The 72,089-nt window shown below is 38.9% G+C and overlaps 1 long non-coding RNA gene across 1 annotated transcript; it reads left to right on the top strand.

Annotated features, from left to right (window-relative positions):
• The first annotated feature begins 24,749 nt into the window (after positions 1–24,749).
• On the top strand, positions 24,750–55,779 carry LOC116915238. Its single transcript, XR_004389856.1, has 5 exons — positions 24,750–24,896; positions 40,555–40,584; positions 41,663–41,804; positions 53,116–53,434; positions 55,462–55,779. It is a non-coding gene; the product is annotated as an uncharacterized LOC116915238 (long non-coding RNA).
• The last annotated feature ends 16,310 nt before the right edge of the window (positions 55,780–72,089 follow it).

Raw genomic sequence — 72,089 nt, 5'->3', positions numbered from 1 at the left:
TTTACTCATGTAGTATGAGTGTGGTCAAACCCTTTTTTATTCAGGAGAAACTTAGACTATTAGGGAAATAGTTCATTACTTTGGGCCATAATCTTTTATTTCTTTGGTTCAACTAGCAAGTATTGAGAGCTGAGCCTGTATTTGAAGCCAGGAACAGAAACTTAGCTGAGGGCCAGAGGGACCGGTACAGCCCACATCTAGCTAATGAGAACTAATTGGGCCTTCCTGCCACCAGGCTGAAGATAATTGGATCCTTGGACATGCTGACCTTTTTATTTGCTCACCATTAACATGTGCTCTTGGCTACTGGGCTTGGAGCTTGAACAGTGGTACATTTAAGTCCCCAGCCACATTCTTCTTGGTTATCCACCCCTTTTGCTTCTTTCTCCCTTCCTTCTTTTTGCCCTTCATTCTGGCCTTTTGAGAAAGGTGGTATGAGTGGTCTGGGTAACGTGATCCTGCCAACTGAAGACAGGCATTCCCTGTTGTCTGGTCCACTCTCTAAGGATGAGGAGAAGCATCCTTTAATGAGTCCCCAGTCTCAGAGATGGAGTGGAAAATGGGAATAACGTGGCTCTCTCCTTGCTTTGTGATCTTAGCTGCTGCCTCCAAACCAAATGCAATTGGTCTGGCCAGACTCCCCAGTTTACTGGCTCATGTGCTGGCTGACAAGTGAAGCAGGGACTTGTGCTCTGGGCGCAGTTGCCTGGCCCTTGGTGACTTTTTTAGTTCTGCCAGCTGCCTGCTAAGCCAACTCAGTCTGGTCTTTCAGCCTGTAGAGGGCTGAAGCACTCAGTACACGGGGGCCAGAAAAGCTGATTCACGTTCACTGGACCTCTGGAACTATGCTTTTCCAATTGCTAAGATGAAATGTCCTGAAGTCTGACTATTTGGGGTACCCAGGTAGACTCCAGAAATCCAAGTAAAGTGCCATCAGAAGGATGCATTTTTACACTTTGCCATTGACATTCATGAAAGAACATGCTTGTTCCTAAAGTAGAGGACTAAGACCTCTCTTCTAGGATTCCTGCCCTCCTTCCCTAAAATAACACACACACAGTGCCACCTACATGAATGCATGTGATATATGCACTTACGGTACTTAGAGGCTCCATTGTTCTCATGATACTCAGTGGGGGACTAGCCACCAAATCTATATCCTGACCTCTACCCTCAGGTTCATAGTGTTCCCATTTAGTTGTGGGTGTGAAAGGGTAATTTATAAAGATATCACCAATATTCTTTTATTTTAATGTCATGAGACAATTAAATACCATATCAACGTGACAAATCTGTGGATTTCTAATTTGAGGCTAGATTTTTAGAAAGTCGTTGCTTTAAACAGAATGGCAACCAAATAGTTATAGAGCAGCATGGCTTCCCATGAGAAATCAGCTGATGTTTGTTTGTTTGTTTGTTTGTTTGTTTGTTTAGGAAAGCCTTTTAGTCGCCTGGCAGCTCTATACACAATCTACCTCTACACTCTTTCTGGAAAACTGTGCTTACCTGACATTTCCTCACACCAAAATCTACTTTACAGGACACATCCTGAGAACCTGGCCATTTCATCTTTGGAAATTTTTTTAGCCAGAGTCCAGTGCTAGATGTTCATTAGTGACCCATACAGTCTTCTCTTATATCTATTCCAACAGATTCACAAATATTTTGTATAGATATCCATTTGTCCTGAGACTAAAAAATCCATTAGGGAAAAATCAAATGTCAGTCATGGGTGACACTTGGTCCCTCGAGGCCTCATTGCAGAGGCTTTGAAAATCAATGTTTGGAGTGAGGCATGTAGCACACCCTGTGAGCCCATGACTTAGAAAGGAGAGGCAGGCGATCTGTGTGAGTTCAAAGTCATTCTCATATATACAGCATGTTCCAGAGAAGCCCAGACTATACAGAAAAAGTGTGGCTCAAAAACAAATGTGTAAATAACAACAACCCTATCAAAAATATGTGGAATGGGTGAATGAATGAGAAGATAAGTGGATGGAGAGCTGCTATGTAAGCTTTCATTTAGAAATAAATCTAGAGTACTATAAAATGTTTCTATCAAATATTTTGTAGTAAATTGGGTTAATTTTTGTTTGTATCAGGAGCACATATGCAAAAGAACAGTATGGAAAGAAGAAGAAAGTTTGGGTCTAAATCAGTTTCTGCCACTGACAAGTATGGTGATTTTAAGTAAGTAGCTTAATTAACACTTATTTCCTCAGTTTTCTAATTGTACAGAAGAAATAATGAAAATAACAACTCAATTCTTTACGTCTGTAGAGTATAACATGGGCATCCTATATTTTATGGTTAATATCCACTCACAAGTAAGTATATAACATGCATGTTCTTTTGGGACTGTATTACTCACTCAGGATGATATTCTCAAGTTCCATCCATCTTCCTTCAAAGTTCATGATTCTTTGTTCTTAATGGCTGAATAGTACTCCATTGTGTAGATTACCACATTTTCTTTATCCATTCTTCAGTTGAGGGACATTTAAGTTGTTTTCAGTCTTTGGCATTAAAAAAGCTGCTATGAGGTTCCCTATATGTGAAATATTTTCTTCTTGCTGGGCTGCCTTGTCTGACCTCAGTGGCAGAAACTTGAAGTGCCTGGGTTGGGGGACACTTGGCGGGACTCCCACCTGAGCAGAAGGGAATAGGGGAAGGACTGTGGGAGGGGTGAGCTGGAGGGGGACAGGGAGAGGCATGTGAAATGAGTAAGTAAAATTAAACAAATAAAGGTTAATAATTGTTATCTGTTATAAAGAAAGAAAGAAAGAGAGAGAGAGAGAGAGAGAAAGAAAGAAAGAAAGGAAGGAAGGAAAAAGAAAAAAGAAAGGAAGGAAGGAAGAAAAAAGAAAGAAAGAAAGAAGGAAGGAAGGAAGGAAAGAAAGAAAGGAAGGAAGGAAGGAAGGAAGGAAGGAAGAAAGAAAGAAAGAAAGGAAGGAAGGAAGAACAACTCACTCTGTTTCTGAGAAAGTTGTCCTATATGCGAAACTGCTTTCTAGGCTAGGGGTATGACTGAGTGGTTTAATGCTCAGCTAACATGCACAATGCTGTCTGTTTACTCCCCAATACTACTAATAAAACAGGAACGACAAACTAGCGCCTGACATAGAAAGACCACAAGCAAGTCTTTACTTCATTGTGTTTATTATTAACGTAAATTCTGTTTTCACTTTCAATTGGTACAATACAGTACAATACTTTTCTCAGTCTTCTCTCTGGAAGCATCTGCCATTGACCCACACTCCACACATTTCTTTATATACCGTGATTTCTTCTGGTCCCCTTCCTTCACTGACAATGAGTGCCAGTAATTATTTTTTCTGTTACTATATCAGCTACTATATTTTCTTACCTATGCATTTAAATATTTTTCAGGAGTTTCCTAGTAGCTTCACTCATATATTATATCTCTCTACATTCTCCACATAGATTCTGGTGCCCCTGTCACCTAATAGAAAAGGCAGTGAGAAGTGTCATCTGTGGCCTTGGAACATGTCTGTCTAGGTCCTCCCATCTCCAGTACCTGCCTCTTTGTCATTCAATCACTATTGTCTCTTTACTTCTAAAGCCTTCCTTACCTAGATCATCCTGAAATATCATCTTCATTACTGGAATCCTCTTTCTATATGCAAACTTCCTAGTTCTCCTATCTTCAAACAGACAAACATGTAAAGAAAAATCATCTGTGCTTTGGCACTTGGCTGCCCCTGAGTGAGCCCTCAGCCTGTCTTCTCAGTCTGCTTTCCTGTTTTGCTTTCATAATGCTACTCTCCTTTTAACCAAGCTTTATCCTAGAATCTTACTCAATGTTTTACTCTCTCTGTTCTCTGACCACCGTCTTCAAACTTGCCTTGTGGAGTTTGGCAGACCCTGAGACATCTCCTCCTATTCAACACACAAACCATGGAAATGTCGGCCATCAAAGTTACTGCTAAGGTCTTGCTGAAGATTTTAGAAGTGCTTTATCTCTTGCTGATTTCTGCTCATTTCCTAAAGCTTTCCCTCCTCTGCATTTCCATAGCCTCCTGCTTTCTTTCACATTGCCACCACACCAGCCACTTCTGCTGACCATCTGATACTGGTCATTACATCACATTTCTCACATGGCCATTGTTTTCCTTACTGCACACAAGCCCAAGACAAGCTCACTTGCTCTCAAGATGTGAGTTTAATGCCTGGCTCCAAACTGGCTTTTACTACTTTTCTAACCTTAAGCATGTGGCATGTAGCCTTTTCTCTTATCATCTGCCTCAATTGTAACATAGAGACACATATCCTGTAAGAGTTAAAACCAACCACATGCATATCAGAAATGTAATAATGTCTATCAAATCCATCCACAAAGCAACCTTCTTCCCTGCAACCAAAGGCTTTTGTTTGTCCCATCCTTTTGAAATATAAACATCACTTCCCAAAGTATACACTCTGTCCTTCACTCAGGAAGGATAAATGTGTGTGGGTCTCTATTTGTGTGCTCCCTTGTCTTTACCTCAAAATTTTGAACTCTTGTGCTCTTGCTGAATCTCAAGTCTTACACCAGATATTCAGTAAACTTCAGGTGATTATATTAAATTAAATGTAACTAATTCTGTCCACAAGTATTAAGTGTATATATTATTAGAGCTTCGTGTGATATTTCTTTCCATGCATACAGCAATAACTAGTCAGATATGACATCTCTTTCATCTGCCCTCCTCACTTTCCCTAAGCCCTTAGTAGCTAATGACACTTTGAAAATTATATAGGAAGGAGATTTTTAAAGTGTATATATACTTGGATTGTGTTTCTCTCAGAATAGCAAGTTTACTGAGAGGAGATCTACACAATTGATTCAGCCAACCTCAGAAAGTTCAGTAATTGAAGGAATTCCTGCAGCTTCCATCCCCAAAGCCTCGAGGAATTTGTCAGATCCCGAGATAGCTCCTCCCATTCAACACACACACCATGGAAATCTCTGAGTGATCAGTTCACTGCTGAGTGCACTTTGTTTTATGGAAAGGTAGGTTTGAGTTGCCCTCCAAATTTTCTTGAGGAAAGCTGAAAAAATGGAAACTTCTTAAGTAATTGATTTAGCTTCCCTGAAGGTCCCGGTTCTTGGCAAGACTGAGTAAGAGCAGAAACTGCAATAATATTCTTTTTTTTTTCTGTTGTGTTTTCAACATTTGTTTCTTAATCCATATAAAAGTACAGTTGCTATGAGGAAATGTTGTTGGGGTCACTCAGAACACAGGAAAGGAATAGAATTATTACACATAACCACACCCTGTAAAAGGAGAGCAGGTCTAATTCAGCTTCTATTTCTCTTCCTAGGAAAGACTTAAAATTAAGAGAAGCAGTGCAGGAGCTGTGAGCTGACTTGAGAAGCAGGCAGTGCCCTCAGCAGGGCTAGGTAGAAGTTGAGGGCGCTCGTCTTTTTTCCCCCTCCAGTATGTCTTAGAGGGCTCCCACAAGACTGTGTTGAGACCTGTCTTTGATGCTCCCACTGTGCCTACCTTTCCCATATTCTCTTTACCTCACTGAACCTGAGAAGTTAACTCCCTAAAACAGCACTTGGCTAAAAGCCCACAGGAGGATGCTATCTGTCAAAGCTCGTTCTATGTTTGAAATTATATGAGGAAAACCGATGATGCACTGAATAGACTAATAGTTATATTTTACTCACTGTGCGCCATTCTCTGGTCAATACAGGTTTCAGAGGAGAAATAGGTTTCACCAATAGCGAGGGATCACCTTTTCATGTGACTGCCTTATAAACCCTGTCTGAACTCCCTGTAAGCTGGGCCTATGTGTAAAAGGAGAAAACATTAATCAAAGGAGGCCAAACCTCTGTCTCTCAGATTGTACTTCATAGTTTCCATATGAGCAAACATTGCTTTTTCCCCTTCTGTTTATTATTAGAGATGTGACTCTTTTGTGAGAATAAGATCAAGATAGGAAAAAAGGAAAGTCCAAGATAGTGGTGTGTGTGTGTGTGTGTGCGCGTGCGTGCGCGCGCGCGAGTGCGCGAGTGCACTGTGAGTGTGTACATATGCATGAATTTGTGTGCACATGTATTTCAAGTTGAGATGAGAGAATAAGGGGTTTTGGGTGGGTAGGATCAGTTTATAACACAAAGATTTCTTGGAAGGTGAGCTCATAGTGGTGACAACAGGGAATACGTGTGAAAGAAAGAGGATTTGGAAGGAGTCTTGAGGAAGATAAATCCATTTTCTGCTTTTTACTGTTGCCTCAGGTAAGCCTACTAGGCCTCAAGAATATGACGAAAGTTGGCCTGTAATCCTTGAGGCAATCTCTATAGGATTTGCAGAGCACTCTTGCCATTTCCCCCCTCATTTTGTTAGTTTTGCCATTATGTCTGGACTTTAAGCACCCTTGAACCTCCCACCATTTTCTTCCAGTGTGACAATATTTTCTTAGCTCCTATTTCTTGTTGATTGTATGTATTTTTCAGGGAAGAGGAACTGCTCCATTATCCAGTCTCACTCTCATATTTTGGACTAGAAGAGGTGTTTCATTTGGAATTCTGTGTTTGTGCTCTGCAAGACTCTCAATTTTCTGTCACTAAGTTGAAGTGGACAGGAAACTACCTTCCCTAACAAGACAGGACCCTCTATGTGTTCTGTATCTTCATCCTGTTGATGTGCTGCTGTCTTTGATCTGCTGCTCTTAGCTTCTTGATTTTGAGGATGTGAATATGGAATAACTTACTACCTAGAACATCTCTTTAACAAAGCAATTGGCTGGGACTTGGTATTTCTGGGAAAAGAGGAAGAGGGGACCATGTAGGTCAGTTGACCTTATTTATTAGGGGTGGGTAGCATTCTCAGGTACCTATTAACTACCATTCCCTTAAACTAGAGGAATGTTCTGGTTTTATTTTCTGACTGCTTATAGGCAATTCAGAGTTTAAAGTATTTAGTTTATTTTGTGGGCTTGAATAACTTTCAATATTTATATTCTTTAAAATGCAAAAGTCTTTAAATAGTTATACTGACATCCAAAGATAACAACTGAAAGTCTCATGCTTCCTAATTTTACTTACCATAAAGCTAATAAAATAGTGTGATACTCACAGATAAGTAGACCAGTTAAGTGTAATAGAAAATACAGAAATAAACTCTTACATATATGATTAAATAATTTTAAGCAAAGGCACAAAGGTCATTTATTGAGGAATGATTCTGGGAAAACTAGATATCCACGTATTCCAAAAACAGAAGCTGAACCATTAATATGCATAATTATATATTTTAAGTCAAAATATATCAAAGGCCTCAATGTAAGAGCTAAATCTGTAAAACTCTTAGAAGAAAACATGGGAGGTATCTTAGTTACGATTTTATTGCCATGGAGAGACATCCTGTCTAATGGAACTCTTATAAAGGAAAACATTTATTTGGGGCTTACTTACAGTTTCAGAGGTTTGATCCATTATCATCACAGCAGGAAACATAGTGCCATGCAGGCAGACATGGTACTAGAGAAGGTGTTGAAAGTTCTACATCTTAATCTGCAGGCAGCAGACGGAGAGGGCCACAAGGCTTAGCTTGAACAAATAAAACCTCAAGGCTCAACTCAATAGTGACACACTTTCTCCAAGAAGGCCACAGCTTCTAATAGTGTCACTCATGCTGGGCCAAGCATTTAAACACGAGTCCATGGGGACCATTCTAACTTAAGCTGCTATTGGAAATCTGAATGACATTGGACTCGGCAGTGATTTCTTAGATATAGTATCAAAATTTCAGAAGACTATAGAAAATTATTTAAATGGGCTGCATATTAACCACATCAGAAATAATCTGATTGAATAATAGACCAAAATCTGTATTGTTTCACCAAAGAATATATGAGTTCACTACTCGGCATATGATACATACTTAATAGTATGGATTTGAGGAGATATGAAGCATGTACTAAAGGTTCCTATGTTGAATATTTGGTCTTTAGTACAACAATGTTGAGAATTTGAGCTTTAGGAAGTAATTGGATCATAAGATCTCTAACTCCTCTGTGGTTTGGTCAACTGATAGATTTATAATTTGATAGATAATGAAATTTATGAGAAAACTAGTTGAAGGGAAAGATCGTTTCCCTCAGTGAGGACTGCTTCTGAAGGCTATATTTTTGGCCTTGTTCATGATCTCTCTTTCATTTATTCTCTCTCTCTCTCTCTCTCTCTCTCTCTCTCTCTCTCTCTCTGTCTGTCTTTCTGGTTTTTTTTTGTTCTGTCTCTCTCTGTGTCTCTGTCTCTCTCTGTCTCTCTCTCAAACACACACACACACACACACACACACACACACACTTTCCTTCTAGTCTATCAGGAGGTGAACAACATGGTTGTCATCCATTTTCTCCACTATAACGTTCTGCCTTATAAGACCACAAATCCTTAAAATGGAGCCAAAGAACCATAGGCAGAAATCTGTAAAACTGTGAACCAATATAAATCCTTCCTCGCTTAAAACTCTTCAGGCATTTTGTCACAGTAATGAGGTACAAACTAGCATGATACCTAAAATCTAGAGAAATACAAGCCCAAACCACATTCCTTATTATAATGGATACTGTAATTTAAGAAAAAAGAAAAAGAATAAAGAAAGAAGCAAAGAAGAAACAGGAAGTGGTGACAATATGTTGATGCCAATAATAACATCATATGGTAAGACAATACTATACTTTTTAAAAACATTAAAATCCAAAGCAGCATATTGTGCATGTTCACAGAACTCAGCTTTAGGAACACTGAAATTACATGCTCAAAAATTTATCTTCATACTCATATTTGTGGCACCATTATTCATAATGGTTATAACATGGACTAAGATGTAGTATCTTTCCATCAATAGATAAACAAAATAAAAACCATGATATATGCACAGAATTGGAACAGCATCAGGCGTTTGAATGGTGAGAATTCTCACATATACTACCATGTCAATGACCTTAAGTCATGAGGCTACATGAAATAAGCCAAAGAAAAAATAGTACTATATGATTCCACTTATAAGAATTATCTGGATTAAACATATTCATATAAAGTAAACTAATTTTTAGGGAATGGGTAAAGGAAAATGAGCATTTCATATTTTTCATTTTTCAAGATTAAAATGTTCCTGCTCAACAATATGAGTATACTTTTAATGCTTCCTATTGGTCGACTTAGTAGTGGTTCTCATTGGCTTTGGGAGGTGGCTTAGCCACTGTAGTTCTTATCTGGCAAATATGAAGACCTGAATTTGATGTCTAGATCCAATGTTAAAGCCAGGTATGACTGAATATGCTTATAATCCTACAGTTTATAAAAACAGAGACACAAGGACCCCCAGGGGTTGCTGGCCAGCTGCCTGGCCTTCTCTATGAACTCCAGCATAATGAGACGCCCTGCATCAAAACATAAGATGTAACAAATAGCATTCAGTGGTCCAGAGAAACCACACCACACTCATGTTTATCCTTTTCCTTCACACGTAAACATGTGTATGGGCATGTATGAACACATATACACACAGACACATATATGTTTGTTCTTATAAGCATAGTTGTAATAGTCTATTGTCATATGTATTTTATCACAGGAAGATAAATGGCCCAGATCTTCTGATGATAGTGAGAACTACATTCTGTTCTTTCTCAAACAAACCTGTTTTCTAGTCCTGCTTTTATCACTAGCATTAAATAAATCTCTCTCCTTTGATAAAGGCCACATTTATTCATTATTCATTAGTTAATGTAGCCCTATTTATGTATTTGTTGTGGGGATTAAATCAAAAGCAACATTATTTTTATGTACCTTGTACAAAATTTAGTTCATAAAACACTCAACAAATTTTGGTTTCGTTTATTTACATATTCATGAACACACACTAGATTATAACAGAAATATGGTTTATGTGGAGACTTTCTTGCCTAAAATCAACCACACATGCCCTGTTGTTTCTTCCTTACCATTTAAAAGGTCAGTATGAAGATGACCTGAGATTTTACTGGCCAGTGACATTCTGTAGCCACTTTTATTTCCTTGAGCATCTTCTAGTGAGCTTCAAATCTGTGTTAGCAAAAGAAGCAAAAACAAAAAAAAAACAAAAACAAAAAAACCCATCTTTTTTTCCTACACAGGGTTTTCTGACAACATCAATCTATTTTTATTTTCATTATGGGTAGGAGGTAGGTTAGATTTATTTACATGTACTGCTAATACACTGTCATTTCTTTCTATTGTGCTATTTTTTTGATTCATTTCTAAAGCTTCCACTATGCTGTCTTTTGCTAGAAAATGGGTCATTATCAGAAAAACCTGATCTCTTTCTCAGTCCTCACCCAGCACTCTCGGGATGCTCAAGCTGCAGACCTGGGAGTTGACTCCAAAGTTGGCACACTGTGTGACCTCTTACCATGGTGACATCTCTTCTATGCTTATGCCTACTGTATTAGTATCAGATATAGCACACAGTGTGACTGTGTGCTATTCAGTGAAGGCAAATCAGAGGAGGAAAGAAGAAAAGGGGATAAAAATGAAACTGGATTTCTGTGATATCTGTGGGCTAAGAGGCAGTAGAAGCCTTTTATAAAGCAACATAAAAATGTTGGCTTATTAGCCACAGAATTCTATTTTCCAAAGTCATCTTACCGCAAAGCAACATGATTTCAAAATCATCTTCAAGTCCTTCTGAGTATTTCCCTCTTTGTGACTCAGGTGCTAAACTAGTTTCTACCATTCAACTTCTGGAGTATATGAATTAGTATGCTGTAAATTGGGATGATGGAAACTTTTCTCTGGATGAGTTTATAAGTTCTATGTCTGTAACTGCTAGAGGATCTCAAAAGGAACAGGCAAAGACTCAGAATCGTATGTCAAGTGATACAGCAGAGAAAGGCAGTGTGGCCCTGTGCTCAAGCTTCACAAGGCCAGCAGCATCGCATGAGGACACAGAGCTCAGGTCCTCCTTAGACTCTCAGAGATTGCTGTACGATGGAAAAGGAGTAGAAGCTTTTCCTAAGCCATAATCTGCATTACTCTCATGCATCCTCATGAAGTAAGTGTGCTTTCTTGCCTCAACCCATGCATCCTAATGAAGTAAGTGTGCTTTCTTACCCCAACCCATGTTCTTCACACTGTGGTCTTTTAGCTCTATTAGTGTGTACTAAGTATAAATTGTGGAGTGTTTCATTAGGGCATTTTTGTTTATGAATACCATACTCTCTGGTCACATTAATCATTTATCATCACCCTGAATGCACTCTGCATCCTTTCCTCTTTGACCTTTATTTCATTAGGTTCTCAACATTCATATTAATTAATTAATTAATTAATTAATTAATTCACTTTACATTCCAATTATAGCCCTTCTCCTCCCAATCCCAGATCCTCCCTTCAGATGGCCCCCCTCTACCTTCTCTGAGAAAGGGGAGCCCTCCATCCCTGAGTATCACCCCAGGCTAGCATATTAAGTCACTGCAGACTAGATGTATCCTCTCCCATTGAGGCCAAACAAGGCAGCCCAGTTAGGAAAACAGCATCCACAGGCAGGCAACAGAGTCAGGACAGGAACCTACACCAGTTGTTGGGAGACCTGCATGAAGATAAAGTTGCACATCTGCTAAATTTGTGCAGAGGGGCCTAGGTCCAGCCCATGCATTCTCTTAGGTTGGCAGTTCAGTCGTTGGAAACCCTAAAAAATCCAGGTTAGTTGACTCTGTTGGTCTTCTTATGAAGTCTGTTTCCCTTCTGGGTCCCCAAATCCTTCTCTCAACTCTTCCACAAGACTCCCCCTGTTTTGGTCAGCTGCTGGGTAGAACCTCTCAGAGGTTCTTATTTTCTATCAGTTGATATGCCAACTATTTGAGCTTGGTGATATTATTTATACTAATTTGCAAATGATAAGAAGAAAGATTAGAGAAATCCCATAAATATTTCTAGAGGATTAAGGGTGCTTTATTTCTCAGAACCAAGAAGCCTTGCTGACTACTTTTCCTACAAGAGGTGGAAGGACAAAACACACACACACACACACACACACACACACACACACACACACACACACACACACACTGAGGAAATGGTTCAGGATTTCCTTCTAGGCCCGAATACACTTGATGAAGGACTCCTGAGTGCCATACTCTTTGTTTCCTAACTATGTCACATAAGGTCCCAAAGTATGACAACATAAGCAATATATCTGTGTGACATTTGTTCCTATTGTCAGCATATCTGATTCAGAAAGGACTCAGTTAGCTGATGGTCATGACTCCCTTTTTATACTCACGACCTCTAAGTATATTCTCAGTCTTTATAAAGAAGACAATCTCCTCTCTTAGTTTCCAGGTATTGATTTATGCTACTCTCATCATCAAGTTCCTCATACCAAAGTCTACAAGCACAAATAGATTTTATTTTGTTGCTGGGAAACAGTCAGGAGGGCTGTAGAGCTTTTGCTTCATCAAACAAGTGAAGAAGCTTGAGGGAAGTAAGCCACTCAGGTGATGGTCGCACTTCCTCCTCTGAAACTTTTTCCACGCGTCTTTTACTTACTCCATTGGCCCCATCTTTTCTTTACTAATCACTGTGAATTTGTTGAAAACTTCCTCGATGGGAATTTTTAGTTTCTTAAATGTGCCAGATGTTTCCTTAATGGCTACAAGGTCAAACAAAAGGTGTAAGAAAAACTCAGAGACTCTCTTGTTGCTTTAGAGAGCATTCTGTCTCAGGAGCCTCTTCTCTGCCTGCAGGTGGCACTGACCATCTGTATTATGTCCCTGCACCATAACCTTCGATGCCTACCTCAGTGCTACATTGTCATTGCTTGCCCCTACTCCCTCCTATTTCCTGGTCAGTCACTAAGGAGTTAGGGATGTCTGTCTGCCTCCTGTCATCTACTTTGGAGTGGATGGATAGATATTAAATAGAAGAAAGTTCTGGTCCATGAAAGACAAGGTTGTCAATATTATCTCCCAGTTTCCCTTTGAAAATAATGGATCTGAAGGTGGTGAAGAGGAGAGATTTGTATTGAAGATTTATTTGCTGAGCCTTTTTATTTCTATGACTGATCTTGCAATGGTTTTTATGGGAAAGTCAGGGCCTGGGGAAAATGTTTTTGTGAACTTTCTAGTGATATGAGAATGGTCCACTACACAGGCATGGATCATTAGGAAATGGTATTCTGAAACATAGAAGGCAATGTGGCTTTTGGAGTCAAGGCTTGGATTTCATGTGTCAGTTGAGTGTCAATGATTGTCCTCAGCCTTCTGAATGGGAGAAGGAGCTTTAACATAATAACAGAGAGCCATGGGCCCAGGGAGTGACTCACTTCCTCCTGCTAGCTCCTTGTGTGGTTGGGCTGAGGCAGGATTTGGAATGTATTTGGAGTGACCCCTGATGTGTTCTCACCCCCCACAAAGTAACTTTAAAAATATCTTTGTGTCTAACCGGACATGAGTTAAAGTCAAAATGACTTTGTCCTAGCCAATAACATAGGTCACACTGTGTGTAGGGGCAGGGATGCAGCTGGAGAATGATGTTTGTATTGCCTCACTTACCAAAAGTGCCTCTTGGGGAGAAGGGAAATGTCAAAGAGGCCATCCCAGGAGGGACAAGCTTAGCCTTGGACCAGAGTTTCTTAGCACAGCTACTGAATGAAGTCATGCCATTCCAGTGATTGCTAGAGTGGGGCCCATGGGAAATGTGGAACCATGTGTTGAAGGGGAGCTACACACACACACACACACACACACACACACACACACACACACACACACACACACCAGAGAAAGAGCTGGAGGATGGGGCACACACATGAACACCCCAAGTGTATGCAAAGGTAGAGAGATTCCTTTCCTCTTACCACCTGACAAGTGCTAGAGCTGCAGATTAGTGGGGTCAGCATGGCTGCGGAAATTTCTGTGGATGAAGGGGACTGGATGGAAAAGCACCTGCTCCATAATTTCTGTGCTGACAACAGGCCTTGGTGACAATGCACAGGCTTCAGTCAGTTGCTGAGTGTGTCTGTGGAATAAGCACTGAGAGTATCCTGGAGAAAAAGAAGCCAGAGGAAGAGAGAGCCAGCTCTGTTTTGCTAAAAGAGAGATTAAATTTCAACCCCTGGAGGACAACAAAGAGTGAAAATGAAAAATGAAAAAGAAAAAAAAACTAAGCCCTGAGCTCATTTCTGGTGCTTTTCAATACCGTTTTCAATGTATACCTGGCCTTCAAAAAGTTAAAGAATGACAGATGTGTGTGTTTCAACACCAACTGTCTTGGATGATGCCAGGGGCAGCTGGGCATCTCCGTGACCTTTCTTTCTGGATAGAGCTGTGATGGGGAAAGAAAGCATCACCCTCCACCTTCTGTCTGATCCAGCACAGCTGTGTTTGCTCATTCCTGAGAACCGGATGAGTTTCCTTAGCCCTTGGTTGATATACCGTACCATCTTCAGTGCAGCTGTAATTTTAACAAGGGGAAAGCCGACTTGAACCTTTCTAATCCTTACTGCAGACACCTTGAGCTCCTGATTCTGCCGTATGTATGCACGTGTGTTTAAGGGCTTCTGCTAGCTGTTGTTCTGAAAATGTGGCTCGTTCCAAAGTTAAAGAAGAAAAGAAAGGAAAGAAGGAAGGAAGGAAGGAAGGAAGGAAGGAAGGAAGGAAGGAAGGAAGGAAGGAAAGGCGAGCTTCAAAAACACATCTGCCTTATTCTAACCAAGAGATTTGTAACTTTACATTTAGAAAACAAAGTCAGTGTTGTTATCCTATGTTTACTATACCATTTCTGTTTCCTTTTTTGGGGTCAAGTGGTGGATGCTATTTCTCCTCTTCTCCTTGAACCATAGAGGAACTAATCCAACATTAAAACTATGAGAGGAGTGGGGGTAAAGGCTTGAAAATCAATTTCAGCTAGTCTCAGAATTGCACAACCAACTTGAGGGTTTTTTTAAGACTTGTATGTTGGGAGGGAACTGTTTTATGAATGGACATAAGCCTGATACTCAGAATGCGTGGGATTGGTCTGAGAGCCTTGTCTGGGTCAACTGTCACATCTGGCTCTTATGAATCTGGCACAATGTGACTCATGGATACACAAATAGTAATCCTTGATAGTGACCACTTGTGACTTGACAAACAATGTCAAATGCCAGAGAACTGTTGTGGCTGCTTGGCTGGGTTAATCATGCTCTCATGTTAGGTGGGCAGTTAGGAAAGGTCTTTTCTCTTGTCAGGAAGTGACCAAGTTCTAGGTATTCTCCCTTCACTCTAGGACCTCAAGTAGCCCTGTCTGACATTTTTCAGCCCTAGAATCTCCCTTCTCTGTCCCCTTAGAAGTGCCAGTAGAGGGCATGAGGCTATATTGGCAGCAAGGCTGCGTTTTAACCCCATCCTGATGACATACTCCATAATGTGGCGAGTTATTTAACTTCCCTGTGTATCTATCCCCTCATCTCGTGAAAAGGAAGTATAATTTAATGGAATTAAAATATACCAAGCATGTATTAAAACTTTCTAAGTGTTTGGCCCTCTCCTAACCAGGATATTAGAACAGTTTCTGTTAAATTTTTAACAATATGACTTGGATAGTTTCTTTGCCTGTCAGGAAATCGACACACAGCACATTGGTAGTAAGGTCTGGAATCAGAAGTTCTCAATCCCTTTCTCTAGAGCATCAGTCGCCAACTAAGTGCACTGCTGTTTCCAAAGAGACACCCATTGCTGCTTTTTCACTTAGGTAAGAGAACGGTGCTACTAGTCTTTCAGAGGCTGAGGACAAAGGTTTTGATTCACACTACAGAACAAGACCATCCCACAGATGGTAATTTTCAGCTCCAGATATCCACAGTGCTAAAGCAGAGAAAGGTCAGCTCAGAGACTCTTCTGACTACAGTACTAACCAGACACCAGCACCAAAGATGAGGGTGGAGAACATAAAATTTAGTGACTCATGGATGGGCCAAGGAACAATGCAAAGCAGAGCAGATGTATGAGGCCAGGAAAATGAGTTTGCTATTGTTCTATCAGTTTCTCCCGTCCGTCTCACTTGTCTCTTTTTAGTAGTGTTTTAAGGGTTTCACACACTTTTCTCAGAAAGGCTTCTGAGCATGGTGGGAAAAGGTGCCTCCTCCCAGCTAGTTGTCCTGTACACCATCAGTGTTTGTTTTCCTTTGTGAATTCTATGGCTCAGATCTGCATTGGGATCCATCCCTAGTGGCCTCCTGAGCTGCAGCGCAGTTGTGTGGTGGGGAAGATAGCTTTCTTTTTCTGTGTACCACCTGAAGATGTTTGGGTAGGCGGGGCTTGATTAGCAGCTCTCTCAGGTCCAAAAGACAGAGAACTCAGTAACTCACATGAGAATGGTTCGTGCCCGTTGTCCAAAGGTTAGAAAATGGATCTCAGAAATGAGCAGTTTAAGGAGGTTATGCCATCTGTTATAGACCTTATTTTTGTGGGATTCTAAAATATCTCAAAAATTATCCTCTTCTCTAGCAGTACAAACAGTAAAACTTTGAAGGCTGAACAAGCAGATACTAAAAGCTAAAGGGAAACTGGAGAGATCAGGGTTTGGTTTTGCTCTCTTCTGTCATTCTTCTCAGTTGTAAGAGCAGCCTTGAGACTTGAGTATATTTGTAATTTCGCAGAACTGCCCAGGGGCCAGGTTGTGTTCTGTGGGCGAAGGCAACTGCTAGGCCAGCCTCACAGATTCCAGGTTCCTCGGGGCCACTGGATCATGTGGGAGTGTGGGAAGCTGTTACTTACGAAAGCAGGCACTAACAAGCCAGCCACATACTCACCATGCATTTTTGATCGTTAACTGTGCTTGGCACTGTTCCATCTACATTACACATATTAATTATCATAATAACCAGTCTGGAGAAGTACCATTTCATTCCCATTTTGGATATGGGGAAACACATAGTAGTAGATGTCAAGCCCTGTAAGTGAACTCAGAAGTGTAATCCAGAGGCTATATTGACCACTGTGATGATCTACCTCCGTGTATAGAAGGTCACAGGTCACATGAAATAAAAGTTCTGATGTTTAACAAATCAACATCGAGAAATGGTGGCAGTAACTGGGACACTGACCTAAGGCTCCTGGGTTTGTTGTGAACTTTGTTGGTGTCTAGATTCAAATCATGGATGAAGAACTTTATGTTCACCTGACAAGAACTAACAAGCCACTCTGACATTAAATAAAACATGGGGATTTATAAATATTTAAAGGATTAATCAATGCCTGAGAACTAGCAAACAATTCTAGTTCGGCATTTGCAGGCAACGCTTTCCACAGACTGCCCATTGTAACATTTCAGTACTATGAGAGGCACAATTTTAGGCACATTGGGGCAGAAATACCACAGTTTCTAAAGGAAAAACTTATTGTACATTCCTTCAAAGCATGAGTGAATTCTTCATACAAATGTCTTCAAATCAAGAGTGACTGTCTAATTCTGTGACTGGTTAAAATTGTTTCATTTACTTAAACAGTTCATGGACTGGATTTGGGCTCAGAAACTGAGAATTTATTCTATGATGAATCCATCACACACAGGTAAAGCCCCCAAGGACCATCTCTGACACTCCTAATAGAGTGTTTATACTTACTAAACTCTAATTAACACATATGCAGCCACCAACTTGTATCTCTGCCAGATGGAAATGTTGATCAGCCAAGTGGTCAAGAAGGAGTGAGTAGTGAAGAGACTGCACACACATGCGTATCCGACCATTAAGTGTAAAAGTGCATCAAACTATCCTTGGTGTTTGATAATCTTTAAAATTCTTCATTTCACACACTGAAATGGATCCCAAGTTTTTTTCCTTTTCTTGGGACACACATTTGGGGGCTAAGTACTTTTTGTCTGACTCGATGAAGCTAGAGACTGTGCCATGACTGTGTTCCTCTGCACACTTGCTAGAACAATGCACACATTTGTGGTAATTCAACCTTGGCTGCTGCACTAATTTTATTTGTAATAATGTCCCTATTATTGTAAAACAATACCACGAGCGTCACATATCACACAACTTCTGCTGGAAGCCCTCCAGTGAGTCTCAAGACTTGTCATTTTTAATTTGCCAGCCATGTCACTGAGGCGGTCTCTGGAAAGTCCTCCGACTTTGTCTTGCAGCTTTCCACACACTTGCACTGTCTGCCATGGCTCTGCACCGGCTTCTAAGTCTGTGCACCTTGACTACACAGCTTTGCCTTTATCTGCCTCACTGCCTGGTCAGCCTGCTGCGTTCTGTGTGCATCTGGATACATTCTAGCAGCGCTACCTCCTCTCAAATTCAGACTTGTCTATTTACCTAATTGTTAGCTGGACATAGCCATCTGGGGTTCGCAGAAAGACCTCACAGTTAATATGTTCCTAAGTTAGTCCACTGTCTTCGTACTTCATAGGGAGTTGAGCAGATATGAGGGAGTAACTTGACAGCGAAAACTCTCCGTATCTCTTTAAATCCAGTATACAACTGAGTCTTACAAAACTACATTTGAAAATGTCTAACCCTGTTATCTTCCTCATCATGGTCTCAGATAGGTTGCTGTCTCTCACCCTCGCCAGATTGCAGTCCTTTTTGCTGCCTCATCTTGTCATTGTCCTCTACTCTGACCTTTCTCATACTGCTCGGTCTCATATGAAACACACACAATCTTTAGGCCAAAGACCATTTGTCTAAGATTTCCTAATGTTTTATACTATTTACATGACACAGTAAGCCTGAATGACTTAGTGTAGATGCCTTTGTGTCTATTGTGTGTTGTTCTGTAGGCATGCGTGTAAGGCAGACACACATGACTTCAACTATATGGGATTTATGGTGTTGATTTGCAACTTTTGAAAGCATGTATTTGGGAGTGGGGAGTATACTCTACAGTAGAAATTGAGGAAATCAGACAGGCAGTTACATGGAAATTAAATTAAAATTAAATTACATTAAATTAAAATGTAAGCTCCTTTAAGTCAGCTGCTCACGGTCTCTTTTTATGCCTCCCAACACTGTACAAAGTTCCTCGTTTCATTCATGTGATTGAGTTCAGTCCCAGGAAAGACGGAGCTTGCATTAATCAAAAGCAGATGGCAGCAACTGAGGCTCTACAGGTTCACTTCTATGCCAGCCTTTGAGGAGAAATGGAGTGGATTTCAGAAGCAAAATATTTGTATTTGATGAGTTGTAGTTTGGGAAGGTTTTATTTTTGAATGGAAAAAAAGCCCCAAAGAGCCAAGAAGACACTAATGGATAAAATGCTTTGCACATATGGGATGGAAAATTGTTGTCTCTTAAGTCAAAATGCAGCTTCTGGAGATCACAGTGGCTTCGACTCACAGGTGCCTGACCCACAGGCCACAGCCCTGCCCCATGTGTTTGGCCTCAAGCCTCTCCTCCAGCCGGCCATGGGAGAAGATCAGGTTCAGTAATGGAGAAACTTCTAGAACTGCTTGAAAATACTCCTCATGCCAAAGAAGATTCCCCTCCTTTTCCTTCTCACCCTTTTATCCACACACAGGAGCACTAAACAACTAAATAGCTCTCTTCCCAGCTTCCTCCTGGCTTAGGTTTTTGGCTCCTGCTCCTCAGAGCAGCAGCTGGTTTTCAGCTGATGTGGGGTTCGCACACTCCATGCTAAGTCACTCAGACTCTTCATAAAGAAAAGATGTCCTTTGATTTGTTTATTTTCATTACTTTTAGATGTTGTTCCTACAGCGCTGCCTTGCTTTATACAAGCTTAACCCTTTTTCCAGAACACACCATTTATACATGCAGAGTAAATCAGGATTGGGATGCACCTGGAAGGAAGAATATAAGGGGAAGATCTGAGGAAATTTAATTTTTAAAACACATTTTTCTTTCGTTTTGCATGGAATCTTATGATAATACAAATGATTGCTTCTCCTCATTCTTTCTCCCAAAGGTTCTACTTCTTCTTCACTAGCTTATTTTGATTGATAGGCATAGAAGAGTCTCAATATGGGACTCACACTAGGTCCCAGGCAGCAGTTTCTACCAAGCAGTAGCCCTAGTGTTGTGTATCTCTCATCTGCTTTATGCAGTGTGCATCACCAACATATTATTAAACAAAGGTGTTAAAATTGGTATGTTCAAATCAACACCGGGTCTCGTAAGTCATACTGTTGGGACAACTTAGAACATTCTGCGTATGTGCTCTGGATGCTGAGTTGTTTGAGAATGGTGCTGGGCTAACCTGGGAAACTCATGATAGCAGTACGGCTAGTTTGTGGACAGCCACGGTCCTGTGACATGTTTGGAGCCTTGTTAGCAGATAACTTTCTCTTCAGCATCTTCAGGCCTCAGTTGGTCGCCCTTATTTCACAGTGTCACCCTGTTTCCTCGGCTTCTTGTCTCCGTCTCTCCTATTTTTTAGTAGCACTGGCAATTACGTTTCAACAATGCCATTATAAGCCCCTCAGGCTTCTCACTCCTTTGAAGATGTCCAGCTCACTTTGTGTGGAATACTCCGAAGACCAAGTGTCTGGTCCTCAGTTTCATTTGATAGAAAAGCACTAGGAGGTGCTGGCCATACAGTGGCAGAACCGGATGTGGAGGCTTAACCTTTATTCACATCATACAGTGTAGACTGAGGGAGGAAATAATCCCTGATTTCTCACATGACCTTGCTTTATGAAATATCTTGGCATCTATACATATTCTTTCAACAGTACCTGCTCACATTTAGTTGTGCTTAGTGGATCTGAGTGATGTTTTACTCCAGCCTTCTAGTCCTCCTTACAATATTTTTAACTAACCCCATTTAGGAGGATAGGTTAGGTTTATAACTCATACAAGATCATGGACTCTAGTTGGTGAGGAAGGAGTTTGATCACAAAATCATCATGGTGTAGATAATCATGCTAAACAGAAAATAAAAAATGATTGGTTCTTCATGAAATCAGTTTCAGGATAATGAGATGAAGAAGAAATTTTTAAGAACAGGGGTAAAAGTTGGTGAGATTTTACTATATGAATGTGAGCCATTTTACTGGATCTACTCCCCACTCCAACTCACATAGACACACATACATGTACCAGAGCACATAGAAGTCTATGTACATAGACTATAAAAATGCTGCTTAAGGAGTTGGGGGAGGGGAGCATTGAGGGCTCCAAAGAAGATAGGAACTCCATAGTAAGACCAACAGAGTCAAATAACCTGGAGACTTGGGGGCTCTCAGAGACTGAGCCACCAACCAAAGAGCATACACAGGCTGGATCTAGCTCTGCTGCACATATGTACCAGATGTGTAGCTCAGTCTTCATGTGGGTCCTAAAAAACTGGAACAGGGGCAATCCCTAAAGCTGTTGATTGTATGTGGGATGTGTTCTTCTAGCTGGGCTGCCTTGCCTGGCGTTAGTGGGAGAGGCTGTACCTAGCCTCTCGGAGACTTAATGCACCAGGATGAGGGCTATCCAGAGGGACCTTCCACCCTCTCAGAAAAGAGGAGGATGGGTGAGGGGAAGGAACTTAGTAGAGCGGACTGAGCAGACAGCAGTTGGGAAGTAAAATGAATAAATAAATAAATAAATAAATAAATAAATAAATAAATAAAGGATGCTGCTTCAGAAAACAAGACGTATTTTTAATTAAGTGCCATAATCCAAGAGTGAAAGTTAAAGAAACTGAACAAGTTCTACAATTCCCCCTGCCCCAAATAAAAGTTCTTGAAAACACTTCCACACAGATGTATTTTGCTAACATTGCTATTCAGAAACCACTCAAATCAACCTCCTATGGTCTTTTCCTAGAATTTTCTGTATGGACTTATGTCTTACAGACTTTCCAAAGCTTTTCATATTTTGTAAGGACACACTCCCAATTTCTTAGTTTGTCACATGTACCATCTTGTTCTTGATGTCCCCCTTTGCTCACACCAGGCACTCAGCACTCATGATGACTCAGATGCAGAAAAAAAACAAAACCTTGGATCCTCTACCCTGTATTCTGCTATTCCTCTGGCTTCCATCATCTCTGGGGATATTATGCTCCTGTTCTTTTAGGCAGGGCTTGGCTTGTAAGTGCAGAACTACAAGGACTTCCCCAGTGTTTCATTTAGACTATCATGTGCAGACCCTTTAAAGTAGAGAGTTACACAGCATGGCATATTTTACATTGTCTGTCACATAGCTTTCTTTTTTTATTTTTGACCTATCAACTTTCTTAGTTAAAGTTTCTGATGCTATAATAAACACCACAACTGAAAGCCATCTAGGGGAGAAAGGGTTCATTTGTCTTATAACTCTCAGCTCACTGAGCAGGAACATGGAGGCAGGAACTGAAGTAGAAGCCATGGAGGAGTGCTACTTCTTGGCTGACTTTTTTTTTTGGCCCCCTCCAAAAAAACCCACCACAGGTTGGGCCTGATAAAAAAAAAGTACCTTGCATACTCACCTACAAGCAATCTGAGGGAGGCATTATTTCAATTGAGGTTTGTCTTCCAAATAATTGTAGCTCGAGTCAAGTTGACAAAACAGTGGCCAAAGCTTCAATGTTTTCAGTTCTATCAATGACCCTATCTTTATTCTTCAGATAAAGAAGCTGACACAGACAAGAAATGGAACATGTTCAAGACTATGAACTTGGTAATGGGCAGAGCCCAGACTGCAGGAATGCTGAGCTGTCCCCTCCAGCCTCCTTCTTTTCCTAAATGTCCACTCCACAGAGAGGAGGTCATGGAGTGTTCCATGTTGCCTTGCAATGCCTCGTAACTTGACTTGCTCTATATTTATGACTCGAGAAAGCTGAACTGATGTTTAGCATAAATTTATTAAATAATTGAAGAAAGATCTTTCCAGTTTCTCCTGCCCTGGTCGGTAAAGTAAAACAAAACAAAATTGGAGTTTCTGTATGGCATTTACCTTAAATGAAAGACATTTCTAGGTATATAGGAATCTATGTTAGATGTACCACTAGAATGTATCTAAGCGTTATTGTGGTCAAACTAGGGCTGATGCAAATATTAATATTTCTCTCTCTCCCTCCCTCCCTCCCTCCCTCCCTCCCTTTCTCCCTCCTTCCCTCCCCATCCTGTCTCTTCTCTGCTATCTTTGAGGTAAAGTTCAGCTATGTTAACCAGGCTTCCTTCAAACTCCTTTCTAGCCCAGGCTGCCCTGGAATTACAATCCTCTATCACAACCATTCCAAGTGCTAGGGTAACTCCTGTGTGTTCCAATATTCAGCTCAGACATTGCCCTTTAATTTCAGTGTTGACTTCTCAAAGCTCCATAGGACCCAAGCGTGCTGTTAATTTTTCTCATACACATTATGTTCATCTTTGCAATTATAGCGGGCCTGAGTCATAGTCCAGGCTGTAGGAGTCACCTGAGCTTTCTTGGGAGGTGTGGACTAACCTGGACTGCATAGGAGCACAGTGTGTAGGACTGAGGTGACAGTGGGAAAAGAGAATCCATCAGGCTTCATTTTATTACACAGGCATAATCAAGTCAGAATATTTTTTTTTTTTTGGTTCTTTTTTTCGGAGCTGGGGATCGAACCCAGGGCCTTGTGCTTCCTAGGCAAGCGCTCTACCACTGAGCTAAATCCCCAACCCCTCAAGTCAGAATATTAATGTGGTAATTGCTTCCTCCTTTGCATTTACAGAGAGAGAGAGAAACAGCTGGGGTGGTTGACATCTGAAACAGGAGCCGCTGATCAATCGTTACTTGCACAGCAGATGGGCTTGGTTTATGAATAAGCAACAAATGTGAAAAAGAGATTGATGGGGTTGAGCCAGGCTTGCTTTATGCAGGAACATTTAACCTTTCCTGATTGCCACTGGCCCAAGGTTCAGATAGCTCGATTGCTTTTATTACGGTCAGAGACCTATAGTCACTGAATGTAGTAAAGAACAGAACAAGACTCTGCTGAGAAAATACACAAGCAGAACTGAAGGATGTCTAATGATTCTTAGAGCAAAGCATGATCCTGACTGTATTGTGATCCATGACAGTGGAGTCCCCCTACCTGTGTTCATACTCTTAGCAGGTACAGAAATCAATTTCTCAGAAAATTAATTCCTTATGAGGAATAGGGACACCATATGAGGGGATCCTGGACACATGTAGTTTAAAAGCTGTTCATAAAACAAAAACCATGTATCCTCAGTATCTTTGGAACACACCCTCTGTTATTGCTTACAGTCGTGTATTTAGGGGTGCATTTCTTCAAGTCACATAACCGACGGAAGCACATTAAAACACAGTGTCCCAAAGAGGGGTGACCTGTTGCCTGCTGAAATATTAGTTTGTAGGATTCTTTCTAGACTTCAGTTTCCAAGCTAGCAGAAAACAAAAACAACTCTCAGAGATTTTGACCAAATGATAAAGGAGAGTTTAAGGTGTGGAGAGATGGTGGGCGAGCTTGGGCCACAGGCTCTGTCTTCCCTTGGCTCTGCTCTATATGGTCTTGAGAATCTTGGCCTTGCCGCATGCCATCTTGTCTGGGTGGTAGGGCCTCACTTATTTGAAAGATGCCTTTCGGGACAAATCATGTAATAGTTTGTCACCATTGCCATGGTTGGTGGTAGTGTTTTTTGTGAAGTTTTTGTTTTTTGTTTTGAACTCCAGATTATTGGATTTTTGTTTTAGTTTATTTTTGTCAGAGGAAAAATAAATTAACATCCATCTCACAGGCTTGCTCGGCTGTTTAGTTCCAAAGTCCTGTTCAGTTTTTGTTTCTTGTCTTGCTTCTGTTTTGGCTTGCTTTCTTCATGATAATGCTGGACGTGGAGCTGAGAATCATTTACTCCAAGCAAGCGCTGTAACTGAAGCCCGAGCCCAGCCCTCCGTACCACCACAGACTTCCGAAGCTGGGAAAGCTTTAGAAGCTGGGAGTTTTCTGATTCTCTCATCATTATGTTTCTCCTCAGTCTTTAGATAGAGGTAAGTGTGGGTTTGGAGAAAAACAAAGGAAAGCATGTAATGGACAACTATTCTGAATTATGCAAAGTAGCTCTTACTCAGGGTCAACTAAATTATATCAACTTGCCCTTTAGTTTACTCTTATTTTGCAAAAGGAGAAAAAAGAAGGAAAACTAAATAGGACTGTGTGATTTGGGAAGCCAAATTGATAATCTGATATAAAAGTTGCTCTGTTAAATATAAATTATTAAGTGTAGATTTTTTTCCCTAGGATATTGTATTCATTTTTTGATATTGCCTAGAATATTGGATAAAAATCAATTTTGTAAGTATATAAATATGTCATAAATAAATACTTTGACTTATTTCTCACAAAAAAGAAAGAAAAATGCCAAAGCAATATCAGGTATAGTGATGAGTTTATAGGTTATAGACAGGTACGCGAATTCAACACAACAAAGGTTATGGAAGCATTTTAACAATTTTAAGACAATAACAAGCATAAGGTAGCAGCGATGTCATGATGTCAGGTGGAGAAATGGAGAACCAAAGTAGTTCTTTGATTGCAGTGGGAGGCATGTAACTTTCAAAACTTTCGCGAAGTAATTACTGAAGAGAGAGGAAGTAGGAATGGGAGTCTCTGTATAGGTAAAGAATCCAGAGCTTCACTATAAGAGACATAGACCAAGCAACCCTGGCTTGTTATAGAGGGGAGTCCTATCAATGTTACAAAGGAAAGTCCATCAAATTTGTATTGCTGCATAATATTCTGGAGTATTTTGACTTCATCCTAGGGCCAGCATTTGCTGTGTTCCATGGCTACTGCAGGTAGAGAATGTTAAAAAGCCTGCCAGAGTTCAAATGGAACAAAATACAAGAGGGAAAGCTGAAGAAAAATGGAAAGTTGTACTAAGTCCCAGAATAGACAGTATTTCTAGGTGGGCAGAAGAGGAGCCAACCTCTTCAAAACTCACATTGTAACTTGATTGTCATTATGGTAATCCCTGCGGGCGGGGTCATTAAGGGTGATTGTGCCATTTATTTAGAAGGGTCCATGTGTTTTAAGAGTATGTTCTCCCCTTTCATGTGAGATAGATTGTTTATAAATCAAAGCTGTTGCTCATAATACACTTTTACATCTTCTTACCTGCTTTTCTGCTTCCTGCTGTGAGGTGAAGCAGTGTGAGGACTCTCTCTTTCTAGAAGTGAAGAAATATTGAAGCCATGGTCGTGGCTTTCATAGCATCCCAAGTCATGGTCTAGCCAAAACCTCTATACTTCATTGGTCATAGTCTTGGGTATTCTGTTAACACCAATAGAAATGGGTATAAGACAAGATTTCAAATTCCTTACTTAATGACACCTTAGAATTAACTTTTGATTTCTGTGAATTCCTAAGCTGGATTTTTCTCTTCTATTTATTTTTCCTTCTTTCCATCTTTACTTTTGGCATTTTCTTTTTATCACAGTACATATCTTTGTGTTTCTTCTTTTGCTTGCCAATATAGTGCCAAAATCCTTTCAATCAAGCCTTTATATTATCCCAGGGTATTCGTGTAACCTATAGCCAAGGCTTACTAGCCTCTATTCACCTAGTATCATCCCTCTCTTGTTGCGGCCACTCTAGTGTCACTGCTGTCCTTAGTGATGATGTGTCACAAAAGCCAATTTTACTTCTAAGTACTAGAAACTTTGGAGTTCTAGATATGTAGCAAGAATTAGATATCTGGAAGGGGTTAATAATAGTCTTCTCATCTTATTTGTGAACTAAAGTAAGATGATCGAGGCCAAAGGCACACATTTGGTTATTTAAATTACTTAGCAAAGCCTGCGTTGGAAAGTGCCTCTTCAGAATGTAACAAAGCTTGATTCCTGGAAAGCCAGCCCTATAGTCCCCAAATGAAACCATGATACTCAGAAGTCCCTACCTCATGAAGCAAAAGGGTCACAACATGTGATTATACTAGCAGCCCAAGGATGTTTTGGGAATCCAAGAGAGTTCTCCAAGAGTCAAATAATAGGAAGACTGAAGCAAAGATTTGATTAACAAAAATAATCTTTACTAGATAGTAACTAACTCAGCTATCACATTTTTCTTTGAAAAGTTTAAATTGAGATACCTAATCTCAGGCTCCAGAAATAGAGAGGAGACACAATATCACAATTGTAAGGTACTCTATATACTCCTGCCATCCCCCAAATCAGAAGAATCAGGTGTTCCAGGACAGACTGTTTCTACAAACACACAAACAAATCAATGAACTAGACCTTTGAGCAGAGATAATCAAATCCTTGACTTGGGGAATGTCAAGTCTAAGTCACCAAGCTCTAGTTTTTCACATGTACAGTGATGTTTCAACTCTGGTATAATAATACTCTCTTTACTTTGTATATTTAAAGCAACCACACCAAATAAGGCCTGTAAAGTACCACCTGGGTCTTGTCATTTGAGAAACCCTGACTTTAGTTAGATTCCAGTATCAGTAGAAGAGAGTGGCTCACCTTCGCCCTCATGAATGAACAGCAAGATTAGGAGGTTGGCAAATAGGTTGTCCTAGAAAGGAGTCCCTTGTTTCCTTTTTGATATTTGGAAATAAGGTTCACAGAGGAAAGTAACTACTTCTGCTGGACTGAATGCCAAGTAAGACCTGGCTAAATGCTGCCCTAGCTGCAGTATGCAGACAAAACTCACACCAGTACAAGGAAAACAGAAAGATTCCCTGAGAATCCTGGGAAAGGGATGGCTAAGGAATTTTTCCTTAGCTGAGGATGCCAAAATCTTTGCATATCTACCCAGGTGAAGTGAACAGTAGGCCCAGGGCTACCTAAGATACAAACTCTGAACCGTCTCTTGTTGGGAACGCCTTGACAAGCAGCCAGAAAGCATCCCTTCTGTGCCCCTCCTCGTCCCCACAAAGGACAAAGTACAGGCTGTTGCTTCAGGTGAGTACTGTTCTGGGAAAACAAGGAAAGCAAACAAATACTGCTGTGTGGTTGACTGGTTCCCAGGCTCCATTTCAAAGGCAGTCCCCTATGGCATTGTTTGCTCCTGTTTTTCCCAGCATAGGTGTTTGGTATCGACCAGACCTATTCTGAGACCTCCAAGTAAAGAAGCATTTTTTACAACGTGAAGCAGAGAATGTCCTTTTTTTTTTTTTTTTTAAAGTTCTACCACATGTAAGAGTCCCCGGTTGTGCTAGTATCAAGACACTGAGGGTGAGAAAAATTCACATTTTAATGGCTTTTCTGAGGTAACTTAGGGGCAATTTTGTCCTTGATTCGAGCATAGCAGCCTTTATGGGGCAACAGTTCTCTTTCCACAGTGAGAATATGGAAGGAAAAGGCTAGATTATTAGGGAATTGCTTATTAGACTTAAGAAAATAAAATGAATTTTAGAGCAAATAAATATTACACTATTATACTGTCTGGCATCATTAACAGGCATGCTGGAATTCTCAAAACTTCTCCTCACTTTTTCTCGATCATGAGCATGGTCAGTTGGTCAGAAGGGCCTCTCTTCCAGCTTGGGTGACTAGCAAATTAAGTTAGCTTACTCCATTGTGAAGGAAAGAAGAAAATATGCCTTTAAATGTGAGGTAGAAAACTGAAGGTAGAAAATTTGAACATGGGTAAAAAACACATTAAGAAATAAAATTCAAAGGATACCTTCCAAGATGGGAAAGAGCATGGAAGGAATCATGCTCTGAGATTTGGCCCAGACTGGATTGGGCATCATAAGCTCAGCCTGGGTGTTCATGAAGGAGAACTTCTCCTGCCTTGCCTCCATTGTTGTAACTATTACTTCACATTAGGAAGCATAGCTCAGAAATCATAGCCAGAAAGATTAGAGCAAGATACAGAGCACAATACACATCTTCACCACCCAGAGGTATTTGACTTTTTAACAGAACAAACACTGGTATAACCTGAGATCTTAAACAGGCCCTATAGGAAAAGTCAACTCCATAAGCATTGGTACCTGTCTGATGATTAGCTAACCATAGATGTGCAACCCATGGATTCTGCAATGGCATCACTAGAAAAAGTTCCTATTTAAAAAATATAATCCATTAAATATAGTAAAATTCTTTCTTCTGTTTAATAGTTCCTTCTCTTAAGTAACCCAACATACTTTATAAGACCTAAGCAATAGTATGCAAGTTAGCCTCAGAAATGTATCAGCAGCTTAGCAGAGCAGAACAGTATTTGATATATGACTAGGAACAACCACTAGGACAAGACTTCTCTTTATATGAACAGGATTTGTATTTTACCTGTGCATTCAGCATGGAAATTCTTCATCTTCTGTTGCTAGCAATAAGTGATTCCCAACCACAAAGGAATATGTCGGTAATTTTATGGCCAGCCATAGAGTAGCTTGGATGGAAGCCTCTGACCTGGGTGTATTCTGATAACTTTTTCCTGGAGTGAATTGCAACCTAGGAAGAAGAAGGCAATCATCTGGATCATGGGTGCAGTCATAGTGTTTGTAACACGTGTCTTCTATACCTGTGGCCCACAGGGGACTCTGGATTTAAAGAATTCAAGGAAAATCAACAGAGCATATGTCTAGAGTGTTTGTGATATGCTGGGCTTTATCTCAAGAAACTTCTGAGGATGTTTTTTATAATAGCATCTTTCAGGCATCAAACCAAAGGTTAGGAAGTATTTCTGATGTTTTCGTATCTACATGTAATGGCTGGATACCCTACAGGTTACTTCCTACCATGCCAAGTACCATAAGAGAGGTAAAATTAAAAGAATGGGTTTTTGTTGTTGTTGTTGTTTTTGCAAAGTCACATACTTTAATTTTTCCCCCCTACGAGTTTGCTAAGAAAAGTTGCCAAAAGGCCCATGGAAGAAAAGGAATAACCTATCCTTTCTCCTTCACATAGCTAAGAGTACAAATGAAACATTCTAAATCCCATATACAATTATGGCAGGTGGTGGTCCTGTTCCAAAATATATCTAAAAATGTCCTCTGAATGTGTGTGTGCTAATTTAGATACTACATGTGAATTTAAAAGTGCAGATACATATAAGTTAGTATAATTTGTTTAAAGAAAAGTGGAATAATAACAACTAATATATTTATATGTATTCAATGTATTGTTTGAAGATTTCAAAAGCCTTGGCAATTTTAGCTGTTCTATCAATAGCCAAAGGTTCAAATGGCTAGCTACAAGCTTGCCTTCCACTTTTCTTTGCCTCTTCATTAACACACACACACACACACACACACACACACTCACACACACACACTCACACACACATACACAGTCAAAGAAAAATTAATTCCTATAAATATCAGAGAGAACTTATAATTCTATTGCCTATTTTTAAAACTAATTCTTAAAATTTATAATTTTAAATTTAAACTGATTCATAATTATTTATTCATATATATGAAGTCTTTGTCAGCAGAGAGTTATGCATACCACATGAGTACTGTGTCTATGGAACTCAGAAGAGGGAGCTGAAATTTTTGGACATGCAGTTACAAATAGTTGTCAGCTGTTTTGTGGCTGTAGAAAATCAAACCAGGTCCTTTGCAAGAACAGCCAATGTTCTTAGTCATAGAGTTATCTTTCTAGCCCCTCACTGGTTAATTGATATACCAGTGTTAAATCATTTGTATTTTTGCTGTTAAATACATATTAAGATCTTTAATAATAAGTCTTTGCTGTTTGCATGTGTAATTTTGTCCATTTAGAACAAACTTTAGAACTATTTCCCCAAATTCCAATAACAAAAGAAAAGTGGTCATGTCAGAATTTAAGCATGTATCAAAGCATCAAATCTATAAAGTTTCTACTTAACTGCTTATTGAGTTTTGTGGCTTACTTTAATTAGAATTCCTGGAATGTTCCATCACCAAGTACAACCTCTGACAAAGATGCTTCTGATTGCGATAAGAAAGCAGCCATCTATTTTTGCTTAGGTCTCTGTGTTGGAGTCTGTCCAGTGCATTTTCAACATCCATTGAGATAATTGTATGGTTTTCTCATTATTTTCTTATGTGATCTCTCACTCCAGTTAAATTAAACTGTTTGCTCATTTCAAAAATTTATGCCTTGTATAAATCACTCTCTTTTTACTGCATAGCATCCTGCATCAGGCAGGATTTCTGTGGGAAAATGAAAGAAATACCAAAGTGCAACCTCTGAAACAAGAGGAAAAACCACAGGCCATTTCATTGAGAAACTTAGCAGCATCGGTCCAGGTCTCCAGTGGCTATCACAGGACACAGTTCTGCTCTGCTTCCTTCTGAAAACTTGCCATTTGTCCCTATAGAAGACATTCTCCCTGATCATCTCTGACATCCTGCTGGCACCAGACTTCATCCTGGGTCAACTTCTATGTGGTCAGCATATGCTAGCACACATGATCTCTGCATCTCTGTTAGAGTTGCTCTTGTAGACCACGGCACGTGTTTCTCAGAAGATCAGGGTTCAGCTGTTGATCCTAGCATGCACGTGAGGACGATAGGGTCAGGTGGAAGTTACACTGCTTCCAGGTCTTCTGACGTCACTGACAGTGTAGACTCTGACTGTCTATGGAGCACTGATTTTCTATCATAGATGATTGGGTGCAGCCCTCCTTTTCTTTCTGAGCCGTGACAATCCCCCAGAGAACTCCTTTCTTCTGCCACTATTTCTCCACCTCCACCATTTCTCATGGTGGTCCCTCTTTCTTAATCAAATTCCAAACAGGTAGTAAGTTGAGAGTGAAGAGCCTTACAGCTCAAAGCAATATCATATGAATTGATAGGATTCTCTGTCTGAGACATGCTCTTTAAAGTGTAACCATCCTGGAAGGAGCGACAGGTGTCTAAGGAGACATAGAGCTTCCCCTTTACTATTGGAATATTAAAGCAACAGTGTCTAGGGAAGTAAAGATTCCCCAGGAACCCACCATGGCTCCACCCAGAGCTGGAATTTGTTACCCATTTCACATAGTTTTACTTGTTAAAACAAACTGAAGACCAAAAATTTTTTTAAAAAATTTAAATTAAAAAAATAAAATAAGGAGAGAGAGAGAGAGAGAGAGAGAGAGAGAGAGAGAGAGAGAGAGAGAGAGAGAGAGAGAGAATAAAAAGCTGGACCATTTCTTGACAGAAATGCAGACTTCTTGCCTTCTATTAATGTAAACATGTATTATGACCACTCCCCCCCCAATAGGTTTGGGTAGTCATCTTTCCAGTGTGACCACATTAAATACACATGTTTTCTGTACTTTTCACTTTTCTGTCTTTCTTTAGTTTGTCTATTAGGATAGGTGGCCAAGCTGAGGCATTTTAGAGGGCCACTCCAATATTAATTTCATAGAGTCATGGCCAGCAGAGATCCATCTTTGTATGTCTGCCACAGAGAAGTTGATTGACCCTGGATGAAGCCTGGTGCCATGTGTCTGTTGGAATCATTTCATTCTCTGGGCTTTTTCTTACCTTTCCCATTTCAGCCCCCATCAGCTGTTTTTTTTTTTTTTTTTTTTTTTTGCCTGTCTGGTGAAGCAGATAAAGGACATTTGGATTTGGTTTGGACTCTCACAAAATTTCTTGTTCATCATTTGTGAAGGTTAAGGTAGGGGGCCCATGTCCATTTTGCCACAGGGCTGCAGCTCTGGGAGACAGGATGAGGGAAGTTTGATTGTGCTTACCCCACTCTGCTGTCTGACAGGTGTCTGGCTATAGGAAGCCACAGGACACTACTCCCGAAGTGGAGAAGCACAGTCTGAGGTACAGGACACAGCCAGAGCTGGCTCAGGGGTCCCCGAGCCTGCGAGGAGGTTGGGGCTGACAGATTCTCAGGTTCTTGGGCGTCCAGGTGTGGCTGAGATGCTGCAAAAGAGCTGAGAATGGAGTGGGGCTGGTGGGGCTGGATCTAGCCTGGCACCAACGGGGAAAGGAGGTGAGGGTGCTCCTGCTGTTCCCATGGGGATAGTTTTTGGCTGGATGGCAGGGTGGGCTTAAGCTTGGTGGCTGGGAGCACAGGGAGGCCTTCTTCTGTAGTTGAAGGCCTTCTCTCTGGCTCCCCACGGCAGATCCTGATAAAAGAGGCAGCCCATGGTTTCAAGGTGTTTATTGTCATGGTGGAAAGTGGATGAGTAAAGCCATACCCAACTTCTCAGATGAACTTGAGATTAACTTTGGCAGTGAGGGGTGTCTGGGAAGGAAAGTTCGTTTGGCTAAGCCTCCAGGCCTTTAGGTACCTCATTATAATCGAGAGCTGTTTTGAGCCTACATGACCCGTGGTCACATGCTCTACCTGTGAAGGGGCTTGGGGCATTGCCCTTACGTGTCTGATGGTCACAAATCTATGGAGGGCTATGGGCTAGTGACTGGCCTGGTTCCCTAGGAGTCAGGTGAAGTGCCTACCATCCCTCAGCAGGGATTCAAATCTCCTCAATCGGGAGCCAGGGTCTTGCCCTGTCCCACACATTTGTCTACCTTAGGCTTTACAGTTCTTTTGGTTTAGAGGCTTCTTTGAGTTTTAGAATTCTTTTTGAAACATTTCAGCAACTGTCATTCAGTGAGCAGCTTTGTTTAAGAATCATCAGAGCCCTTTTGGTTCTGCTAAGCTGTGCTGATGATCTCAGCAGGCATTTTAGGTTGAGAAGCTCTTTGTAGCAAATCTAATCCTGTTGAACTGTTTGGCCACTCACCATGTGTCAGAGAAGAGTGTAATGTGTTGGTCTTTTAGGATTCTGTGGAAGCTGTCAGGGTTCTATGGGATTATGGGTTGTTGATATCACTATTGTGATTGCGTAGACATTAAAATATTAAGTCTGTCTATAACAGTGCCCTCTAGGGGGAACTGCACTGAGGAGACCTTTTGTTAACTTATATTCTTCAAAGTAGCACAGGAGGTCAGTGATCCGCCATGATGATGGCTGGAAAGCTAGTGCAAACCTCTGGCCACTTCCTTGTTTTATTGTGCTTTTGAACTTACTGATCTTTGACACTCCTATTCTTGGCATGAGGAGCTGACAGTGTGTGTGAATGTATGAGTGTGTCTGGGTGGGGGGGAGTAACTTTTAGACTCCATTAATATACAAGAGGTATTGTTTCTGTGTCTTTTTTGCTCTAAAGAAAAAAGCAGGTAAGAGAAGATATAGGGATGTTATGGTTAATAGTAACAATTGAGATTAAAACCAAAGTCATGCAGGCTTACCCGAACCTGACCAGACCTGACTGCTGAGCTTCCTTTCCGGACAAATGTTTTGGCTCTGGAACTTACAAATATTAATTCTGTAAACTAGGCTTTAAAGAAAGAAAAGAAGGGAAATAAAACAGCAAAAGCTTGTTAAATGATTTAGGAGTGATACTTGATCATCTAAATCAAGTATTTTAAAGGACAAGCATCTCAAAGACTGACCTGAAAGTACAGTTTATTAAACAACATTCATTGTAGACATAAGACAAAAGTTTTCTTAAATGACAAAGTTTTGAGTTTCCTATAAATTTTGATCATTTTCAACCAAAAGAAGTTTGAGAAAAATTTAAATTATATTTATCTTTAGTCGTCAACTATAACAGAAAATGAAGACCCAAATGTGATTTTGTTAATGCTCAAAAATTTCTAAACTAGGAGTGGCAAGATGGCTCAGTGAGTATGGATGCCAACAAGGCCAGAACCTGAATTCGATCCCAAGGGTCCACATGATGTAAATATTAGTCAAACCCTTAACACTGCACTCAAAGCAATATCTCAGACTATAAAAACATACTTAATATTTCTCATCTAAACAGTATATCCATAAATAAATACTTAACTATTTTCTTTAATGATTTGCTATTGTTGGTATTATTGTATACAACTTCATAAGTGTTGTCTGTTAACATTATGTAGACTCATCACTTCTGACATAAGAACTGGAGTCAAGACATTATGGAGAAATGGCTCTCAGACATGGTTCTTGACAAAGGTTGTCATTTACACTTAGCTTCTACTTACATTTAGGTTATGACATTTGCATCAAAACAAAGAGTGTGACAATGTAAGCATGCTGGCGGGAATGAAAATATTTTAAGAGACACTTGTGCCCCCTCTCCGAGGCTATTGAGACTATTGAAACAGTCTCTAAGGAATTAAAATTTCTCAAAGAATATTATGCTAGGAAAAGGCAAGGGCTAAAACATTACAACAATCAGAGAAGGTACTGATCTCCCAAAAAGAGACTTCATACAGTTCCCAAGATGTGTCTGGCCACCCTCAAAGACAGACTGAAATAAAAATTAAGAATTAGGGATGGAATAATGCCTTGACCAGGATTGTTGACTTCTGCACACTCCTTCAATTTAATCCTATCAAGACCCCAGAGATGGACTTGCAAAGATAACTTGTCCTCTTCACTCTTCTTTCTGACATGACATTCTTGTGTCTTTTCTCTTCTCCCTGCCACTCTCTTTAATTGGCTTGGGGAGGATAAGAACCTGAACCCAGCTTGTTAATGCTGCTGTGGCCCAGGCTTGTTTCCTAATACAACAGATAACAAAAGGGCCTCTTTTGTGTTCAGTCATTCCCTTTAGGGCATCTCTGACGATTGTAAATGAAACCCACCCAAGGGTGACTGGAACCATTTTCAGCCACCTGTAGAATAAGGAAAGTAAATCAGTGGTAATGATGTTAGAGCCTCTTGCAGAAGTTTTGTAAAAATTAAGGACTAGGGTACATCCAGCCAGGAGCAGTTTTGATAGGTAAGTAAGCAAAACAGCTCAATAGACCAAGAGAAGAAGGCCATGTATATAGTGAGGCTGAAATCACCCTTTGAAGGGACTGAGTTTGTCATGGGCAACTGTGACTCCCCAGGAAGGGCTTCCCAGTGAAATGTGGATGGTGAGAAAGTCAGACTTTTGTGGCTTTCGGTGGGGTTGAGGCTACCCATTCAGAAGCAGTTTGATGCCTAGAGGCTGTGAATAAGGAACAAGGGCAGGGCAGTGAGATTTACCCAGGCATGTTTGTCATGGTTTCCAGCAGAGTTTGGCTGCTCAGGCTAAAACTGCCTCAGTCTGGTGCTTTTCAAATTAACTCATGTAAGAACCAGAAGGACCTTTTCTTCCTTGTTTGCCTTGCACTGAAATCAGGAGAGGGATTTAGTGGCTTCCACAATCAAGGAAACCAGCAAATATTCTGAACTCACTCGGTTCTCTTCATCTTTTGCCTGCCTTCCTTTCCTGAATCCTAGTAACCCCTCCAAAGATCATCTCACCCGCAGCAAGAACATAGGCTGGCAGGTCCTATGTACTTACCAAATTTGGTCCTTTGTCTTCCCAATAGTGAAAGTACAGAGTAAAGGACAGTGAGCATCCTCTCCACCATGCTTTGTCACTTTAAAAGGAGAGCTAATACTAATTCCATAGTGTTTTGAAACTGTCTTTCTGTTTTACAACTGTACATTATCCTTTCCTACAGAAGAGAAGAATAAAATGTAATTTTTCTTCATTAGTAAAAAATAAGTGATCTTTTAAACTAGAACAGCATGCATTTAAAAAAGACAATTCTGCATTTTATTATCAACTTGACTGATTAATTGTCACCCCTCACATTTGTTGATGAATAGATAACATAATTGTTATTTAATTCTTTGGGTAAGAGGTAGTAGGAGACTATCCATGCCATTGTATTTCTTATGGGCTACCCTTCTGCCCACCTGCAAACTGCTATCTCTGCCTATCAATAATTATGAATCGAGTATGTGCAGATGCTTGAATCTCATATGAATATGATGAATCATTGTTCATTCCTCCTCTCTCATCATTCTCTCCCTCTCTCTTGTGTAACATGATCATAATGTCTGAGATGTGTTTGTTAATTAGATTCCCACAGGTACTTTGAGGTATCAGGTGCCATTGGCAAAAAAAATTTCAGATGATGTGAAAATGGACAGTGGATTTCCTCTACTTCAGTTAGGAAGGCTCCAAGACGCAGTATTAAAAACATTGAAAGATTGTGTTTGATTAACAATATATAGAGTCTCTTTTTAAAATCAATAAATTTATGTTCTGTTTCCATTGAGGCAACTATATTAGTACAATTCCAAGTGGAGAACACTAGGATTCACAGCTATCAGAGCATAGCTCTCAAGGATAACAAACAAATTTTGGATGCTTCACTTCTTAAAACAGGGAACAAAATTATTCATAGAAGGGGATATGGAGGCAAAGTCTGCAGCAGAGACTGAAAGAACGGGCATTCAGAGCCTGCCCCACATGTGGCCCGTATATATACAGTCACCAAAACTAGATAAGATGGATGAAGCTAAGAAGTGCATGCTGACAGGAGCCTGATATAGCTGTCTCCTGAGAGGCACAGCCAGAGCAAGTCAAATACAGAGGTGAATGCTGGCAGCAAACCATTGAACTGACAATGGAACCCCCATTGGAGGAATTAGAGAAAGGCTTGAAAGAGCTGAAGGAGCTTGCAACCCCATAAGAACAATAATGCCAACCAACCAGAGCTCCCAGGGACTAAACTACTACCCAAAGACCCATGGCTCTAGCTGCATATGTAGCCCAGGATGGGCACCAATGGAAGCAGAAGCCCTTGGTCCTACCAAGGGTGGATGCCCAGTGTAAGGGAATGTTAGAGGGCAGGAAGGGGTGGATCGGGAGGGAACACCCTTATAGAAGGGGAAGGGATAGGGGGCTTATGGACAGAAAACCAGGAAAGGGAATAACATTTGAAATGTAAATAAAAAATCCAATAAAAAAGAAGGAAATAACAAAAAGCTAAGAAAGGCGAAGAAAATGCCATATATATATATATATATATATATATATATATATATAGTCTAATATCATTCTTATCACTGTAGTGATGAGAAAAATTGCAATAAGACTAAGCAGACATTTTACAATGTTAAAATAAACAGTACCTTCAGTACCTTCCAACCCCCCGACCTCGACACAAAAAAAATCTCAGATGTGCCTTTTTTTTTAAATCTTACTTGACAATACAGTATTATTATAATATGCAAAAGGTCATTTTAGCAATGCAAACTTGGTCCAGTTAGTCCAAGTTATCCTGTGGATCAGTGGTACCCAGAAGGCACATGGATTCCCAGCCTGCGACTTAGCAGACTCCATGGTTATCAGGTATAAATTAAAAGATACACAGAAAGGAGCAGAGAGAGCTTATACAGATTTTTCAAATATGGAACAAAGTAGCTGGTTGTATTTCCTTCTTAGAGTTGTTAACTTACCTGGAGCTGGCAGCAGGAAAGACCGTGTGTTATGATGTTTTACTGTTACGAGACGTGTGTTGAAGGTTTGTGCATCTGTGTGCCATGAACAGTTTGCAAGTGGTTTGTTTTGCTATGACAGCATTACAGAGTAAATTACTGCTAACGGATTATTTACAGGCAGTGGTTGGCCCTGAGGGCTTCTCTTCCTCGTCTAGGTGATGGACTCATGGATATGAAATTTCCTGTCTGTACTGTTGTCCCATGAAACTGCTTGATTCTAGTAAATGCAGGGCTTGGCAGTCCTTGATGAAGTATATTTATGAGTTAGGTCCAAATGAATCCCAAACATATGGCTAAAATTTCCCTTGGAATATCTAAATTAAAGGTGGAAAACATTTCAAAAAATGTGCTGGGGCCTTGCGACTCCTCAGGCCAACATTAAAGTTAGAGTGATTTTCTCCGAATCAGAACTCCAAACTTACCTGTACTGTATCATACTTGAAGGTCACCATTTTGACTTTCATGGTTTCTGTACCCCTAGGAAGGTCACCTTGAATTCTAGAAGTGGACCCACTCAACCTTAGGCAGCCACAGATCAAGTTACACTTTATGTGTAACACCCTCATTGTCTCCTCCAAGTTCCTGCCTTCTCCAAGCCTCAAGCACAATTAGTGCCAAATGCATAGGAATAAATGAGACCTAGGAAGCCGTCCAAACAGAAGCCTTTCTCAGGCAGAACAAGCATGACATTGGCTTTCACTCCCACAATGCAGAGCCATAATGGATTTATTGACATAATTTCTAAAAGGAAAAACAAACATGGAAAACTATCTGTCACTACAGTGTCTTCATTTTACAGATAAACAAATCTGCAATGATCATATGATCTTGACATTATTTTTGTACATACTATGTTGACATTCTCAGAGAAATGATTTCAAAGTGACTCCTGAAGTTGTACATTCTTCTTTATTTCTATCCTCTTCCTTCTTTAGGTAAGGTATATATCTTTTAAAGCCTCTTAAAAAGTTATGGATGTGAATAAGATCACTTTCTAAATCACCGTACATTTTCTGACTTGGCTAGAAAGAAAATCTTTCCTTAGACTCACAGTGACTGTAGTAGTTTCCCTTCTCCCTCCCAAAAGTGTTACAGCAATTTTCCCTTTAACTTTGACCTTAGTATTTAAATGAATCTCAGACCTCCATACCATGGAGTTAAAATTTGGGGACTGGTATCTGGTAACAGACTGTGTATATCACTGAAGAGACTAGTTGTGTCCCCACCAGTAAGAGTGGTTTTCTTCCACCCAGTGCTTCCTGCATTCAGTCTGCCATGTCACCACTAGCTAATATTTTTGGGGTCTGATCATGCATATACTTATGAGAATTCAAACCTATTACAGGTCACTGGAGTCAAAATGTTCTTTCTCGTTAATGCTTTGATTAAGGACTGCAAATGGCACAGGATGATGAACCAGTGTCATTGTAACAATCCTGAGGCTATAAACTGTTTCCTCTCACTTAAATGAGCTGGGAACATTTTTACTTAGTGGAGTTTTCAATACAGTCCCAAAGGACATTGACTTTCCTTCTTTTATAATGGCATATATCACACAAAAATATCTTTCTTCATCCAGAAAATTTTCACCAGACTTGGTGGGTTGTCACATGGCTATAATCCTAGCATTGATGGTAGAGGCAGCAAGACTGAGTTCGAGGCCAACCTCAGCTCACAGTGAGATTTTGTTTCAGAAACAAAAACAAACTAGAGAGAAGGCAGAGCTTCTGAGAGACTGAAAGAACTCCAGCCAAATCAAACTCACTTGTCCAGCATTATGAACTGGCATTCTTTACTTTTTTGTTGTTGGTTTAGTTTTTTTAAACTCTAATCTTGACACTTTAAAGCCTTTGTAATTCTACAAACATGAGTTTGGATAAGCATGTTTTCAATAGACTGAAAATGGAAAAAAATTAAAAATTGAGATCAAACAGCATCTCATTGTTCCCTTCTGTGTCCCCATTACTTCTGTCTAGATTTTATCCTGGCCAACCCTGCACGGAGGGAGGTAGGAACGTTGGAACAGATGATGTCTTTGTGGTTCCCAAAGATCCTCAAGTAACAGTTCAGACTTCAGTCTGGAACAAAGCAATACCTCTTCCAAGTCAGTGAGATTCCCCAGAGACTGGGTTAGCAGGAAGAAGTCCATTTAAATAGAGATGCTAAATGAATGGTGCCTGTTTCAGGCATATCTGTTCTGTGCAGCTATCTCCTCCCTCTGTCTCCAGCCTCCCTGTGTCTTGAATCCCTGGCTCACTCCCCTAGGCCTTAAATCTGGTCTGATCTTGCTCTCTGACTGGAAGGAAAAGTGCACTTCACCATTGTGTATTAAATGTACAAGCTCAAGTTGCCCATCCATGTCTCCCCATTAGTCAGTGGATGCCAACTGTTAGTGGCAACCTGTTCTCGAAGGTGTTTCTGCTTTTCCCACAGTGTTTTCCCTTGAAAGGAAGGGAAATAAAAGTAAGTTTTCTAAAAAAAGGACTAGTTTCCTATATTTTTAGCATAAAATGGTACTGCAGTCTCATTCAAGTATGAATTATACTTCATTTTTTCCAAGAACATACTATGTATGTATCTATGTATAACATGTTTGAATAGTCCAAAATTGCCTTAATTTTTGCAGCATGTGAATGATTATTAATCACATTTCTATGCTTATTCGTGATTACTAATTCTTGTGTGCTCACACACAAAGTATGCCAAATGTCAAGTCAGCATCTTCCATAATTGTTCGCCTCCTTACTTTAAAAGACATGGCCTCTCACTGAACCTAGAACTCACCAACTGGCCTAGACAGGCTTGGCAGTGATCTCCAGGGATCTTCTTTCCACATGCCCATAGCTGTGACTCCAGCTGCATGCCACTGCCTTTGGTTTGTACACATGTGCTGGGTTTCAAACTCAGGTCCTCATGTTTGTACTAAAGGCACTGTCCTGCTGTTATCATCTCCCTCGCCTCTGATTCATTTTATTTAAAGTAAGTCTCATGAACAAAATCAAATATATCAGATTCAGGGAAGTCATACACAGGCAAAAAAATCCAATAGAATAAAAGATTGGTATTCTTTTCCTTTATTTCATACATATTTCTGAAGGATACTATGATTCAGGAAATGCACATGAACTATCATGACACTAAATTCATATATGTATATTTCAGACATTAGTAAAAACTATAAAATTCCTATCTGGTCAGTTTGACTGACTTAGATTTACTTAGAGTTTGTTGTATTGGAATGATGAAGTTTATTGCTTTTGTCCCTTGTTGTTCAACTTAACTACTTAACCACCAACAATTACCCAATTAAAAAAGTCAAACCAATTGCAGTGGTCTTCATTCTAATTCACTGAGGTCACATTACTAGAAATTAAGAAATCTATGCATGTGTTTGTGTGCATATATGTGTGTGTACACCAGTATGGGAGTGCATGTGTATATGTGTATGTATACATGTGGGGTCAATGGGTTGACATGAGGTTTTGGTTTTCGAGAGTCATTTTGATGGTGATAGTGATTTCTGAGACAGAGCCTCTTACAGGGATCCAGTGGCCATTGCTTGAAGCTGTGAAAGTGAAGCTTGTATTGTGTTCGAGACATCAAGACGTTGGAGATAACAGAGCAATCACAGGATATCTGTCAATACTAGCTGCAGCAGACAGGAAGCAGCTCAAGAAAGAGAAGTGTGTTGCGCTCAGAGACACTAGATGGAAACAGCCATCTAGGATTGGACACGGAGCTAAATTGGAGTTTTCTTTACTGGGTTTTGGTCTTGCTTTGGTCTAGCATTTTCTCTTTATGCACCAATCCCTCCCCTTTGCAGGAGTAATATATATTCTGGGCCATTGTACATTGGAAATACATAATTTACTCTTTTATTTTATAGAGGCTTAGAATTAAGAGATTACCTTTGGTATCAGAAGAGACTTTGGACTTCTTTTAAACAGTCCTGAGACTCAAAGGCTTTGGAAGTTGAACTAAATGCATATAACATTATGAAATAGCTAGATGGCCTAGAGAGTGAAATGCAATGGTTTACATAAATGGCCCTCGTAGGCTCATATATTTGAATGCTTAGTCCCCAGATGGTGAAACAGTTTAAGAACTGTATCACTTGGGGTGGGCTTTGAGTAATTAGAAGCCCATATCATTTTCAGTTAGTTCTTTTTCTACCTCATATTTGTGGAAAAATTGGAACTGCTGCTTTAGCACCATGCCTGCCTTCTTGTTGCCATGTGTCATATTATAACAGCATGAACTCACCTTTTGAAACTGTTAGAGCCAATAAACTATTCTAGAAGTTGTTTTGGTCATGGTCTTACCACAGCAATAGAAATGTAGCTAAGATAGTATTTATCATCTCATGCTTTCCATGGTTTTAGAGTTTCTCTTGCAGGGCTTGATGTTATTCTTGGATGTTGGTCTTGGAAAGTGATCAACTTGGTTCTTTTAGTTTTCATCTCCTGTATGACACAGCTATACCACTTCTAGGCATATGCCCAAAGGCCTCAACACCCTCCTCCACAGATACTTGCACAGCCATATTCATTGTTGCCATGAAATAGAAGCAACCTAAATGTCTTTCAACAGATTAATGAATAATGAATATGTGATGTCTATAGAAAATGGAGTAGTACTCACCTAGAAACAAAGATGAAAACATGAAATTTGCAAAGAAATGAATGGACTGAGAAATATATTGTGTGAGATAACCCAGACCAAGAAAGACAAATACTTCATGTTCTCTATAAACTTTAGTTCCTAGCTCCAAATGCCCAGATGTGAGTATACAAGAGGGTGTGTTCCAGAAACTAGAAATATATAAAGGAACCAAGGGTAGATGGGGCATTGGAGTGAAATGGCAGGACACTGAAGATATGAAGTAGGAATTAGAATAATGGGGAGAGGGTTTCTATTAGATAAGAATGTGGGTAGTCAATACATAAGGGGGAGGTAGGAAAAAGGACAAATAACATTGAGATTATTTAATAAAACACCAAAATAATTTTACTTTATATTCATTTAAGTTATAAACATATATAACACATAAAAATAAATGTGCACATATGTGTGTATCTTAAAGAATTTAAGCCATTTGGACTGATCATGTTTTTCCACAGGAATCATAGACTACAAAATTCTAGTATTGGGTATGAAAATTTTCCATTTGAATGGTTGGTCATGGTAGTCCAAGTGACTACTAAAATCATGTAGGTTACTAATTGGACTCTTTGTGGTCTCTAGGGTGTTAAGGAGAGGACCCTATTGCTAAAGACACTTTAGATATAAGACCCAGTGACTAGAGATAAATTTAACCTGAATGTCTCCTCCTTGTGGTAGTTTCCATGGTACCAGAAAATACTATGCAAGCCTCCAAAGGAGAAAAGCAATTATGCAGGTCTTTACAGGCACAATACCTATGAACCATGAGAATTACAAGCATCACAAGATATGCATAAAAGTGTAATAGGTAACACTCACATGTTGATGGCAACCAACAGTTATCTAATTAGACTCATTCAACAAAAGGAAAATCATGCCTGGTACAGGAAATCTAGGCAGATTCCCAGGCTAGCGAGGTCATGAAATCTACTGCCTCTTTGCTAGACCAGCATAATTCAGTACTACATTCTAAATTGTATCCTTATACCTAATTGTATCCAGAGACAAGCATAGCTATCACCTCCTCATCAAAGAGACCCCCCAAACAGCAAATTGACACCATCACAGAAAACCATGAGTGACATAAAACAGAGATAGCCTCAAGGGATATATCTATGTCACAATTCCTGCATCTATGGCTTAGAAAACCTTGTGGAAGAGGGGGTAAAAGATTTTAAGACTCAGAATACCATAAAGTCTCCTGTGAAATAGTCTTCACTTACAAATGGCTATGTATATATGAAAATGATGTTATTTAATCAATAGTAATATCGTTAAAATAAAGACTCAATAACCCTTTTTATGTTCAACCAACCAATTACCAGTAAAAGATGAGTCTGAAGAATCACTTTCTTTTATAATAGAAAAATAAGATTATGTATTATAAATTACCTACGAAGAACTTGAAGGAAAATTACATTGCAAACGACATAGTATTTTAGACAGAAAAAATAATTTTGAAGAAGTTCTCGTACTAAGAAATCCCAAGCTTGCTTATCTGTGATGTTAGCTCTTAAGTCAAAAAATAGCAAGCTACGATACATATAAATACAGAGGTTATTTATAGATAAAGAGATTACTGGACTGGATAGGTCTCTTGGGGAGGGGAAATAGAATAGATAGTTACAGTTATTGATGATGAGGTGTGGGTAAGGGCAAGAACTAGAGGCTAAAACAAGGAGTGGGAAAGAAGTGGAGACAACTGAGGAAATATGTGGAGGGACATCTAAAACTAAGGCCACTCGAGGGATTATATAGAAGTCTAGTATAATACAGTAGAAACTTGTGTGTGTGTGTGTGTGTGTGTGTGTGTGTGCACGTGCACACATGTGTGCGCAAGAATGGGTCTGTATTAGGTAATTTAAATCACTCTCCAATACCAGAACTCTAGCTAGTAGAAGTTGTCAAATAACAAAGGAAAGGGTTGGGGATTTAGCTCAGTGGTAGAGCGCTTGCCTAGCAAGCGCAAGGCCCTGGGTTCGGTCCCCAGCCCTGAAAAAAAAGAAAAGAAAAAAACACAAAACCGAACAAAGGAAACCTAGCCCCAACTAGACATCTCTCAGCACCAATGAAACTTTAAGTTCCAGAAATGGTTACATGCACTCGAGTTGTTGTCCATAGAGACCCATGGGAATTCCAAAACAACTGGGCTATGCTAAGGTTATTGATTGCTTTCCACACACTGACTGTAAGACTGAAGACAGACCTACTCAACTCATTGAATATGACGAAGTTGAGTGGGTGCCTACCTAACGCCTTCACCCTTACTCACTAGAGTTCATGGTTCTGGAAGGTACTCTGCACACTACCAAAGAAGAAAGGTACATATTAACTGAGCTTCAAACCCTTGTATTACAGCAGTGACCAGCCTGCAAATACACTTCTACAATCGTGACACAAAGCTTGTAAAGGCAACCAACCAGTATGTGAGTTGAGTTAAGGCCCTCTCCATGAGATGGAACCCGTACCCAATGCTTCTTGGGTGGCCAAGAATCTGAGGCTTGATAGGTCACAAACTAAGAAGAAATCTAAATACTACCAGTTTGTAGCAATAAAATTAATCTTAATGACATTTTCTACACTGTGTTGAGTCATCATCAGACGCTTCTTCCTGCAACAGATGTAGACAAATACCGAGACCCACAGCCAGACAATATGCTGAAGACATCTCTACATCTCACTGAACCTAGGAAAGTCAATTTGATGCTTACCTAGTGCTTTCAACCCTCAGACTAATTTAGTGTTCATGGTACAGAAAGGTACTCTGGCTGCTACCATACAAACACCAACCCAGTTACAAAGCATCAAGTCTCTCCTCTCAAGGATCAGGAAAGTCTATGGAGGAGGAAAGAGAAAGATTGTAAGAGCCAGAGAGGATGGAGGGCCCCAAGGAAACAAGGCCTAATTAGAGCAAGAGAGATACACATGTGAACTTATAGAGATGGTGGCAGCATATGACAGGGCCTGCATGGGGCTGTGGTAGATGGTGCCAGAGATGATAGAACTGAAAACACACTAACATCTACAACCATTTTGATAACCATTTACAAATCAGAAAATAGTTGTCTCCAACTGGGTCTCACTGGGGATACAAACCAATCTCAAGGGAAGGTCCTATACCCAGAAGTAAATGGTTAACACACAAAGAAATGAGAATGACATATTTAGAGGTCTTTTGTTTCATAATGATTTGCCAAGGCACATGATATACACATATATACATATACATATACATATACATATACATATACATATACATATACATATACATACATACATACATACATACATACATACATACATACATACGTACATATATATCATGGCTTCCAGCTTTGTAGTTTTGTGTTTTTTTATGTGATTGATTCCTTTGTGTACCAATGTGAAATGTGTGTTTCTGTACATTTTTCTTGTGCATTTTTCTTTTGTTCTTTCTCTTCTCATTTTGTTGTTGTTTATTTGCTTTTGTTTTATCTCTATTTTGTTATCAGTATTTAGATGTCTGTTTTCTAAGAGAGACAGAAAGGGTTTGGAACTAATTGGGATGGTGGTGGGGAGTTCTCAGAGAAAGTGGCGGAAGGAAAACTTGAATCAAATATAGTGTATAAAAAATCTATTTTCAATAAAGGAAAGATCGAGGGGAAAAAAGAATTCCTAGGTTTATCTGACTGGGCAGGAGGAGGAGAGATTAGACACTACAGAGTAAATAACACATTATACTGTGATGGTACGCAATGCTGTGGAGAACTTAGCAATAGGAAAGGGATCTGCAGGGCGTATTAAGGAGCACAGCTTGGATGCTGGCAGGGTCACTAACAAGTGGCATTTGAAACTGTGAGTACTCAGGTCATGTGTCTATCACAGGGAAAATGTTTCTAGATGGGGAAGAGGAAGTAAAAGTTTCTCAAAGTAGGAGAAATGTCTCAGGCAAGAGAGTTGGTATGAAAAGAGTCAAAGTTAGGGCTGGCTCATGCCATGCAATGGCCCTTGGCTCTCTGACACATGCAATGGCCCTTGGTCATCATAGGTCCAAGACTTCCAGTTGAAGGAGATGCAGCAAGGAACTGGAGATACATATTGACTACACTCACCCAATTAATCATTTCAATACTCAAAACATGAACTTTGATTTATTTATAGTATATAGTCTCACGATTTTTTTCTGCTATAAAAATTAGGAAGATTATACTAGATTTCACTTATTAATATTCAGCTTTCAAAATCATTTTTTAAAGGAAAGAAGTAGGATCAGTCAAATTAGACATCATCCACATTAGAGTTATTAACTAGTGCATTCTGATAAAGGAATAGATCTGTACATTTAGTATCTGATGATTTTTTCCTATTCTAAATCAAGGTTGAAAAGACAAACTACTCAGTAAATACTAATGCAAACTATTTGATAGATAGCTAGAATACTTCAAAATAGGTTTTAAGTCTTAAAATTTTTTCCTGATCTTTAAAATATCTATACATAAAAAATAAATTTCCCAAAGATATAGAAATCAATAAAGAGGAAATGCACATCTGCATGTGTGTATCCACATAAGTATGATAATTTGGTAGCTTAAGTGTCTAAACCCTAATGTGTAAAGACTTGGCATTCAGTGTGATTAGGATGAGATGGTGGAAACTTTCAAAGGTGGAGCCTAGCAAAGGCCTTCAGGTCACTGTGGGCATGTCGGTGAAAGGATCCAGCTTCATTTCCTTCTATCACTCTTGGTGTATGTCTGTAAGAAGGCTGGTCTCCTCTGTTATGCTTTCTTTTCATGATGTGTTGACACAGGTACAAATCTGTGTGGCTAATCAATCACAGACTAAACTATAAAACTCTCTGTCAAAATAGCTAGTGCTGTCTACGCTGACTTTTCATATGACGAAACACCAACAAGAGCACAGTGTGTCTGTCTATTCACTGTAGCGCAAAAGTCTACGAAAACATACACCCTGGTCACGACTCTCTCAAGGGAAATGGTAAACACTGAGTCAACTGCAGTGTACGAATATAAGACGATCAATTAAAGGTAAAATTTGAAATAAATCCCACATTAAATAGGATTAGTAGTTAGAAGTTAATTTACTTGAAAGATAAACTATTGTTAAAATTACGAAAAGCTGACTTGATAGAAAACCAGAATCTAAAGGAAATATTCATGCAAAAGCTTATCTAATTATATGGATGAATTAAAATATATGAAGGAAAAGACAATAATATTGCTTTTCCAAATAGCAAAGTGACAAAATAAGTGAAAATATTTAAAGCTGGCAGATTAAGGGAGTAAAAGGGTTATTTATTTATCCAGCATTTCTATAGCTTGTATTTCTCAGACACTTCTACAAAGATTTTAAATCTCTTTTTACTTGGTGCATTTGAGAGATGATCCAATTGGTAAGCAGGAATAAAAATGGAGTCATTGGAGTAGAATAAAGTAAAAAGAGACTCAGAACTTACTATTTGGAAACTAGTCTTTTAATCCAATGAGTTAAAATATATTTCATTCAATTTATAATGTTTGCAAAATATCGAAAAATAGTCTTAGTTCCACAACATATCAAAATTAAATTCTAAATAGATTTGTTTAAATAATTATTAGTCATTTAAAATATTGTCTTTGATCCTTTGGTGGATAGTTTACTGTTTGAGTATTTTGCCAAAATTTTTCAAGCATTATCTAAAGTAGGAAAAAAATAGAAACTCCAAATGAAAGTCAATATGAGTTTAGTTGGAATTTTAGGTGTTTATCAATAAAATAGAATTCATGTGACTATTAACGTGATGGAGGCACGTCTGGAGGTACGTGGGAGACTTCACCCCATGCTCACACACCAGAAGGGAGAGGGAAAGTTAAATTTAATGGAGGAAGTTGTGCATTTTTGTTCTTTTCAAGACAAAGCATACAAAAATAATAATTACATTAATTATAGTAATTACAAAAGTCGTTATTTGTTACTATGAGTCAGGTAGTATTTTATGTGCCTTACCTCTCAACAACCCCAACAGTTTCCCAGTCTATGGGGCCGCTGTGCTGGAAAGTCTCAATTGCCTGTAGTAAGAGGAGCTACATTCAAATCAGACAGTCTGGCCTCAAATTCTGTACCGACGACTTCTGTAGGCTGTGGATTCCCACAACATACGCTTTTAAATATTTTCTGGGTACAAAACAAAATAAAAATTTGTAGTTACCCGTGGTAGATGAATAAGAATTATATCTTGGAATATATGGCCCATATTGTCACTTTATATCAAACTTGCAAATTCATTTGAATTTACTTTTTTTTGTGCATGTTCTCGCTTTTTTTACACGATTAATCAAAAACGAAGAAAGTTTTCTCTTTTAAAATTTATTTGCTTTTGTTCTTTAATCTTTTTTTACAGTCTAGACTTCATCCGCCTCCCAGTCTGCCCCACCACCACTCCTCATACCTCCCCCTACCTATATGTAAAAGGATGCTCCCACCCCAACCCCAACCTCACCAGATCTTCCCACTCCCTGATGTCTCAAGTCTCCACTGAGGCCAGACCAGGCAGTCCTCGGCTGTATATTTGTTAGGGTCCTCATATCAGCTGGTGTATGCTGCCTGAGTGGTGGCCCAGTGTCTGAGAGATCCAAGGGGTCCAGGTCACTTGAGACTGCTGGTCTTCCCAAGTGGCCTAAAGGAAAAGAGACCCCCTCTGATCTAAGTATCTCTCTAGGGCACACAGATCAATGAAAGTGGAAGCTGCTGAACCTGAGAGCAAACAGCAGGCCGTTTGCCACCGAACTCCTTTCTGGAGCCAAGGGATGGGATTAGCCTGCTGGGCAGAACCTGGGTGCCAATCTCTTCCCTATCAGCAGAGATCAGAGTGGGTTACTGTCCTTCCTATCACCTCTTCCATCTATTGATCATGTCCTCTTTTTTCTGTGTGTCTGACACCACGATACCCAGGAGCTCAGAAAGCTGCTGGACTCAGGCTGCTCATTTACCCTCCCCTGGGAAGGGAGGTCTGGAAGTGAGCACTGATTGGCTCAGTCCCTGGCAGAGGGCTTGGTTTCTTTGGCAAGGAAGAAGTCACTATAAGTCTCCAGATAGGGGCAAGTTTGCCACCTTCAAAGGAAAGTTAACCAAGCCCTTCTCGGGAGAACTCAGGTGTCAAGCATGCCGCAAGCCCTTGGCTGCTACCTGAAACCTCCAGAATGCTGCATTGTTCGTCCTAGGCTTCTGAGGGTGAAATAGATCTAACCATTATTAGGTGGACACAGAACTAAAATCGGTCCTTTTGTGATCTATAATTGGTAGGAACTGATAAAGTTCCTGGGGGTGAAAAAAAAAGTCAGACTTGACAAAGTTCCAAGTCATCTCACCCATGTCCAGCTGAGGAGAGATTTCTTGGTGTTTTGTCTCAATTTCTCTAGATAGTGTAAGGAATGGGTACAAATCCAGATTATCAGTGCATCTGCTACTTGAACCCTCAACGTCAGGGAAAAGCTACAAAGAGAACTTTTTCCACAATGTTTATAAATTGTGTTAATACAAAGAGGTTCTCCTAGTATCTTCTAACAGTGAGCTATCAGGGTGAAAATGTTTATTTACAAGATCAGGTTATGAGAATAAAGTTCAAAGCCAGATGACATGAATTTAAGAAGAAATGTTTTGAAAAAAGTAATAGATAAAGCATTTGTATGTCATTTTTTCTCTGGTTGTTTCATAAATTGTGTTTCTCTTTTGGAAGTCAAGGTTAATCTCTTGATATGACTTTTATAAGAAACTATTGACATTTGTCTAGGGCATTGGTGCTAAACTGTTTAGTCTCCGAACTTCTTTGCATGATTAAAAATTACTGAAGACCTTGAAGGGTCTTTGCTTATATGAGTCTGTTGTCTAAACTTAATCACAACCAAAATGTAGTTTAAACGAAGAATTAATTAAAAACCACTAGTAACACTATCACACTCAGTTAAATACTACCAATGCTCACTTCAGCAAGACTGACAGCCCGATGCCTTCATGTACAAGCTCACAAAAGAAGGTAGGGGACGTCATGTGCACCTCGCCTACGTATGATGGACAGAAAGATGAAGGGCACAGTCATATACAGGTGTGTTCTATGGTGCTATGCAGCCTAAGGAAAATCCACTACAAACTCTTATAAAAATGACATTTTAAAATAGTAGTGCCTTCTTATTGTTAGTCTGTTCATGGATCCGACTGTAAAGATATGCCTCTCCCTGAGAGTTTCAGGTACCCACAGGTATCTTCAGGCCACATGGTGAGAACTGCCAGTCTAAACAAACCAGCCAATAAATGAGGTGAGATTAGGGAAAAAAACACTGGAGTTCTTGATCGAATATGATAACAATAATGTATTATTTCCATGAAAAAGTTACTCACTAGAAGATGCGTAGTACCTTGCTTTAAGTGAGGTAAATTATGATTTTGAGACTCAAACCATGTAAAGGTCTGTTTTGAGAAAATCAGGGGGGAAAAACATACATCAATATCACTAACAGCCAGATGCCTTCACGCACAGGCTCACGGTTAATGGTGAGGCAATCTGGGAACTTCTGGTCAATTAGATAATTGAGAGTTTATGAGCTGTTCAAAATTAGAAGTCTAATGAAATTTTTCTTAGAATACGTGCTGTATTAGGAGCAATTGTGTCAAGGTTATTTGCATAAACAATACTTTAGGTTTAATTCATCTACAGGTTGAATGGGACAGATCAGGTCTTTGGGGATAAGCTTATTTTTATCTCTCAAGGATTTATGGAGAATGACAAGAAAATAGATAGAATGGGCCACTGTGAGATTAGTGCAATTAAATGCTAGATTTATTTGCTTATTTCTGGGATTGGTTCATTTTTGGAAGTATCTTTGTGGGATAACTGTAATGTTAATGTCCAAGATCTGACCTTCAGGGGATATATGGACCACACAGGGATCCAATCTTCAGGGATTCTATGTACCACACAGAGAGTTGAAAATAGGAGTAAGCAGTAAGAGTTTTAATACATTAAGATCCAACAATTTTTCACAAGGCGATGCATCTGAAACACAAATTGGCATATGGCAAGCGAGCCCTAATAAACTTTATAAAACATTAGATTATTTATAATAGCAATTTTTCTCCTGGAAACTAAAGAGCAGTGAGTTAGCTGAACAATCATCTCAAATAATAAGAACATACACATGCAGACCCATGTGTACATATATGAACACTTACACACATGGAAATGCACATATTCAGCTACATATATATTTATATATGCATACAAAATTGATACACATGCAAATGAATGTGCTTGTACAAATATACTTATACACACAAACTAAGAAGAGTGTTGTAGATAAGAGAGCGGTAAGTTTTCAGCACAATAATCCTAAATAATAAAATATACACATACACTTATACATGGATAAATGGGCATTCTACAGCATAACAATCTCAACCAATAACACTTACATAAGTACATAATATTAATAGACACACATATATATGTATACATGCATATATACGTATATGAGGTGGCTATTCCTAGTTGTCAACCTGACTCTATCTGGAATGAACTACAATCCAGAACTGGAAGGCTCACCTTTGATCCTGATCTTGAGGCTGGGAGATACAAGTTTCTGACCTGGATCTTGGTTTGGAGATCTGCAGGCAAAGTGGCTATGAATCCCAGGAGCTTAAGGCAAGAAGATCTTTGAGTTCAAGGTCACCTGGGACAAAGCAAGTCCCAGACCCAGGCATGGTGGTGCACACCTTTAATCTGGGACACACCTTCTGCTGGAGACTTACATAAGGACATTGGAAGAGTCCCTCTTCTTTTGCCTGCCTGCCTGCCTGGTGGGACTGGGCCACCACTAGACCCTTGGACTTCCATTCACAGCTGCTGCTGATCATTGTTGGAGAGTGGGACTACAGACTGTAAATCATCGACCAATTCTCTTACTTTATAGAGACTACCCATAAGTTCTGGGACTCTAGAGAACCCTGACTAAGACAATATACAAATACATACACATTCACATATACACTTACACACACATACATACACATACACATATATGCATATGACTACGCATACACATATACACATATACACATACACACACAAACACAAACACACACATGAACCAAAACCCTACATATAGTTCTTAAAGAAATTTGTGTTTGTCCAGTACCAGACTTATTTAAGCTTCTAAATCCTATAAAGTCTTTATGTTGACATAATACCAAAATATTTCTCTGATCTTTTGAATAAATATATACTCATTACTTATAAAACTTTTTGCAAAAGTTTAGTAACCCAAAAGCATAAATTATAAACAAATATAATGATTTTTTTTGCAGAGTTTGGAGTGTTTAATGTGACCACATGGCTGAAATTCAAGCTCATTGTTTGATGCTTAGAAATACTCCAGGAATCCACTCCATCTCCACCCTCCCATCTGCTCCAAAGAACAGAACATTCTTCAGTCCCGAGGACCTGAGGATTCTGACTCCTGACTCCATCAAAACAAAAAGATGATACTGACAAAAGTTCTCTGACATCTGGGATTTGGGTTTGCAAGGTAGAAGAGGAGGTATACTTTTAGGATTGCAAGTGGAAAAACTGCAAGAGAAATCTCTCAGAGAAATACAGAACCATTGTTCAGCTAACGATGCCAAGGTGCTGTAAAAGGACATAACTGCACTATTTTCTTTGCTACAAAAAAAAAAAAAAAAAAAAAAAAAAAAAAAAAGCCCTCTCAGGTGAGAGGTGAGGTCAAGACTGTGGTAGCAAGCCAGACTATATTTGCTGACTCTAGGTTTGTTTCAAGTGAAGTCTTCAAGATAATAACTTAACAGAGATAAATGATGCTTAACACACACACACACACACACACACACACACACACACACACACACAAATTCCTAAATATTTCCTGTTACTGCAAGAAGAGACCTTAAAGATGGACATTGCTTTATAAAAGGACTCTGACCCAGGCAGTCTGGGCTTGCAGTAACTTTCTGGCTCTGGGATAACCACTCCAGAGAACTGCTTGTGACACTGAGGACAGAAATATGAATGTCTTGCAGTTGTAGAACATTCCCCCAAATCACAATGAGCTTTAGCAATGTGCATAGATTATCTTATTTCTCAGTGTCTTGAGAGCTGCTCAGGGAACTAGGACTTGTATCTCTGGCTTTTGTGTCTCTGTGCTTCCTCTAATAAATCTTGATAATCTTAATTAAAACATGCTTAGAATTTGGTGAATGAGATTAATGCTTATCCCAGTAAGCATACAACATTTTCTAGTTTTTAAAATACAGTGAGCTATTAATCATTTTCAAAGGAAGGAAGTTAACTAGCCTGTTTCTGTGTCAGGAGCTCTGTAGCTCTTGTCTATGTTCACATTTCACCTCAAGGTTTGCTTTGACTCTCCAGGTTATGCAACAGGGACCTATTATCTTAAAACCACAAGAATGAAAAACTAAGGGCCGAGAGAATGTTTCTGTGTTACACATAAGCCCGTTGTTTTATACAACACACACTATTATCTGTAATTTTGCTAGGTCTATTTGAATATAATAAGAAAAGTTCGCAATATTTTGTGCATCTCAGCTCTGGTTAAGATAGCTGTTACAATTCAAACTACTCAGTTCTTCAAAATTCTGCATTTCTGGGTTTTACCATACAAAAAAATCAGTTAGAAAACACAAGGACATAATTATCTCAAGTGAATAAAGTTTGGGGTTATCAAAACTTCTAGATTAAACAACATAGCTCTTATTCCCTGAAATCAAGCAGGATAGAATTACGGTCAGGTTGGCCAGGAGGGTGCAGGCTAGGCAGTCTCTAAGGTCTGTCAGCAAACTGTATTCTACAGGCTCAGCATTGTACCTCGGATTGACAATGAATAATTCTAGGTTCTTTAACTGCCAGGTCAGAAATGAATATTTTATTCCTGGGAATACAAAGAAATAGATTGCATATCATAAAGCAATAGATTGGCAACTTTCTTTTTTCTGTATGAGCTTAGTTAAACCACATCAAACACTTATCTCCCACTAGCTGTAGCAGGATTTCATATTTTCACTTTTGATTTTCAATGTACTTTCTTTCCCAAGGTTGAGAGAAACAGCAGCCATTTAAATAAAAGTTCCATAAATGTTGGATAGGAAAGCTGTAGATGGAAAACCAAAAGTAATCTCTAGTCTTGCTTTTACTAACATGGTCCGTTCTGTCCATTATGGGTAAGGAAGTCTTCATGAGAGCTAAAATGTTGTTTCTGTGGTTTGATATTGGTCACAGGAGAGCTTTAGGTTAAGGAATAGAGGATTGACAGTTGTGTTTCTCAACACACGTTAATACACATTCTATGTAGCTGTGCTAGTCTGCTTTCTGCTGCTGTGATGAATACCATGACCAAAAGCAATATCTGAGGAAAGAATTTGTTTCAGCTTACAGATTAGAGTCCGTCATCAATGGAAGTCAAGATAAGAGCTTGAAGCAGAAACCACAGAGGCAGTTGCTTTTTTGGCCTTTTGCTGCATGAACTCTCAGAGCATTCTGCATGGAGACATACAATAGGTATCGGCTGATCAACTCGACATATTAAATGAAGATGTATTCACTGAAGATGCATACAATCTGATTGTATAGTGGATAAATGTGTGATAATACAGGGTTTTATTTTGTTCCCTTTCCTCTAGGAGTACAGAAGACAACTTCATGAATATTTCCCAGCAATGCCCAAGTTAATATGTTCTGGTGTGCTGGAGGCTATAACCACTAGGGAGTCATCATGGGAAGAGTGGCCACACAAATTCAGACCACACAAGACTTCAACCTGGGCCCTGAGCAGGTCAAAGACTCGCCACACATTTACATTTCCTCAAGAATAAATTGATTGTTGAACTGTACTTTAGAATTGTAATTGGAAAATTGATAAAGCTCATTTCATAATATTTTTCCATCATGTGCTTCAGCTAGTAGAAATGTAGAAATGCACAATTAAATGATGGCTAGCAAATACTTGCAGACCAGTTGTTTTAAAAACAATTTTTAATGTTTTCCTTTTTATTAAAAAGTTAAGTATTAAAGTTTAAACTTTATGTTTGTGTATTTCATTTTTTTCATTAAAAATTATTTCAAGACTGAATATTTTAAAAGAAATTGGTACAGTACAATATATGCAGTATTATAGCACTTATGGCTTTCTTTTTTATTGAATATTTTTTATTTATATTTCAAATGCTATCCCCTTTCCTGGTTTCCCATCCATAAATCTCCTATTCCGCTCCCCTCCCCCTTCTTCTATGAGGGTGTTCCTCTACCCAAACACCCACCCTTTCCTGCCTCCCTGCTCTGACATCCCCCTACACTAAGGGGTGGGGTGGTCTAGCCTTGGAATGACCAAGGGCTTCTCCTCCCGTTGGTACCCAACAAGGATACATATGCAGCTGGAGCCATGGGTCTGTCCATGCATACTCTTTGGATAGTGTTTAGTCCCTGGGAGCTCTGGTTGCTTGGTATTGTTGTTCATATGGGGTTGCAAACCCCTTCAGCTCCTTCAATCCTTTCTCTAACTCCTCCAAAGGGGACCCCATTCTCAGTTCAGTGGTTGGTTGTGAACATTTGCCTCTGAATTTGTTATGCACTGGCAGAGTCTCTCAGGAGGCTCCTGTCAGCATGCACTTCTTAGCATCAGCAATATTGTCTGAGTTTGTTGGCTGTATGTATATGGGCCGGATCCTCAGGTAGGGCAGGCTCTGAATGGCCATTCCTTCAGGCTCTGCTCCAAACTTTGTCTCCATATCTCCTCCTATTAATACTTTTGTTTCCCCTTCTAAGAAAGACTGAAGCATCCCCACTTTGGTCATTCTTCTTCTTGAGCTAAAGGTGGTCTGTTGAGTATATTTTGAGTAATCCAAGTTTTGGCCTAATATTCACATATCAGTGAGTACATACCATGTGTGTTTTTCTGTAATTGGGTTGCCTGACTCAGGATGATATTTTCTAGTTCCATTCATTTGCCTATGGATTTCATGAAGTCATTGTTTTTAATAGCTGAGTAGTACTCCACTGTGCAAATGTGCCACACATTTTCTATATCCATTTCTCTGGTGAAGGATATCTGGATTCTTTCCAGTTACTGGCTATTATAAATAAGCCTGCTATGAACAAAGTGGAGCATGTGTCCTTGTTATATGTTGGAGCATCTTTTGGGTATATGCCCAGGAGTGGTTGGTATAGCTGGGTCCTCATGTAGTGCAATGTCCAATTTTCTGAGGAACCTCCAGACTGATTTCCAGAGTGATTGTATCAGCTTGCAATCCCACAAACAATGGAGGAGTGTTCCTCTTTCTCCACATCCTCACCAGCATCTGTTGTTCCCTGAGATTATTATCTTAGCCCTTCTGACTGGTGTGAGGTGGAATCTCAAGGTTGGTTTGCTTTGCATTTCCCTGATGACTAAGGATATTGAACATTTTCTTACGTATTTCTTAGCCATTCAATATTCCTCAGCTGAGAATTCTTTGTTTAGCTATGTACCTCATTTTTTAATAGGGTTATTTGGCTCTCTGGAATCTAACTTCTTGAGTTCTTTGTATATTTTGGATCCTCCATAGGATGTAGGATTGGTAAAGATCTTTTCCCAACTTGGTTGCTATTTTGTCCTAATGACAGTGAGCTTTGCAGTTTTATGAGGTCCCATTGGTTGATTCTTGATCTTAAAGCATAAGCCATTGGTGTTCTATTCAGGAAATTTTCTCCAGTTCCCATGTGTTTGAGATTCTTCCCCACTTTTTCTTCTATTACTTTGAGTGTATCTGGTTTGATGTGGAGGTCCTTGATCGACTTGGACTTGAGCTTTGTACATGGTGATAAGAATGAATCGATTTGCATTCTTCTACATGCTGACTTCCAGTTCAACCAGCACCATTTGCTGAAAATGCTATCTTTTTTCCACTGTATGGTTTTAGCTCCTTTGTCAAAGATCAAGTGACCATAGGTGTGTGGGTTCATTTCTGGTTCTTCAATTCTATTCCACTGGTCTATCCGCCTGTCTCTGTACCAATGCCATCAGTTTTTATCACTATTGCTCTGTAATACAGCTTGAGGTCAGGGATGGTGATTCCTCCAGGTTTCTTACATGAGGAACTGAGCTGCTAAGATGTCAGGGATTGTGTGCCAGGAAATGTAAGGGCTATTCCTACTACTTGGAGTGTGTGTGCCCTCTCTAGAAGACACTGTTTACGAAATGGTATGCTAAAAGTATTGAGATGAATTTACATCTTAATTAAGGGCTTATGAATAAGATAAATAATTGCAATAAATCATACAGCTTGACTCTACTTGTCCTTTGGTCTAATCACAGCTTATTACTGCATGTTCACTGTTGTTTTTCCATGCTGCCTTTCTTCGGGGAACTGTGCTTCTAATTTCCCAATAGAGCTTGTGTACACTGCGTGGCACTTTAACTGCTGCATATTCATGTGACTTCTTTATTGTAGTATTGTACAGAGTTGCTCTATTTCTTCCAATGTCTCAGGCATTCTGTTAACTCTGCTCTCCATTTTCAATCTCTAGGATCTTCTAGTCTTTTCACCACATAGATAGTGTGGTGTTTTGAAAAAAAATGCCCCCTTTAGGCACATTTATTTGCATGTTAATTCCCAGTTGACTATTAAGATGCTTGAGAGGATTAGGAGTGGCCTTGTTGGAGTAGCTATGTAATTGTTGGAGAAGGTGAATTTCTGGAGGTAGTTTTTGAGGTTTCAAAACCTCAGGCTAAGCTCAGTGTATTTCTCTCTGCTTGCTACCTGTAGATGAGGATGTAAAGCTCCCAAGTACTTCTCTAGTGTCTGTCACTTTCTCACCATGATGATACTGGACTTTGAAACTACATGCCCCCAATTAAATACTTATAAGTTGCCTTGCTTATAATGACTTCTTACAGAAGCAGAACAGTAACTAGAACACATAGTTTATATTATGTTTTCCACAAAATTATATTTCAGTGAGGAACTTGATAACCTTTTTAGATTGACTTCTTTCATGTAACCATGAACACTTAAAATTTGTCTATAGTTTTCTGGGTTTGTAAGCTCATTTCTCTTTAATGCTGACAGATATTCCATTGCCTGGATGTACCACAGTTGATAGATTTATTCAACTAACTAAAGATTTCTTGGTTTTGTTTTAATTATTCTAAAAAAATTAGAAAAGAACTATTCTCTCCATTATGTCTTCTTCCTCACTAGCTATGTACAGTGCTAGCTATAAGATTTATGTGTGGCCAATACCAGCACTATTGTACTTTTTGTTTTGTTTTGGCATTTTTTTGGTCTAATTTTTATTGTTTTTTATTTGTTTCGATTTTCATTTATTTTTATTTTGGGCATGTTTTGTGTGAGCGAGAAAAAAAAGATATAGAAAGAAAGATATAAAGAGATAGTATATAGATAAGACAAACTAGCTAGACAAATGGAGGATAAAGTTGGGAGATAGAGATGATATGGAAGGAGTCAGGAAAAGGAGAAAATTATTGAAACATATTGTATAAAAACACATTTTTAAAAAAGATTTGTGTGTGTGGAGGGGTGGAGTTCTCCATAAAACTCATGATATTATCAACTACTTCTAGTTTTCTGAAAGTTTTTTTTATATAAATAGGTACTATATTTTGCAATTGTGTGTTCTGTTTCATTTGAGGTGATGTGTGGTATGGCTTCTCTTTAACCAGTTGTATGTGATAATTAGATAATCTTTCAGAGCATTAAATGTTACATTGGTATGTTATTAATTATCCTAATTTAAGTTTTATGATGTTTACATTAATTTTCAGCCTCCCCTTTAAGCTTCTTATCAATGTATAGTAATTATATTAATAATAGGTTTCACTGTGATGTTCTTATGCATTTACATAACAGATTTTGATCATATTCACCACCTGTTACCTGCTCTTGTCTATCTTCATCTTCAGTTAAATTTCTTCTTCATAACTAACCTCCTGCTTTCTTCATGTCTTTTGTGCCTGTATGCGACCCAGTGCATTTCCTGGTTTAGACATTCTATACAAGTCAGTGTTCTTAGGAAGAACAGAATTAATTGATTGAACAGAATGAATAGGTGTATTCTAAAGGAGATTTATGCAAGTAGTTACAGGGTGGTCCAGCTAGCCCAACAATGGTTGTCTACTAACAGAAAGGTAAAAAATATGGTAGCTGTTTGGTCCATGAAACTGCATGTTCAGCTGGTCTTTAGTCTACATTAGAATTGTGAACCTAATACCAAAGAAAAGCAGAATAGACGAACTTGCCACAAGAGCTAGGACCTGCGCACAAAGAGCAAAACCTTCCCTTTCTCATGTCCTTTTTTTCCAGGCTACTGCATGAATGACAGCATGTTTATAGGATGATGTATACTTTTCCAGTGGCTAATCATTGTACAAAATCCTTCTTCCCCATCAACTTTATTTGAGTATAAATCCTCAGAGATGTATAGGGCTCCATAACCCTCTACTACCTCTACAATAGTCTCAATTTTGAGAAGCCCTGTACAAGAATCATGGATGCTATGGATTCAATAGTGCATCAGCTATGGTATGCCTGGAAGTTAGTGTTTGACTCACATCCTTTCCTCTGGCTCTTAAATTCTCCAGTACTTTCTTTTATGATGCTGCATAAGCCATGGAAGGAGTATTTATTATCAATGTCTAATTTATGGACAAGCCCACCACACTATGCCCATTTAGTGTGCCCAAATAGCTTCCATTTTGACCTGACTTACAGCATCAAACATGAATTGTTCCTTGAGAAGTCTTCATCAAATCCAAGCAGGAAATGGTTGGTTACCACAGTAACTAAGTTATCATTCATTATTGCATCAATGGGCTCATCTTCCCAGGCTAATTCGGATGTTTGTACATAGAATCCATAGCTGAGTAAGACTAGTAGTGACTGATATCACTCAACAGTATACGCACTACCTTTGGCACTATAAGCACTGGGTTAGCAAGAAGTCAGGCAGTTTCCAGTCTAATTCTAGCTTGATCTCCTAATAAACTGTTGGGACCTCAGAGACCTCCCTAGCCAGCATATAGACTGATAGTTTACTCTTGGCACTGGTGTTTTTATTTAATAGCCTATGGTTTCTGTATTATTTTTGGAAGAGGCCAAATATAATTTATATCTTTGTAAGTAGGCAAGATGGCTTTTTTTTTATGCTGGAAGCTTTCAAGCATTTACACTAGTTCTCCATCAAGTCTTCGGTTAGAGTTCATATTTCCATACTCTAGCACTGGTTCATGTGGAGAATAGTGTTAATAAATTTCTCCTGTGGTAACTTGAGAGTCTCAGTATCTTCATGCTTCTCTCTTCAGTTTCAGAGGCTTTTCTCCATGAAATCTGACATTGGAATAATCTAAGAACTAATGTGTTAGAAGTTTTCTCGTTTCTATGCCAAATGGCTTGATGACTTCCAACACTTTCTGTGATGGGACAGAGACCAGAAGCCTCACGCATAGGGAAGATGTTTACTTTATCCTGTAATGGGGAAGGAGTATCTACATCTAATTAAAATGATGACAGGGTCTGGAAATTAGACTAGTTTACCACTTAGGCTTACAGATTAATGCTACTGGGTTTTGTTTTACCCTTCTGATATTCGTTCTTTAACCTTCCCTATTGTGGTGTCTCATGCTATGGACTATATCAGTTCTTGAACTGTTGGTAAAATTTGGGAAATGGAACACTCTAGCAAGGCATCAGAAGATAGAGAGTTTATATGTGAGAAAATCTCTTGGGTTTGTGTGGGATAATTCTTCAATTTTTCTCTGCTTTGATGTTTGAATTCTATATTTAAGTGGCTCTGGTTTCAAATGCTGGCCCAAGAACTAGCTTTTTTTTTTTGGTATGTTGTATCAGTTAATGCGAGGTAATGGCTTTCTTTTAGTGGCAGTCCATGGTTAACTCAACATCTCAACATTCTGACTTCCTTTACTCATCCCGAAAACAGTTTCTTCATGAACTTCTGTATGATAATGGAGTGCACATCAAATTACTTACAAGTTAGAACTATCTATGTGTGGCATGTCTGTTCTCTGGAGCTTCAATGTGTACTAAATAGTTCCTTGTTATTTTATCAGAGTAGCTCATACATGTGGTGTTACACATCAGCATACTCAAATATTAATTGAAAAGATATTCACTTACAGATGGTTTTTTAAGTTATGTCAAATGAAATTACTATGAAAAACACTGTCAATAGAAAATAAGAGGGCTGGAGAGAGGACGCAAAATTTAGGAGTACTTGCTGCTTTGGCAAAAAGGACCCAAATTCAGTTCTGAGCACCCACATCACTTAGCAATGTCCTATAACTTCAGCTCTAGGGAATTTAATGCTGTCTTTCAACTTTTGCAGGCATACACACACACACACACACACACACACACACACACACACACTCACACACAGTCCCCACACCCCTCCCACCCCACATAAGAAAAAGTGTAAGTATAATAATGCTGAGATCGAACCTCAAAGTCCATCATTGAAATCATGAAGAAAAGTAATCAACAAAGAAGCAAAGAAGTGCAGACTGACAGGAGCCGGATGTAGATCGAACCTGAGAGACACAGCCAGAATACAGCAAATACAGAGGCGAATGCCAGCAGCAAACCACTGAACTGAGAACGGGACCCCCGTTGAAGGAATCAGAGAATGAACTGGAAGAGCTTGAAGGGGCTTGAGACTCCATATGTACAACAATGCCAAGCAACCAGAGCTTCCAGGGACTAAGCCACTACCTAAAGACTATACATGGACTGACCCTGGACTCTGACCTCATAGGTAGCAATGAATATCCTAGTAAGAGCACCAGTGGAAGGAGAAGCCCTGGGTCCTGCTAAGACTGAACCCCCAGTGAACTAGACTGTCGGGGAGGGTGGGGAGGAACACCCATAAGGAAGGGGGGGGGGAAGGGATGTTTGCCAAATGTACATAAGAAATACTCAAGTTAATAAAAAAAAAAACTAAAAAAAAAAAAAAAAAAAAAAAAAAAAAAAAATTAAGAAATAATAACTAGCAGAATCCAGCAAGTCTCAAGGGGTATGGTGTTAAGGAAGCCACAGTCAAAGGACAACTAAGGGAAACACTGCCAGGAGGTAGGTGAGAGAAGATATAGAAAGTATTAGAGCTTTGCCCAGTACAATCACTACATTTACTTTGATGCAAAATTAAGGCCACCTACCTGACCTCATAGGTAGCAATGAATATCCTAGTAAGAGCACCAGTGGAAGGGGAAGCCCTGGGTCCTGCTAGACTGAACCCACAGTGAACTAGACTGTCGGGGGAGGGCGGCAATGGGGGGAGGGGTGGGGAGGGAACACCCATAAGGAGGGGGGGAGGGAAGGGATGTTTGCCCGAAACCGGGAAAGGGAATAACACTCGAAATGTACATAAGAAATACTCAAGTTAATAAAAAAAAAATGATGGTCATCCTACAACATGTGTGGGAGGAGACATTGGTGTTGAACTTTATAAAAATGGCATTAACATTCCTTTGAATCTTGTCCTCTCCAAGAATTGTGCCTGAAGTTTGTAGGCACATTTAAGGAGAGATCTGCACATTGCCAACTGAGTATACATGGTGTGGTCTCCTGTCTTTGGAAACAGTTAAATTATCTCTTGAGTTATTCTAATTATAGAGGGAAAAAGATGGAAGATGACTGCTGGGAAGAAAAGAGCATTTAAAACTGGATTCTTTCTGAATACTTTTACCCAATAAAGGACATTTGTAGGAAGGTGATGAAAGTGCAGAATTAATTCTCCACATAAAAGACCAGCAATGAAATTTAGGATGCTATGAAAATACAAATGGAAATGTACCCTGATCACTAGTTAATTAAATACCCTGTGAAGAAATGTCAAATCACGATGGGGTTAAACTTCTAGAAGAAGAAACTGTAGAAAGCCTAGCTATATTATGACTGGAAAAATAAATCCCCTAGTCTCCAGCACAGATTGAGAGTAAACAGTTTAAAGAAAAAAATGGGGAATCAGAAAAAGTCTAAATGAACATAAATAGAAGGAAATCACTGCAGGTATGTATAAGAAATTGATGAAGTTCATATAAATTGTGGTCTGTGTTTCTTGTCACAATTTGATAAAAAAGTGTGCGGAGTTGGCAAGGAGTAAAAAATGGGCCTGAGGTCTGGGAAGCATTCAGAAAGGTCAGAAAGAGTCCAGCATCCCCTTGCTGTGAACGCTGCCAAAGAATGATGTCATCCACAGCACGCGGCACGTGGAAGTGGGAAGGGGGTCAGAAGACCATGTAATTACAATGCCCGAGGTGAAAGGCTGGGTGATTGGTTTCAATTGGGATTGCCTGATCTTTTGAGAACTTCTGTGGCATCTTGTTTCATGGCCCCTGTCACCCTCCCCCTGTCCCCATCTCCCGACTAGAGCTTATTATCTGGGTTTTGTTTCTGTGATCATCCATGATGTATTTACACTGCTCCCTGACTAGTTCCATGAACATAAGAAGCCTGTATTAGTCATTGTAATGTCCACCACATCATTCCCCAGGCTCTTAAATGTGGAAGAAAATCAGTAGACACTCAAGGCTAATCCTTCACCAAAATATAAGTAGCTTTTCACCCAAACAGGGTTTTGGACAGCGTGGAAAAAGCCACTTGAGGTTTGGAGTGTGCTGAATCTACATTCTTTGGATGCCAAAAAGGTGCAAGATCAGACTATTTTAGTCACTGCTCAACATGTAATCATTATTATAAGACATCCATTTATAAAGATACTTTCTAAATTTTCATTTTGACTATCTGCTTTAGAGGTGTGTGTCATTGTGGTTAACCAGTATTCCTATGACTGATGACTACTGCTATTCTGTGTGTGTCTTTGTGTGACTGTGGAGACCAACCCACAGACTGCCTCTTGGGTGCGTTTAAAAAGTAATTCCTCTGAAGACAAGAGAGAACTTGTTCAAAATTGCAATGAAATGATATCCTAATGCAAACACACGTCTTGTGTTTTAAAGCTCTTTAAAATTACCCACAAAGAAATCATTTATTGTACTCTCTACACAGCTACCAGAGTTGCTGACATATAATACTCCAGAGAATCTTGAGTTTGTCTCAGACAACATGAAAAACTATTAAATTCATAGAAGTTAAGTTTCTTGGTACAAAACTAAGAGTTAGACAAAGGAGAGCTGGCAAAGCAAAGTTTTATGATTTCCAACTATCTACTGTATTCATCCATTTATAACAATGTTTATAGTAAACATTTGATAAAGTATCATTGAAATAAATTCAGTTATCCAAATGAATGTCAATATGTGAAAACTATGACCAAAAATGAGACAAAATACAAATGTTTTGTCTCCTTCCTTTTCAAGATATGTAGTGTTAGTAGATTGATTTTCTCATTATCAACACTTTTCTACTCAACCTTACGTCACAGATAGATAGGCAGCTCTAAGAACAAGTTAAAATGGAAACCTGTCAATTGATAAAGTAGCAGTCCAAAAGCAGATTTTCTATATAAATGTAAATATATATATGTGTGTATATATATATATATATATATATATATATATATATATGGTTTAAATTTTCATTTCAAGGGTAGATTACTCCATTCCTTCTTAGTCAAGGCCTATTTTGGGAAGGCACCCACCATCTGGGAAGAGGTATGTTTAGCATTTCTCCTTCTCCCCAAGTTTTTATTTCACTAGTGTGCTATAGCCAGCTGGCCCGTTCCCACTTACTGTTCTCAGATGGTCTTTTCCATGTCCAGTTTCTTTTGATGGATTCCCTTTCTTTTATGTACCCTCTTTCTTGAGATAGACTTAAATAGCTCTAGATTTTTTTCTTCTATATGATCCATGGGAAAGGACCCCCTTCCCTATGCTTTGTAATAGATGAAAGAATAATTACTTCTTAATGCAGTTCTGTAGTATCTGTCCTGCCACAGACCACATCAAACCTTCTGTGACATGAATAAGCCTCTGATCCAAGATAAGCCCACATTCCACGAGCAAACTTGAGCTGTCCATATGGCTCCATACTTGAAAGCAGAGTAGATAGCAACAACCCACACTATCCTTCCACCCAACATATCCTCTAAAGTTTGGGAGTGACTCACCGACATGGCAGAGACCTGCAATTCTTTTCAAAGACTGTAACTCCTTCTTGCATATTGTGATCTGAGTATGACTTTTATTTGAAGAAGGTGTGAAGATATTGGTCTTTTGCTAATTTCTTTGTTAATTCTGTCCACGTTTTGATAAGTGGATCAAGTGTTGTAGATTGGAGATGGGATAAAATGTTGCCATTTGCTTCCCAATGATATGCTTGAGTTCCATGTCTCTAGTTATTTTTCTGGGGTGGTAGTTTATTGACATTTCTGAAGGACCCTTTTATGTTCTAGGAAACAAGACCAAATATAAAATTAGTGTGAGGTTTATTTTTGATGAAGCCTGTTAGTTGGTAATTTCCTACTTAGGAATATATTGCTATAGTAAGATTCTATTTATGCCTCCAACACTTATTCCACTCTGAAACGCACGGTAAGAAAATGACTGGTTTTCACATATGAGTAAGATGAATGGGAAATCCCCAAAATCTGTAAGTATTTTTCAAACTTTTTGCAATATCTGTAACATGTCAAGGAAGAAAACAGGCTATGCCTGCCTGCAAGTCCACTTTCCCTCCTTTAATATAGTATAGAAGTCCTTTGCTGAGTAAGACTTTGTAAAAGCTACTGTCTGGGTGAATGATAGCCAGCAGTGACTGGTGTGGACAACAAAAACCAAATTCATAAAATACAAGAATACAAAGAACAGAGTTACTTTGTTTAATTTGAAGGGTTAGTAACTTAGTGGTATTTGGCTACTTAGAGGAGCAAAATTCTTTATCTCCTAATAGTCCAAAGACCTCCTTAAATGTACTATTCAATGGCAAAAAAAGAGAAAAATTATTAAAGAAATAGGACAAAGTATGAGAACATTGTGAAGTTTATATTGGCAGGGTAAAGGGATTGGTTTAGTAAAGGTGAAGGAGGTAAAGAATAAATAAAAATAGTTGGCAGTACATTTAACCCAGGTAACTTTAATATTGGGAGAGTGATTACATGGGGAAATTATATGACCTTGTATATGTATCAGTGGAGACTTTAAGTTGGGATATGATGAATGACAGGAAATACAGAGATGAAAATTAAATGCTGAAAAAATAGAAGGAAGTATAAATTTGAGAGTCCCAGTGCAAAAGCAAACTTGAAGCCACTTCTTGAGTTGCTGATGAAATTATAGATTAAGAAACCAAAGGAAGATCCCAGAAACTCAGTGAATGAATAAAAGAAGAGGACTGAGGGAAGAGAGCATCTAAGAAGACAACAGCTGGCACCTTCCAGAATTATAATGCACAGTAATGATCCCTTTGTGTCTGAGTAACAGTAATTGTAAACTTCTACACAACCAAATTTTCAGCAGTACTAAGGTTTCTTTGACAACTATAATTGGATTTATAAACACCATTCAGTTAAATTGGTTTCTATACAAGATGACTTACTGACAATCATTCATGTTTGTATAGTTTTATTAAGACTTTTGGTCACGGTATGACTCACCATTGATTTATTTATATTTTACACACAGAATCCATAGCTGAGCAAGATTAGTGATGAAAGCTATTGCCCAGCAGGATACACTCTACCTTTGGCACTTTGAGGACTGGGTTAGCAGGAAGCTAGGCAGTTTCCAGACTAATTCTTACTTGATCTCTTGGTAACTTGCTGTGACCTCAGAGACCTCCCTAGCCAGCATATAGACTGATAGTTTACTCTTGCCACTGGTGTTTTTATTTGATAGCCTATGGTTTCTGTAATATTTTTGTCACTGTCTTTTTACTACTGTGGTTTGTGAAGAGGCAAAATATAATTTATATCTTTGTAAATAGGCATGGTGACTTTTTTATGCTAGAAAACTTTCAATCATTTACACTAGTTCTCCATCAAGGCTTCAGTTAAAGTTCATATTTTCATACACTAGCTCTGGTTCATGTGGTGAATGGTGTTCAAAGATTTCTCCTGGGATAATTTGAGAGTCTTAGTAACTTCTTTCTTCAGTTTTGGGGGTTTTGAGATATATATATATCTCAAACTGAGAAAGGAATTAAAATCCCATTCATAATAGCTTCAAAAATAGAATTATTTGAAATTAATGCACATAAAGGTGAAAAAAGCAAATAAAAATCTCTACTTTAGAAAATTCAAAACAGAAGAATAAAATTTATAATACTAGACAGTGAAAACAAGTCCATGGTTATTGATTATTAAAGTTATTATTGTAAAGATGGCCATTCATAAAGTTCAATGTACAGATTCATTGCAATTACAATGAAAGTTCTAGTGCATATTCTTCACGGTAGTTAAAATGGGAGCTTCCCAAGACCTTGGATAAAGAAAGCAATACGGAACACAGGGGCTGCTACTGAAATTATCACATTCCTACTTTTATAAGGCAGAACTCCTCAGTAAATGATGCTGGCAAGACTGTATAGCTACATGTAGAACATTGAAACTGGATACTTCTCTCCCACCCGACACAAAAATCAACTCCAAATGGATCCAGAATCTCAAGTTAAGACCTGAAACTCTGAAACTGTTAGGTAGACAAGTAAGGAATTCATTTCAAAATACAGGCAACAATAAAGTTTTTCTGAATATGACCCTGGTCAAGTGTGAAATAAGACCAAGAATGGAAAACATAGGACCTAATTAAATTTAAAAGACTCTGTTTAGCAAAGAAAACTATTGAGTAAATAATGGTATAGAGCACAGAATGGTAGACAATTCTTTCAGCTAATCTGAAAGAGGATTGAAAATTTAAAATAGAAATCTATACACCAAGAACACAAAACAGCTCAATAGAAATGTATGGTGTTGAACAAATACAAATATATAAAGAATAATTTAAAATGGTCAATTTACTCAGCCATTAGAGAAATACAAATTAAAGCTACTTTGTAATTCTATTTAACCTTAGTCTAAATAGCTGATACCAAGAAAATGACAGTAAGTTCTGGTGAGGTAGTGGGGAAGGGAAACATTTATTCATCCTATTGGTAAAACTAAGAATTGGCAGAACTACATGGCAAACATTGTGGAGGCTTCACCAAAAGCTAAAAATGTATCTGGCATATGACTCAGGTATACCACTCCTATATATTTCCAAAGGTCTCTATATCCTACTCCAAGACACAAGCACAGTCATGTCCACTGCTACCTTGTTTACAATAGGCAGGAAATGTAACCAGCCTTGATGTTCATCAAATGATGAATGAATAATGAAATTACATGCATGCACAAAAGAATTTTATTCATTTATTAAAACCAGACATTATGAAATTTACAGGAAAATAATTGAAACTAGAAAAATTAGACCTTAAGGGAACCCAGACCTAGTTAGATGTTGCTGCATATTCATTATCATATATAGATTCTAGCTATGATTTGTTAAAATGGGTTTGCAACTTGTAGTGCTTGTAGGACATGGATTTAGAAAGGGAGCATTAGATGGGAAGGAAATATGAGCCCTATTGGAGGGAGAAAGCAGAACATTTGGAATATGAACATACAGGGTTGGAAAGGCTAAAATTAAAAATGTTTAGGATGGAATGGGATGGAGGGATGGAGAGGAAAAGGGGGGATTATCTAAGTATAAAGACTATTAAAGAGTCCTATAGAGGTCTCTAGTTTGTCAGTCTATTGAAACACCATTATCACAACAATGACTACCACCACCATTTCCACCACCTCCATCAACATCAAGTGTTTAAAGGTATGATGCATGGTGAATGTTGCTATTCCCAGAAGCCAGTCTATGAAACAAAAATTCCTGGACTAGGTGTGGAATACCTTTCAACTGAGGCCACAGAAGACACAAATCAATCCTTACCATTGCTAGTGCTCTTGGCTTCCACCAGAAAGAGACTTTAAGGATTTAATGCTAAAGATATCAAAGAGATAAAATTTCTGACAAGAATCTTGGATTGCCTCCCTACTGGGTAGCTTTCACAGTGCTGAGACGTTCTATGCAGTGTTGGTAGACAAAAATCATCAAAATCCTGCCCAGCTGTGAACTCCACAGTTTATAATAATGACTTGGCTGCCAAGATATGCCCACTTGTCCAATAGTGGCATGACTATTATAAAGGCAACAAATAACGTTCCTTTCTTTAAAAAATATGTATTTATTTTAATAAAAACTGTTTAAATTTTTAGAAATGCATTGTCTATTTTAATCACACCCTAATTTATCATCAAGATAATAATTCTGTAATTAAATGCATATATATATATATATATATTTGCAAAATGTGTATGAGAGTCAGAAAACTTGGGAATATTAACCATGTGATTAAATGTTGAAAATACAATAACTTCAAAGTCAGTGAACCTTAAAGCAATGGGAGTCTATTCATACACTAAAAACATATTCAGTATCTTAGATTTTTCTTTTGTTTTATTGTGAATAAAACTATAAAGCTATCAGAAAATGGCTGACAACCCTTAACATATATAACAGAAATCAACAAAGATTGGAAGAAACAAATTATTGAAGAAGAAAACTATAATACACACACACACACACACACACACACACACACACACATTGGTTTCATACAGTTTCTTATGACACTGACGACATTTTAATCAACTTATTGATATATAGTCATCAAATCCTATCTTCAAGACTCTGGCAAACTATCCACGAATAGATCACTAAAATGACAGTTTACTATTGTGAGTGCTGAAACAAGAAGGCATGCATTATTTGAATTTCACAGTAGGTGTCTGTAGAAGACGATGCAAAGTTTTGATCATTCTATGAATGATTATTAGGTTTCAGTAGAGAATCCATGGAAAAGAAAGATTAACTGCACACACACACACACACACACACACACACACACACACACACACCCCAAGAGAAAGAAGTGGGTTTTTCCTTATTTTTAAATGTTTTTAAGTATGATTTACTCTCAAGATTATAAAAGTGATTGAAATAAGAAGACAATATTCATGACAAAACAGTGTGATATATGAACAAATTTTTTGACACATAAGGGGAAATCCATCCCCCCTTTAACCCCCCCAAAGGAAAAAACCAGGTTTTTGAAGTTTAAATATTATACATAACACAAAAAGGAAATTTTGGTTTTGAAAGAAAATGAAGCAAAATAACTGTTTTAGGAAAAAGAAGTAAGAAGAGATGAAAAGTGAGATAAAATGATTTAAGAGGAGAACCAGAGTCCCTGTAGCTTAAATCATTTTCATCTCCAAGGGGGAAAAAGGTAAACTTGATTGATAAAAATAATGAAAAATTATTTTAGTATAAATGCTTGCATCTTGAAATTCTTCCAGAGTACAGAGTATGAGAAAAAAATTAGACCCATACAAAGAAACACCACTGGGAGATTTCAGAATGAGAAAGTTGGCAAAATAATTGTAAAATTTTCCACATAGAAGAAAATTATACATAGATATTAGTCCTGGTTCTTCCTTTTAGCCCTATGCTCCCAGAAGTAAGACTCTGACTGAAGTACCATATAGGCTGGCTCTTCTCTGACTAGATCATAACATATCATGACCCAGTTACTCTAATCTACATACTGCAACATGGCGACTTACCTATGCTCAGCTGCCTCTGTCTAGCCATGCCTCTCCGGGTACATCTCTGTGCCTGACTCTATCCCAGAATTCTTTCTGCCTGCCAGGCGTTCCACCTTCTATTCTATTTTTCCCTATAGGTCATAGGCTTTTTTAATTGATAGGTAATGCATCTATACAATACAAAAGTTATTCTCTCTACAAGTAAATATACATGTCCAACTAAATACATACATTTATGCAGATTAAATACATATATTTATGCAGATTAATATATATATATGTACATTTCTGAGTTTTAAATATCAGGATAAAATCCAAAATTTCAAAATCAGACTGAAAGGAGGAAGCCAATGGATCAATGTCTTTTTTTTTCTTTGAGCAAGAAACTTTTATGATGCAATTTCATATCTAAGATAAAAATGAGAATAATTTCAAACATGCAATATCTCAACTATTGTGGCTCCCCTACACATCTGGGGAAGCCATTAACTGCTCTTAACAAACAGAATAGATTCCAGTTTACAAAGTGGAAGAACAGAGGATTAAGAAAAAGTACATCAAGTATGAAATGAACAATGATGAACAAGGGGATTTCCAGGCAAAGGCATTCCATACGAAAACTGTGTGAATCAAAAAAAAA

Source organism: Rattus rattus, chromosome 14 (assembly GCF_011064425.1).
Source record: "Rattus rattus isolate New Zealand chromosome 14, Rrattus_CSIRO_v1, whole genome shotgun sequence".
Taxonomy (NCBI): Eukaryota; Metazoa; Chordata; class Mammalia; order Rodentia; family Muridae; genus Rattus; species Rattus rattus.
Note: the sequence above shows the minus strand (reverse complement) of the source record. Positions and strands in the feature narration are given on the sequence as shown.